Here is a 72,089-nt window from a genome sequence, read left to right as displayed (position 1 = left end):
ACTTAGAGAAGAGACTGGAAATTTAGGTAGGCAGCTGTGCTCTGAAGCTAAGAGAGTGTTATGGTGCTTAAGAGTGGTGCTGGGAAGCAGGGCCAGTTAGGTCTGTCCTCTGCTGTGCCCTGTAACCATCCCTGTCAGATACAGCCTGTCTTGGGACTATAGAGGTTTCTGTGGCCTCAATGAGGTCAGAGACTTAGATCACCAATTCTGTTCCAGAAGGAAGCATTGACAAATGACAAATGTGAGAATTTTCTCTGGGCATTGTGTCATGCCACATGAACGATGTACCTGAATATAAGACCAACTGTTCCCCACCTCCTCTATCCTTTTCACTTGGAAGTCTGGCCTTCCTTAGGCTGAAGATCATCTTCTGACCCCCTCCCTGCCAAGGGAGATTATCAGGCTAATGGGACATGGATCAAAAGGGAGGTGGCATTTTAAGAGTTGCATGGAACCATAGAATGCTTTGATCACCTGATGATCAAGAATTAAACCTGGGGAATGGCCCAAGTCCATTTTGTGTGGGATGAGGTGGGTGGAGGGAACTTGAGAGACTCCTTTGGCAACCTCTCTGGTTTTGATTGTTCCTACCTGTGAGTAATTCTACTTTCAGAGAAGTATTTAAGTATTTCATAGAGGTAGAAAGGGGATGAGAGACATGGCCCTGTGCCACGAAGAAAACCTAGGGCCACAGTATTTACCTAGCATTGTAAGTCATCTGGCCCTACCTCACTCATCCAGAGGTGCCCCTGTGCCCTGTCCTGGTGACACATTGAATCTCATCTTTCTCACTAGTTGCTTCTTTTTTTTGTTGTTTTACTTACTTACTTACTTACTTACTTACTTACTTATTTATTTATTTATTTATTTATTTATTTAAGAGAGAGAGAGAGAGAGAGAGAGAGAATGAGAAAGTGGGATGGGTGGAGGGAGAGGGAAAGAGAACCTCAAGTTAGACTCTGTGCTGAGTATGGAGCCTGACACGGGGCTTGATCACAGGACCCTGAGATAACCACCTAAGCTGAAATCAAGAGTTGATGCTTTAACAGACTGAGCCACCCAGGCACCCCCCTTAAGTACATCTCAAGTCCTTGGTGACACTGTAGATCCCTCAAGGATGGGAAAATATAACTTTGTTTTTTTGTGGCCTCTATATAGTCCAGCACCTTGTAAGGACCAAATGGTCCTCAGATTGACAAAACGGATTAACCATTCATCACTTGTTAATCTAATTTTAAACAATCTTAGTTTTTTTCCCCCTCTTTTCAGTATCTTCTTTCTGATGCCAGGATCATTTCCCAATGAAGTCTTAACTCTCCTGGCATGGTGTTTTAATTCCTGCTATCTTGAAACCACATGCAATTCAGATGACAAAGCCATCCAGACAACCACATGCTGCATCGTTAATTTCTTATACTCATTTTAAACCATTCTCTTTTCAAGTCTCTGGGAATGCACGAATTCTATTTATGCACTGAATCTGGATGTTTCTTCCCTAAGGAAACTTGGTATTCCTGAATGCAGCTTTATAAAGTCTGGTTTGCATTCAGAATTTCAATGGGATGGCTTCTGAAAATGAACAGACTATTCCTCAACTGTTTAGAAATGATGGTGTTTAACACTTCTTAAAGAATAATGGAAAGGTGTCACTTATCAAGAGATATAGTTTGCTTTTGATCTTGCTGGCAGTTTCTGAGACTCTGAGATGATGAGTCTTGCTGATTTGAATTACTAAATATTCACTCCATCCATTCCTCCCGATGCCGATTACCATTTGTCTAGGTTAGCCCATCATTGTCTCCTCTGTCCCTGCTATCTTGTCCCTCTAAATTCTGACTACCTGGGAGCTACCAGAATGGTATTTCTAAAACACAACTCTCGGTCATCCCTGCTGAAAATCTGTCAATAGTTCTCCTATGCCTACAAGATAAGTAGAAAGCCTCCATGGTCTGTCTCTTTTTTCTGTCCAGCTTTGCAGACTGCCACTTGTCAACTGTCCTACTGTAGTGAGCCTTGGTGATTAGAACAGAGTCCCACTGTCTGTGACATTTAGCACCTTCCCCTGGATCCGAAGCACTCTTACCTCTTCCTCTTTGTGTGTTTAATTTCATTTATGATTCATCTCACATGCCTCTATCTTTGGCTCCTTTCCTGATCTATACCCTCCTTTAGGTGCCTCTATGGGACTTTATCAACATTCACCATCAATTGACTATGTACCACTTGAGGCCAGTGTCCATGACTGAGGCAATGTAGCACAATTCTTGCTTTTTTTTTTCTTAAAGATTTTATTTATTTATTTGAGAGAGAGAGAGAGAGAACAGGAACAGTGGGAAGGTCCAGAGAAAGAGAGAGGGGGAGAAGCAGACTCCCCGCCGAGCAGGGAGCCCAATGTGGGGCTGGGTCCCAGGACCCCAGGATCATAACCTAAACCAGAGGCAAATACTTAACCGACTGAACCACCCAGGCACCCCCAATGTAGCACAATTCTTTTTTTAAGATTTTATTTATTTATTATTAGAGAGAGAGAGAGAGAGAGAGAGAGAGAGGCGTGCAGAGACACAGGCAGAGGGAGAAGCAGGCTCTATGCAGGGAGCCCAACATGGGACTCGATCCCAGGTCTCCAGGATCATACCCTGGGCCGAAGGCAGCGCTAAACCGCTGAGCCACCAGGGCTGTCCTGTAGCACAATTCTTAAATGCACAGTCTCTGTGGCCAAACTGGCTGGTCTAAATCCTGGCTCCACTGCTTATGAGTTATAATATCTTGTGCCAGTTACTCAACCTCCCGATTCCTCAGTTTTCTCATCTGTAAAATGGAATAACAGTGTTGTCCACAGAGCAGTTGCTGTAACAGAGAAATTAGTTAATATGTATGCAGTGTTTAGAAGGCTTTCTGGAATCTTGTAAGAACTCAACAAACATTTGTGATGAGTATTTGTCCACCCAGAACCCTAGCACAATCCCTAGCACACAGAAGGGATGGAGCACAGGCTCCTCTGATGCAAGGCATTGTCTTTTTTTTTAAATAGATTTTATTTATTCATGAGAGACATAGAGAAGCAGAGACATAGGGAGAGGGAGAAGCAGGCTCCCTGCAGGGAGCCCGATGCGGGATTCCATCCCAGGACTTCAGGATCACACCCTGAGCCAAAGGCAGACACTTAACTACTGAGCCAATCAGGTGTCCCAGCATTGTTCCCAGCATTTTTTAAAAAATTGAAACTCACATAATGTGAAATTAACCTTTTGAAAGTGTCTAATCCAATGGTATTTGGTATATTCACAGTGTTGTACAACCACTACCTCTGTCCAGTTCCAAAACCTTTTCATCACCCCAAAAGGAAATCCCACAACCACATACCCATGAAGTAGTCGCTCCTCATTCCCTCCTCCCTCTAGCTGTCATGTAAGTAAACTTTGTGACACACTTTCTACAGACAATACCACAAAAATATGATGCAGCAAGAGCATAATACAAGTAGAGTTGCACCTCAGAAATGCAACATTCATAACCCATCAACCGTTGGGATTTTAGCTCATCCCCACTGGGCTGGTCAGGTCTCCTGAAAGGATTTTCTCAGGCCACCAGTGTGGGCACCAAGTGTTCTACTGTCCTTTCCTTTAAATAATACAAGATTTCTTTGAAAGGGCACAAAAGTAACCATTTTTCTTCAATCGGGGACTTTAAAAAGAACGCATTCCACATTGTATACGATGTGCTTAATGCAGTCTGGCCTTTTGAAGGCCACCATCTGAAGTATGTACTGACAAGAGAGAAGAGTCTAGAGCAGGTGCTGTTGACAGCAGAGTTCCTATGTGCCATCCCTGGCTCAGTGACTCCAGAGTGACATTGGGTCTCTGTTGAAAGAGCCATTCACGCGGTCTGCTGCCTACCAGCTCAGGCCATGCATATTCATAATTGAGAACAACACTGCCTTAATAAAGGACTTTTTGACATTTATTGGGACCAAGTTATAGCTATTGATTTCTCCCTCTTTGCATTGCCAGCTGCTGCCACTTTTCTGACCCTTTCAAATCCAGTTCCACTCATACATTGAGACTGTTTCCTGCTTAGTCTGGGGTGTGTGTGTGTATGTATAAGTAAAAGATCTCTGGCAAGGAAACTCTACTCCAGTATCAGGCTTGTATGAGTCTTTGTATGTAATATGATTCCTAGTATTTTTTCCCCCATCAGACCTCCTAGAATCCAGCCTATACAGCCCTACCTGTTCCCTCCGTTTTGACCTTCTAGATATCTGAACCTCAATTTACTTCTGTTGATTTTTGCCAACCATGGGGGATTTCTCTCTCAGCCTGCTGTTCCTAGCCTCAAACCACTGTCTGGCTTTTTCATTGTCCTCAGAATCCTGACTTTGGCACTGCCCGTATCCTAACATTAGAACATATTTTAGATTTACATCTGACAGGTGATGTTGTGACACTCACATTAAAGTAGTATTTGCTTTAAAGTAGGTTATACAGATCTGAATGTATATGCGAGGGATAAAAATCAAAGAAATTTATTGTGTGTGAAGGGTAGTATCATTTAAAAATCTATTATCAGATTCACTTTTATTTTCTAATTACATAGGGTGATAAAATTCAATTAGCGCTTTTATTTAATGCCTCATTCTAGGAAGCTTTTTTTCAATGAATATAATGGATATATTTCAGACCAAAGGGATTTTTCAGACCTTGAAAGAAAAAATCTACCCTTTCCTTAATTAGATGAGGAGCCCTGTAAAAAAAAAAACTCCTGTTGGAGCTTTCAGGCAGTGGGGATTTGCCTGCCCTGGTGGCTGTCTGTTGTGCAAAATACATGAAAAGGGAAAAGCCAGAGCTTGCCTTTGTACACTTCAGATCTGATCAGGGTACTTACTGCTGCATGATTTATGTTTGAGAGAAAAATCCGTCTCTTCTGCAGACAGGCCAGAAAACTGGGGTGGTACAGAAAGCAACCACAGGCATGCAGAGAGAGTAGAGACGGTACTCAGGCACACACGTTGGCTGATTTTACAGGGTATGATTGGCTGGACTGCGAATGCAGTCGGCTCTTGTGGGTCCTGCAGGTGTTGAATCTCTCCCTATGTGTGAGGTTAGGAGGGAAATGTCAAAAAGGGAAGGCCAGAAGTTAGTGACCTCCTCCATTTCATTCCATCGTCTGCCCCTTTCTGGGATGGTTGATCACCCTACATGTGCCCCGGGTAGGTTACTGAGCCACACTGTGCTTCTGTTTCCTCACCTACAAAAATAATAGATCAATAACATCATCTACCTCAGGTAGGATACCTGCTATAAGGCAGGTGTGCAATGCATTTTAACTGGTATGACTCTGATGATTATTTCCTGCTGCTACAAGAACTAGTGTGTGGTGTGGGGGCTCATACATGAGTCAGGTGTTACAGTAACTGGGCTTCTGTTCTGGTCCCAGCACATACCAGTTTTTTTGTGGGTTTTTCATTTGTTTGTTTTTGTTTTGTTTTTTACCTGGGCTAAGTTGCTTAACTTTTGTGTCTCATTTTTCTCATCTCTCAAATGGGGTGAATAGTAGTAATACTTGTCTCCCAGAATATTTGCAGGAGTAATGAGATTGTATACAGAAAGCAGCTAACCTATAGTGCCTTGCAAATAGTGAGCACTCAAATATGAGGTGCTATTTGAATTATCACTGATGAACCCATCATGACAATTAACATTGAGTTGTACCATGTGATGTGATTTCCAGTGTAATGGCATAGGAGCTCCAAGGGGTTCCTGTCTGAGTCTCAAACCGTTGCTTGCTTTCTTGGAGTGTTTTAAGAAGATTCTCTGTTAGGATACTGGGTAGAGAAGCACAAAGGGGGAAAACTCATCAGAAGTAAACTTTTATGCAGCCAGGGTTCTATTAGCCAGAATTGCTTTTGTCTGGATAGCTTCTCAGACTGGGATGGATGTTGAACTTTTATACATATATATATATATATCTATACCTACCTATATAAAATATATGTAACTTGTAATTAATAATATACAGTTAGTAGTATCTCCCCAAATACATAATTTCTTTTTAAAGATTTTATTTATTCATGAGAGACAGAGAGAGAGAGAGAGAGAGGCAGAGACATAGGCAGAGGGAGAAGCAGACTCCCTGTGAGGAGCCCAATGTGGGGTTTGATTCCAGGACCCTGGGATCATGACCTGATCCAAAGGCAGATGCTCAACCACTGAGTCATCCAGGCATCCCTCAAATACGTAATTTTTATGAAAGCTCTATTGAGCTATAATTCACATGGTATAAAATTCATTTTAGCAAAAGTATAAAATTCAGTGCTTTTTAGTATGTTCACACTGTTGTTTGACCAGCACCACTACTTGGGAAGTGTTGTTGTTGTTGTTTTAATCACTCTGCCACCCCCGCCTTCAAGAAACCCAAACTCCTCAGCGTTCACTCCTCATTGCCCTTCGCCCTTCCAGCCCCTGGCAACCATTAATCTACTTTCTGTGTCTATGGATTTGCCTACTCTAGACATTTCATTCATTCATTCATTCATTCATTCATGAAAATAGTTTATTTTTTTTAATTTTATTTATTTTTAAAGATTTAATTGAGGGAGAGGGAGAAGGGAGAAGGGAGAGGGAGAAGGAAGAGAGAGAGAGAGAATAGAGGAAGAGGGAGAAGCAGACTCCCCACTGAGCAGGGAGCCCAATGTAGGGCCTCCATCCTAGGACCCTGGGATGATGGCCTAAGCTGAATGCAGACACTTAACTGATTGAGCCACCCAGGCACCCCCGAAAATAGTTTAAGTAATCTCTGCCCCCAACGTGGGGCTCGAACTCACAACCCTGAGATCCAGAGTCACACGCTCTACCGACTGACTGAGCTGGCTGGGCACCCCATCTGAATGGTTCATTTAAATGTAACCCCGTCGTATGTGGCATTTTGTGTCTGACTTCTTTCACTTAGGGTCATGTCTTCAAGGTTCATTTGTGCTATGGCATAGAACTTCATTCCTTTTTGTGGCCAAATGATAGTTCATTGTCTGGTGCTTTCCCATGTTTACATGATAACTGCATGAAATCTTCAACTGGTTTACCGTCCTGCCAGTTGTCCTTCCTTCTCTTCCCTGTTCCTCATCGAGGGGTTTTCCCGGAGTGCCAGGCATTGTGAGGCACGTGGGCAGGAGTGGATACCAGGGGTTGTTCAGCGTGCATTACCATATCGGTTGCTTGGATCTTAGTGACTGCGTACAGTCACAGACCTTACAGACCTACCCAATCATTTCTCTCTCATTCATAGCTCAGATAGAAGAGTCATTGTCCCTTAGGCACAGACATGCAAAAAAATCTTACAGCTTCCTGTTCGCACAAAGATGGGCAGTGTCCTCTGCCTGCAGAGAGCTCAAATAAAAGGGCTAGCTTACAAATGTTGCCTTGCCTTCTACACCATTTCAGTTCTGATGGCAGGGCATTCGCCGCCGCTCTGGAGCTCTCGCTTGACTGTATGTACATAAAGGAGCAGGGTAGTGACAAGTGTCTAAACCAGGTTAACGTCTAAACCAGGTTAACGTTAGAATTGAGATAATTCTAAAAATGTGATAGTTGGCATTGTGGACGGAAATACTACTGGTATGATGATGATTGGATGCTCTGGATGAGTCTTTAGGCCCTCTCTTCCTCAGTGTACTCATCTGCAAAATGGCATAATAGTACCTATCTGAAAGGGCAAGGCTGAGGATGAAGAGCATCTAGTCCCGTTCCTGGCATCTAGTAAACTCTATATAAATGGCAACTTCCATGGTTACTCACACTGGGGTATCCATGAACAGAACATCTTAACTTTTTTTTTCAAAGATTTTATTTATTTATTCATGAGAGAGACAGAAAAAGAGGCAGAGACATAGGCAGAGGGAGAAGCAGACTGCAGATTCCATGCAGGGAGCCTGATGTGGGACTCGATCCCAGGATCATGATCTGAGCCAAAGGCAGAGTCTCAACCACTGAGCCACCCAGGTGCCCCCAGGACATCTTACTTTGTGTATCTATTAATCACTTTTGACTTTGGACTCAGACAAACAATAGGTTTGAATCTTGGCTTCACCACTTATTAGCTGTGACCTTGGGTGAACTCTTTGTTTCCAGGCTCATCTAGGGAACAGTTACACTTTACAGGGTTTTTGAGAGCTTTAAACTAGAGATTTTCTAAAGCATCCCAGCCCATGGGAGTGGTCTGATAGCTACTGCTATTGATAAAAAGGCAAATATGCCTTCAGTTATCATGTTTACATCCATCCCCACCAGCTCCTTGCCTTCTTAATATCATTGTCCCAGCCCTTTCTCCACCACCTAGAGAGTTCTACATAATCTGGCTCTGCCTACTTGACTGAGCTCCTGTCCAGCCACTCTCCCTGACTCACTCTGTGTTATAGCCATCTTGACCTTCTTTTTATTTCTCAGCCAGATGAAGTTCTTTTTTTACTTCGGGGTCTTTGCATTTGCTATTTCCTCTCCTTTTGGCTCTGGACCTTTCAGATGGTGGCTCCCTCTTGTCATTCAGGTTTAAGTTCCAGTGTTACTGGCTCTGAGAGGCCTTTCTCAACCACCCAATAGTGTTTCTCCCTCTCTGAGTCGCTCCGCTCTATTACCCTGTTTTATTTTCTTTGTGTATTTATTGCTATCCAAAATTACATTCTTTGATTTTGCATCTCTTGTCAATTTCCCCCACAAGGAGACAAGCCCCATGAGGGCAGCCATTTTCTGTGTTTGGCTCATTGTTGTATCATGGCAACTAGAATAGGACTTTGGGGGAACAGTAGAATAAATAGTCATTGGATGGATGGATAGATACAGCAAAGGTCTCACTCTAACTTTTGGAATTGTCATTATGTCGGAGTGTAGTATCCCACCATGGTATGGAACTGTCTGCAGGTTATGTGACAACAGCTTATTAGAATAGATTACAACTCTAACGAAAAGAAATCCTAATGTACTGTCCTCCTACGCAGCATTTCCCTTTAGAAGCTGCATCAAATACCTAAAATTATGTTCTATGTTTGGCAACAACATGTGAGGTAATTTTTATTTGTATTGAATTCCTCAGATAGTTTCCAATGCCTCACCTTGAATATAGATAGAGCTTTGGAGTTCTAAGTTCAGTTAAGCAGGTTCTAGGAGGCATTAGGAGTATTAGACACCTGGCTTGATCAGTAATAATGAGCTAGAGTTGGGGAGGGAGTTTGCCTGTAATCCTCTGGGTGCAGATGGTGTGTCTGCTGGCATAAATTAGCCAAGTCCATAGAGGAGCCTGGGCTTGACAATTTTATTGTATATGGGAGGTTATTAAGAAAATAATTGAAGGTCTCTGGAAAAATAAGCGATGGCACTCTGCTGTTCCCGCAGAGTCAACAAAGGCAGCATGCCCTTGACTGAGGCACTTGGTTGGTTTGTTTCTTCTGTTTTTTTTTGGTGAGCAGGGAAGGTGTTTAAAAATACTAAGCAGGAAATGATTGGACAATAAACCCAGATGTGGTGATCTCTGTTGATTGGGTTTATCTGAATCCCTCTAACCCAGTAGAGAGATTGGAACTTCCCCTGAGCCTCCATCATCTCCTGGTCACAAATGCTCAGGGCTTGTGCTACTTGTTCTTCTCTCAAAGCTCTTTGAATCAGCATGATGACAAGGTGGAAGAGTGAAGAGTTGGAACCAGAGGGGGAGCCTATCTGGTGCTGATGCTTCCAAATGTTGGGTATTGGGCTCTGAGATTGTGACAGACGGAGATGTCCATTTTTTGAAGCTCCCCAGGTGTTTCTAATGCAGAGGTTTCTGAACCATACTTTGAGAAACACTGAGTGTTTTCACCTCACAAAGCTTTGGTATTTTAGCCTTGCCCAGACCTTATACCTCTCCCCACACCCTCCTTCTGTCTTCTGACTGCACAGGCTCCATTAGGTAGTTGCCTGTTATTTGGGCAAGAGAAGGCCCCATACTGGACATCCCTCCCTTACTTTACATGTGCAATTCTCTATTTGGCAGTCTTTTGGGCTCTTCTTGATTCCTATTCTTCCATCCTTAGAGGAACATTAAAAAGCCTTCTCAACTGAAGTTGCTAGAGGGTTGCAATTCACTGTGCTCACCAATCAGCTGCTCCGTGTAGGTGCTCTCCTCAGGAGTCTTGTGTTGAAATGCAAATCCCCACGGCAGTAATATTAGAACGTGGGGTGTTTGGGAGGTGATGAGGTTCATGAGGTCCTAGCCCTCATGACTGTAATGAGTGTTCTTCCAAAAGAGATCAGGGCCCCTTAGCCCCGCCTACCGTGTGAGGGTGCACTTGGAAGTCTGGAGCATGGAAGAGGGCCCTCACCCGACCTTGCTGGCACCCTGACCTCAGCTTTCAGCCTCTGGCCTCCAGAACTGTGAGCAATAAAATTTCTGTTGTTTATAAGCCAACCAGTCTGTGGTGTTTTGCTACAGCAGCCCCAAGAGGCTGAGCCAATAGGCGTCCTAGCTCCTGGTTTATGCAGTTTGAATCTCTCCTAGCAACTGAAACTCAGATGAAGGAACTCAGACACAGAACAGCAGGGCAAATTTCAGAGCCTTTTCTCAAGCCTCAGACTAATGCACATGGCACTTACCTCTCTGTATCTGTGCTTGCCCAAGTCCTACCCCATGGCAATAGGGGAGCTGACATCCGTTGAATCAAATAACGAAAGGTTTCATAGTCGAGATGAAATTTGAATCTAGAAATACAGGAAGGACAGCTAAAGATAACATTGCAGGTGAAAGTATAGTCTAGGAAAAGGTGGATAGTATGGACGTAATCACATGGGACACAAAGCATTTTTCTACCCTGTTAAATATAGATTAAGACTGTTTGGGGGTGAGGGGCAAGAGATGTGTTAAAAATACAGATTCCTGGGCCCCAGCCTCTGAGTTTTCTATTCCATAGCACGGAAAAGCTTAATGTTAATAGCTACCACCCCCCAACCCCCACTCAAGTGATTTTGATCCAGGTGTCTCATGCAGCATGAGAAACGCTGGCCTGGTCCCTGATCCAGCAATGGCTTTGTACAGACAGGCAAACCGAGGCTCTAAGACGAGAGTGACCTATTGGGGAATAGCATCTGTTCTGGGGGTGCTGTAAAAGGTTCTTTCATCTCAGGTGGGCTCTGAGCCATGCTCCTTAAAGTCTCTCCTAATTTGTACTTGACTATAAATTTAATACCCTTTTTATGATACTTGAAAGAGCTGTGTAATTTCATGGTCTGGCTGTGACTGCTGGCATTAAAGAAATGACTGTTACTGGTACTTAATATATCTTCCCCAGTTTCTTCATGACTTTTGTGAAGCACCAAGCGCCAGAGCGACCCTGTTTGCATAGAGAGCACATATGCAGAGGGCGAACACCTGTTCTCCTGGGGTGGGTTCCACAGGCCCTGGCTTGCCTCTTCCTTCAGGCATCTGAACTTCCCTCCCTCCCACCATCTTGCACCATCTGTTTCGACCACATGAAAAAGGGGACAGTACCTTTACCTCTAGAGGTATCTACCTCTCTTCCTCAGACCCCCATGGGTCTCAGATACCCTCAAGCTCTAAATTTCAAGTGAGCTAATTCTTGGAAGACTGGGTGGGAGGAAGAACACACCAATTGGGGCTCTAGAGAATATTTTAGAGGCTGAGGTAGGGAAAATCATGGATGCAAATGCTATTATGAACTTCTCTGTCCATCCCCCTCTTCATAGAGGAAGAGTGTGGAAGGTGATGTTGCTGTGGGAATTGGTGCTGCTTCCTATTGCTTAACTATTGGTTAATCACCACCCTAGTTCTGGCTCATTATCCCCACATTTCATGAAGGATCATGGTATGGCAATCAGAGGGAAAATGCACTACAGTGTAGCTTCATACTATTGCATTGTCTGCTGTTTTTTGTTTTGTTTTTGAGTTCAGAATGCTTGAAGTAGATATGCCACAGAAAATGGCTTCCATTTCCTTTCCTCTATAGTCCAGAATAGGAATGTCAAGGCAGTGAAAACATCTTCAACTTTTTCTTCCCACAGGTCTGGGTGGCGTTGACCAGTGAGTATGAGAGTCAGAAAGAGGCAGAGGGGGACCTGGGTGGCTCAGTGGTTGAATGTCTGCCTTTGGCTCAGGGCGTGATCCCAGGGTCCTGGGATTGAGTCCCGCATCAGGCTCCCCATAGGGAACCTGCTTCTCCCTCTGCCTGCGTCTCTGCATCTCTCTCTGTGTCTCTCATGAATCAATCAATCTTTTTTTTTTTTTTAAAGACAGAAACTGGAATAAGCAGGATGAAGCAACTCAGCCGATTAGGAGCAAGAGGGTGTGTATTATCCATTTTCTTCCCTCTACTTTAGTGAGTGGTCAGGAGTATCAGCTCCTTTGATTGAATTCTTTCCTGTCCTGTATGTTATGCTGAAGCATCTCTTCGGAAGTTTGGGGGAGGGGGATGAGTGAACAGGTGAATAGATTTAGTGATTTTTGGTATGCGAAGCATGTTGCTAATTCTTTTGCCTAAACAATGTCTAAGATCCACAAAGACTTGGTTAAGTCCCCTGCATGCTGACTTGCTACAACCTCCAAGGGAGCTACTTCTATAAACAGATGATGGACATCAGCATGGGGGAGAAACTTCCAGCATATAGATTGAGTTAAGAACACTCATTTAGATTTAATAGAATAATTATTGAGATAATTATTGAGATAAATGGCATGCCATGTTAGTAATTGAATATCGCATAAACAAGATAGAGTGGCTATAGTTAGAGTTCTACAAATACATTAATAGATATATTAAGAGAAGTCAGCGAGCCACAGAGTATTTCACCAAGGGTCATATTTTACACAATCTAGATTATGTCCCAGACTGCAAATAATGATCACTTTCCCTCTAGGATGTATATAGTAAATAGAATTATGGTCTTGATGGTGCCACTTTTTTCTCAATTGGTCTAATGAGATCTGTCAGCTAACAGCATGTTTTGGGCGTTGTGTGTTGGCCTGTGCTAGGATCTATGGAAAATTGAAATTTTTTGGTATTGGAGGTTAACTGAGTTATAGTAAACACTGACTAGACGCCCTAAACATGGAAGTTGTGGTCCTTGGATATTAAATGGTTTAGAACTTTCTTTGCTTTCTAGGTTGCCAGGATATTAGATGACACACCTCAATAATAACTGTTAGGAGATACTTGTGTAGTTATAGAAGCCTGTATAACCTCCAAATGTGTCCAACACAAGGCACTGTGGTACATGGTAAAACATCCAGACTTGGAGTCAGAACTAAGCTCTGCTGGTTGCTCCTTTGTGATGGGGAGCCAGGTACTGCACCTCTCTGTTTTTCTCCGTTTTTTCACCTGCAAAATGAGGATGACAGTGACGTCTACTTCTCTCAGAGCCCATGTGTCGGGGATGGGACAAATCAAATAAGGAACATGAGAGCACCTGAGCCTAGTGGAAGCCCAGTGAGCATTTCCTTTTCTTTTACAAATGCAATCCAGTTTGCAAATAAGTGATTGAATTCGGTACCTTGATTGAAGAACCAGATCCTAACCTTATTCAGATTTACCTGTTTGAATCTATCATTGTCTTTTTCATATAGTGATAGTGTTTTTTTTTTAAATTTTTATTTATTTATGATAGTCACACAGAGAGAGAGAGAGAGGCAGAGACATAGGCAGAGGGAGAAGCAGGCTCCATGCACCGGGAGCCTGACGTGGGATTCGATCCCGGGTCTCCAAGATCGCGCCCCCGGCCAAAGGCAGGCGCTAAACCGCTGCGCCACCCAGGGATCCCAGTGATAGTGTTGTTAAGAGAGTGAATCTTGAGGTCATGCTTCCAAGTCGGCCTCACCAGTTTTGTGGCATGTAGGTCAGTTTATATGTTCTCCGTGCTTTAAGTTTCCTCATCTGTAATTTGTAAGAATCCTAGTTCCTGCCCCACAGGACTGTCCTAAAAATCATATCCTATATGCAGTATGCTTTGCACAGCACCTGTCCAAATCAAGTATCCAATCAATGTTTGCTCTTGATCTTGCCTTGAAGTAAGAGGTCCAAGCAGGTTTATGCAGATTGCATGCAATTGGACTGACCATTTTTGGGGAGCTAATGGTGTGGGCCATGGAGCTTTTCTGATGTCTTACTCATTCTCCACTTCTCCAGTAGTAGTTGGTACCTGGAAGCATTTATCATTAGTAATAAAGTTCTAAGGCTCATTCATTTATTCGTGCACTCAAAAACAAATGGTCATTGGGTGCATAGTAAGTACTACAAAATTTGCTGGTATTGGATAGACAGCTATGAATGAAAAAGTCACGATCTTTCCTTTTATTGAGTTGGTAATTTTGGTCCTTTGTAGAGTACTAGCCTTGGTGCTAGAAGAGTATGCAGTATGGCCTTGAGAGGTTTATAATCCAGTTGCACCACCTTAAATCCTTTCTGGAACGAGACAAAACTTAACTGGAAAAATAATCCAGGCTATCTGAGTGGATTGGGTATAGGTACATAAAAATAAAGTATGCACATGTGAATGACACAGATTAGGCTAGAAGACTTCAAAGGGGGAAATGATAAGTGAGGGTGATTGATGATCTAATAGGTTCCATGATGGTGGTGGGGGTGGGGTGAGGCAGTGGGCCTGGTGAGTGGAACACAGGCAGGATTTTGTAGTACAAGCCAGAACTCAGATGTCTAGGAACCAAGGGGATTGTAAATAAGGAGGAGAGGCAAGGAGGCAGACATGTGTGTGATGTGTTTAGGGAGCATAGACTCCTTTGACCAAAGCAAGGATCTTTACATACGATGTTACATGTAGTGGGCATCATATAGTTGAAGGAGCTAGGGAGCCTATTTTGGAGGGACTTGAATATCAGGTGTGCAATTTTGACTACTCTGGAGGTTGTCTAAACTGGAAGATCATGTGTACAAAGTGATGGTTTTGGAAGCTAGAGATGGCAGTGTGCAATACTGAGTTAGTGGCTCTTTATTAGAGCAGATTTATCAGTAATGAACAATTGCAACACTAGCTGTCCAAGAGGAGGAGGACACAGGTGGTAATAGTTGTAACCCAAGAAGTGTTTCAGCCACACCACCTCCCCAAACAGCCTAGGGGATTAAGTAGACAATAGTGCCAAGATGTATGTCCAGAGATGTTTATCCCAGCAAATCACACATTCTTCAAATCAAACATCAAAATGTGGAGGCACCTCGGTGGCTCAGCCCTTAAGCATCCGACTCTTGATTTTTGGCTCAGGTCATGATCTCAAGGTTGTGAGTTTGAACCCCACATCCAGTAGAGAGCCTGCTTGGAGGTTCTCTTCCTCCCTCTCCCCCTACCCCTCCCCACCCTCTCAATCTCTAAACAAACAAACAAACAAAACATCACAAATACTGTTCACATCTGAACCTATCCTGTCCTATACCCCATTTGACTCTTTGCCTACTCCATAAGTGCTATCATGAGTTGGGTGGTAATCCTTTCCATGAATATTTTAATAGTTTTTCTACCATGAATGCATCCTCAAATAATATGAAGTGTTGTGCACAAGGGTTTAACTTTATCTGAATGGCATCCGGTATATAACTTCCTGTCACATCCTCACTTTTGAAATTTACTCAGTCAATACATGTAGCTCTAGCTGAGAAGTTCTCATACTTAAGCACCTATCTGAATCATCTGGAGGGCTTGTTAAATCGCACCTTACTGCCTTGCCCTGGCAGGGTTTCTGATTCACTACATCTGGGTTGGGTCCTGGCAATTTACATTGCTGTCAAATTTCTGGGACTGCATTTTGAAAAACCATTGCTCTAATTCCTTCAATTTAGCTAAGGAAAAACAGTTCACTGTCTGAATGTTGCACTATATATTTATTCATGTGCCGATGGACATTTGTCTTCAATTTTTCACCCTCATAAACAATGTCATAGTAAACATTGTTTGTCATACATGTCTTCCTATGCCCTTGTGTGAGGTTTCTATAGTATATATAGGAGGGAATGCAACTTTGTCCTCAACTTTGAGATTTTATCAAATTATTCTTCCAAGTGCTTACACCAATTTATACTCCTCCCCCACCTGCAGTGCACACATGCATGTGTCAAATTTTCAGGTTTCTACATCTTTGCAAATATTTGATAAGGTCAAATTAAAGAAATTTGGCAGTCTGATGCATATTCTCATTTTAATTTACATTTTCCTATTCATTGGGATGTTGAGTAACTTTATATTATTAGCCTTTAGGGTTTATATACATATTGAATTGTTTTAGATCAGTGCTGCTGAATTAAAAAGAAACAGGTGAGCTGATTTTAATATATTTAACCAAATGTATCCAAAGTAGTATTTCAACATTCAGTCACTATGAAAATTACAAATAAGAGAGCTTACAGTATTTTTTATACTACATCTTAAAAGTTTTAGTATTTCACAGTAAGAGCACATCTCAGCTGGGAGTAGCCACATTTCAAATGCTCCACAGACATGTGGCTAGTGGCTACCATATCAGAAAGTGCAGTTTTAATGTTTGTTGCCTATTAGGATAGAGAAGTTCCAATATAGTTTCACTTCCTCTGTAACTTATCTTTTTACTCTGTACATATTGATTTATATTGTATAACGCTGTTTACTTTTAATGTAGCTATATTTATTATTGGTTCCTTTATGATTTGTGCTTTTTTCATGTCTTCTCTAAGAAAGCTTTCAAACCCTGGGGTGCCTGGGTGGCTTAGTTGGTCAAGCGACCAACTCTTTTTTTTTTTTTAATTTATTTTTTATTGGTGTTCAATTTACTAACATACAGAATAACCCCCAGTGCCCGTCACCCATTCACTCCCACCCCCCGCCCTCCTCCCCTTCCACCACCCCTAGTTCGTTTCCCAGAGTTAGCAGTCTTTACGTTCTGTCTCCCTTTCTGATATTTCCCACACATTTCTTCCCCCTTCCCTTATATTCCCTTTCACTATTATTTATATTCCCCAAATGAATGAGAACATATAATGTTTGTCCTTCTCCGACTGGCTTACTTCACTCAGCATAATACCCTCCGGTTCCATCCACGTTGAAGCAAATGGTGGGTATTTGTCATTTCTAATAGCTGAGTAATATTCCATTGTATACATAAACCACATCTTCTTTATCCATTCGTCTTTCGATGGACACCGAGGCTCCTTCCACAGTTTGGCTATCGTGGCCATTGCTGCTATAAACATCGGGGTGCAGGTGTCCCGGCGTTTCATTGCATTTGTATCTTTGGGGTAAATCCCCAACAGTGCAATTGCTGGGTCGTAGGGCAGGTATATTTTTAACTGTTTGAGGAACCTCCACACAGTTTTCCAGAGTGGCTGCACCAGTTCACATTCCCACCAACAGTGTATGAGGGTTCCCTTTTCTCCACATCCTCTCCAACATTTGTTGTTTCCTGCCTTGTTAATTTTCCCCATTCTCACTGGTGTGAGGTGATATCTCATTGTGGTTTTGATTTGTATTTCCCTGATGCCAAGTGAGGCAGAGCATTTTCTCATGTGCATGTTGGCCATGTCTATGTCTTCTTCTGTGAGATTTCTGTTCATGTCTTTTGCCCATTTCAGGATTGGATTGTTTGTTTCTTTGGTGTTGAGTTTCATAAGTTCTTTATAGATCTTGGAAACTAGCCCTTTATCTGATATGTCATTTGCAAATATCTTCTCCCATTCTGTAGGTTGTCTTTGAGTTTTGTTGACTGTATCCTTTGCTGTGCAAAAGCTTCTTATCTTGATGAAGTCCCAATAGTTCATTTTTGCTTTTGTTTCTTTTGCCTTCGTGGATGTATCTTGCAAGAAGTTACTGTGGCCGAGTTCAAAAAGGGTGTTGCCTGTGTTCTTCTCTAGGATTTTGATGGAATCTTGTCTCACATTTAGATCTTTCATCCATTTTGAGTTTATCTTTGTGTATGGTGAAAGAGAGTGGTCTAGTTTCATTCTTCTGCATGTGGATGTCCAATTTTCCCAGCACCATTTATTGAAGAGACTGTCTTTCTTCCAATGGATAGTCTTTCCTCCTTTATCGAATATTAGTTGCCCATAAAGTTCAGGGTCCACTTCTGGATTCTCTATTCTGTTCCACTGATCTATGCGTCTGTTTTTGTGCCAGTACCACACTGTCTTGATGACCACAGCTTTGTAGTACAACCTGAAATCTGGCATTGTGATGCCCCCAGATATGGTTTTCTTTTTTAAAATTCCCCTGGCTATTCGGGGTCTTTTCTGATTCCACACAAATCTTAAAATAATTTGTTCTAACTCTCTGAAGAAAGTCCATGGTATTTTGATAGGGATTGCATTAAACGTGTATATTACCCTGGGTAACATTGACATTTTCACAATATTAATTCTGCCAATCCATGAGCATGGAATATTTTTCCATCTCTTTGTGTCTTCCTCAATTTCTTTCAGAAGTGTTCTATAGTTTTCAGGGTATAGATCCTTTACATCTTTGGTTAGGTTTATTCCTAGGTATCTTCTGCTTTTGGGTGCCATTGTAAATGGGATTGACTCCTTAATTTCTCTTTCTTCAGTCTCTTTGTTAGTGTATAGAAATGCCACTGACTTCTGGGCATTGATTTTGTATCCTGCCACGCTACCGAATTGCTGTATGAGTAGTAGCAATCTTGGGGTGGAGACTTTTGGGTTTTCTATGTAGAGTATCATGTCATCGGCGAAGAGGGAGAGTTTGACTTCTTCTTTGCCAATTTGAATGCCTTTAATGTCTTTTTGTTGTCTGATTGCTGAGGCTAGGACTTCCAGTACTATGTTGAACAGCAGTGGTGAGAGTGGACATCCCTGTCTTGTTCCTGATCTTAGGGGAAAGGCTCCCAGTGCTTCCCCATTGAGAATGATATTTGCTGTGGGCTTTTCATAGATGGCTTTTAAGATGTCGAGGAATGTTCCCTCTATCCCTACACTCTGAAGAGTTTTGATCAGGAATGGATGCTGTATTTTGTCAAATGCTTTCTCTGCATCCAATGAGAGGATCATATGGTTCTTGGTTTTTCTCTTGCTGATATGATGAATCACATTGATTGTTTTACGGGTGTTGAACCAGCCTTGTGTCCCAGGGATAAATCCTACTTGGTCATGGTGAATAATTTTTTTAATGTACTGTTGGATCCTATTGGCCAGTATCTTGTTGAGAATTTTTGCATCCATGTTCATCAGGGATATTGGTCTGTAATTCTCCTTTTTGGTGGGGTCTTTGTCTGGTTTTGGAATTAAGGTGATGCTGGCCTCATAGAACGAATTTGGAAGTACTCCATCTCTTTCTATCTTTCCAAACAGCTTTAGGAGAATAGGTATGGTTTCTTCTTTAAACGTTTGATAAAATTCCCCTGGGAAGCCATCTGGCCCTGGACTCTTGTGTCTTGGGAGGTTTTTGATGACTGCTTCAATTTCCTCCCTGGTTATTGGCCTGTTCAGGTTTTCTATTTCTTCCTGTTCCAGTTTTGGTAGTTTGTGGCTTTCCAGGAATGCGTCCATTTCTTCTAGATTGCCTAATTTATTGGCGTATAGCTGTTCATAATATGTTTTTAAAATCATTTGTATTTCCTTGGTGTTGGTAGTGATCTCTCCTTTCTCATTCATGATTTTATTAATTTGAGTCTCCTCTCTCTTCTTTTTACTAAGGTTGGCTAAGGGTTTATCTATCTTATTAATTCTTTCAAAGAACCAACTCCTGGTTCTGTTGATCTGTTCCACAGTTCTTCTGGTCTCGATTTCGTTGAGTTCTGCTCGAATCTTTATTAACTCCCTTCTTCTCTTGGGTGTAGGATCTATTTGCTGTTTTTTCTCTAGCTCCTTTATGTGTAAGGTTAGCTTTTGTATTTGAGTTCTTTCCAGTTTTTGAATGGATGCTTGTATTGCGATGTATTTCCCCCTTAGGACTGCTTTTGCTGCATCCCAAAGATTTTGAACGGTTGTATCTTCATTCTCATTAGTTTCCATGAATCTTTTTAATTCTTCCTTAATTTCCTGGTTGACCCTTTTATCTTTTAGCAGGATGGTCCTTAACCTCCACGTGTTTGAGGTCCTTCCAAACTTCTTGTTGTGATTTAGTTCTAATTTCAAGGCATTATGGTCTGAGAATATGCAGGGGACAATCCCAATCTTTTGGTATCGGTTCAGACCCGATTTGTGACCCAATATGTGGTCTATTCTGGAGAAAGTTCCATGTGCGCTTGAGAAGAATGTGTATTCAGTTGAGTTTGGATGTAAAGTTCTGTAGATATCTGTGAAATCCATCTGGTCCAGTTTATCATTTAAAGCTCTCGTTTCTTTGGAGATGTTGTGCTTAGAAGACCTATCGAGTATAGAAAGAGCTAGATTGAAGTCACCAAGTAGAAGTGTATTATTATCTAAGTATTTCTTCACTTTGGTTAATAATTGGTTTATATATTTGGCAGCTCCCACATTCGGGGCTTATATATTGAGGATTGTTAAGTCCTCTTGTTGTATAGATCCTTGAAGTATGATATAGTGTCCCTCTTCATCTCTCACTACAGTCTTTGGGGTAAATTTTAGTTTATCTGATATAAGGATGGCTACCCCTGCTTTCTTTTGAGGACCATTCGAATGGTAAATGGTTCTCCAACCTTTTATTTTCAGGCTGTAGGTGTCCTTCTGTCTAAAATGAGTCTCTTGTAGACAGCAAATAGATGGGTCCTGCTTTTTTATCCAGTCTGAAACCCTGCGCCTTTTGATGGGGTCATTAAGCCCGTTCACATTCAGAGTTACTATTGAGAGATATGAGTTTAGTGTCATCATGATATCTATTCAGTCCTTTTTTTTGCGGACTGTTCCACTGAACTTCTTCTTAAAGGGGAATTTTAAGAGTCCCCCTTAAAATTTCTTGCAGAGCTGGTTTGGAGGTCACATATTCTTTTAGTTGCTGCCTGTCTTGGAAGCTCTTTATCTCTCCTTCCATTTTGAATGAGAGCCTTGCTGGATAAAGTATTCTTGGTTGCATGTTCTTTTCATTTAGGACCCTGAATATATCCTGCCAGCCCTTTCTGGCCTGCCAGGTCTCTGTGGAGAGGTCTGCTGTTACCCTAATACTCCTCCCCATAAAAGTCAGGGATTTCTTGTCTCTTGCTGCTTTAAGGATCTTCTCTTTATCTTTGGAATTTGCAAGCTTCACTATTAAATGTCGAGGTGTTGAACGGTTTTTATTGATTTTAGGGGGGGATCTCTCTATTTCCTGGATCTGAATGCCTGTTTCCCTTCCCAGGTTAGGAAAGTTTTCAGCTAGAATTTGTTCAAATACATATTCTGGCCCTCTGTCCCTTTCGGCGCCCTCGGGAACCCCAATTAAACGTAGGTTTTTCTTTCTCAGGCTGTCGTTTATTTCCCTTAATCTATCCTCATGGTCTTTTAATTGTTTGTCTCTTTTTTCCTCAGTTTCCCTCTTTGCTATCAACTTGTCTTCTAGGTCACTCACTCGTTCTTCCACCTCGTTAACCCTCGTCGTTAGGACTTCTAGTTTGGATTGCATCTCATTCAATTGATTTTTAATTTCTGCCTGATTAGCTCTAAGTTCTGCAGTCATGAAGTCTCTTGAGTCCTTTATACTTTTTTCTAGAGCCACCAGTAGCTGTATAATAGTGTTTCTGAATTGGCTTTCTGACATTGAATTGTAATCCAGATTTTGTAACTCTGTGGGAGAGAGGACTGTTTCTGATTCTTTCTTTTGAGGTGAGGTTTTCCTTCTAGTCATTTTGCTCAGTGCAGAGTGGCCAAAAGCAAGTTGTATTGGGAATAAGAGAAAAAGAGAGGAAAGAAAGAAGGAAAGAAAAGAGAAAGAGAAAAAAAAGGGAAGAAAAAAAAACGAAAAAAAAAAAGAGAAGAAAAAGAGAAAGAAAAAGAAAGGAGAAAAAAAAGGGGGTGGGGGAAGGAAACAAATCAAAAAGCAAAACAAAACAAAACAAAAAAACAAAACAAAAAAAGAACCACCGGGGAGTATCTTCTGATTCTGTGTACTTTAAGTCCCTTGGCTTCTCCTGGAAGTTGTCCGTCTAGCTGGTGTTCTGGGGGAGGGGCCTGTTGTGCTGATTTTCAGGTGTTAGCAGTTGGGGGAGCTGCTGTGCCCCTGCCTGGTGCAGGGCTCAGTGGGGGTTGTTTACCCCGTGAGGCCGCAGGAGGAACAGCCCCAGTGGCGGGGCAGCTCTGGAAACCTGGGTTCAGCTCCGGCAGGAACTCCGTCTGCAGGGCCTGGAGGCTCCGGGGCGGGGCCGCTGATCTGCTCAGCTGGGGGCAGGAGCGTCCTTGCTGTCCTGGGCCCTCCGGGCCTCTGCCTGTCCCGGGGGAGGCGGGATCCTGGGCTGTGTCCCGGCGCCCTGTGCTCCGGAGCCTGCACTGGTGGATTCGCGCTCCCGCCCTGCAGCCCCCTCCGCGGAGCCGCCGCCCGAACCCCGCCGAGCTGCTCTGGTCCCGCCGGGTCCCGCCGTGCGCTGCAGCCCTTAGGGAGCTCGGCGCACTCTCCTGGGCGCGCAGTTGCTCTGTTACTGTCTCAGGGAACCCGAGGGCATCCCCGCCCTCCTGGGTCCTGCACCAACTCCCCACGAGCCCCTTTCCGCCCGGGAAGGTCGGTGCAGCTCCTGCTCCTCCGGGACGGGGCTCTCCTGTCCTGGGGACACTCGCCCCGGCCTCAGCCCAGCTCCTCACAGGGCCCCTCCCCCTTGGAGGCCTTTGTGTCTTTATTTCTTTTTCCCCGTCTTCCTACCTTGATAGAAGCGCGAACTCTTCTCACTGTTGCATTCCAGCTGGTCTCTCTTTAATTCTCAGGCCGAATTCATAGATTTTCAGGATGATTGGAAGGTTTTCTAGGTAATTTGGTGGAGACAGGTGATTTGGGGACCCTACTCTTCCGCCATCTTGCTCCTCCCCCTAAGCGTCCAACTCTTGATTTCAGCTCAGGTGATGATCTCAGGGTTATGAGACTGAGCCCCACATTGGGATCTGCTTTCATTCCCCAAGTCCTAAAAATGTTCTGTGAAATTTTCGTTGCCAAGTGTTTAGCTTCTTTTAATGTTGAAGATTTTAATCCCGTGGCAATCTACTTCTATGAATGTTGTCAAGCGAGGATCTAATTAAAAAATTCTCTCCACAGAGTGAACCAATAGTGTCAGAACCACTTATTGAATAGCCCCCTATATTCCATTACTTTTAATGGCAGCTGCCTCATACATCAAGTTTCCATAGAGTATGGGTTTGTTTCTGTATTCCTTGTTCTGTTCCATTGGTCCACCACTGTGACAGTATCTGTGTTTTAATTTCTAGAGCTTTAAAAAAGTAAGTTTGGTATTTGTTAGAGGGACTTTCTTTGCTTTGTTTTCTTTAAAATATTCTTGGCCTTCTGCCCTTCCATGTGAATTTTCAGATCAGCTCTTAAGTTCCGTGAAAACTCATTTTAGAGATTTTGATTGGAATTGTATCAAATTTAAATACTACTTAGGGGGAAATTAAGATCTTTATGATAGTGAGGTTTGGCCATCCATGGTCACGTTTTATTTATTCACGTAAGAAAGTCTTTTGTACTCTCAACAAAATTTTGTAATTTCTCCCAGAAAAGCATGGTATTTATAGGTACCTGAGACTTTGTCATTATTGTTGCAAATGGGATATCTTAAAAGTTAAATTTTTTAAAAAGTTTTTAAAAATTAAATCTCTACCCCCAACATGAGGCTCAAATATAACCCCAAGATCAAGAGTCACATGCTTCACCAACTGAGAGAGCCAGGTGCCCTTAAAAATTTGCTTTCTGGGGGCGCCTGGGTGGCTCAGTTAAGCATCTGCCTTCAGCCCAGGGCATGATCCTGGGGTCCTGGGATGGAGCCTCGCATGGGGCTCCCTGCTCAGTGGGGAACATGCTTCTCCCTCTCCCTCTGCACTTCCCCTGCTTGTTCTTGGTCTCTGTCAAATAAATACATAAAATCTCAAAAAAAAATTTTGCTTTCCAATTTTTGTTTGCTAATGTATAAGAATGCTCCTTTATAATTTTATTTAAGACGAGGGGGAGAGGGGCAGTGGGAAAAGGAGAGACTCTTAAGCAGGCTCCATGCTCAGTGAGGAGCCTGACTCAGGGCTTGATCTCACAACCTTGAGATCAGGATCTGAGCTGAAATCAAGAGTCAGATGCTTAACCAACTGAGCCACCCAGGTACCCCTGCACAGGACACTTTTTAGACTGTCCATTCTTTTCCTTTAATCTGTGTGGCTTTCTCCAATACCATGCTGCCTTGATTACTGTATATAGATTTATGGTAAGTCTTATGCATGAGGCCTCCAACATTGTTCTTCTTTGGAATACTTGGTTTTATTATTCTAGTTGCTTTGCTTTCCCATCCAAATTTTACAATTACCTTGTCATGAATGTTTATTAGTTTGTGCTTTCTCGTGTATAATTGTTGTAGATAGTCCTATTGTTGTGGGACCTTTGAGCACGAAGGTCATGAAAAAGATTTTTTTTAAGATTTTAATTTATTTATTTGTGAGAGACCCAGAAAGAGAGGCAGAGATAGGCAGAGGGAGAAGCAGGCTTCCCACAGGGAGCCTGATGCAGGACTTGATCCCAGGACCACAGGATCATGACCTGAGCCAAAGGCAGATGCTCACCAGGTGCCCCAAGAAAGAATTCTTGAGCTTTTTACAGTGCAACTTAGTTTGTTTAAGTAGCCCAGAGATAGGACCCATGGGCAGAAAGAGCTGCGCTTTTGCTGTATGAAGCTGGTGGTTATATGCTTAGTAACCAAAGGGGTGGGGGTACGGATCATAAATGGCATCTTCAAATTTCTACTGGTAAAACCACTTTTGCAGGATGTCTCTGGTGCTTTTCATTTGGCCTGATACTATCGATGAGATGCACAGGCAGTCATGAGACCCTTTAAGAATGTAGGAAACAGGGGCGCTTAGGTGGCTCAGTGGGTTAAGCATCATCTGCCTTAGATCAGGATCCCCAGGTCCTGAGATCAAGCCCCACATCTGGCTTCCTGCTTAGCAGGGGTCTGTTTCTCCCTCCTCCTCTGCTCTTCCTCCCTGCTTGTGCTCTCTCTTGAATAAATAAACAAATTCTTAAAAAAAAAAAAAGAATGTAGCAAATAGTACATTGGTCCTTAATTGGAATGATGCAGGCTACAGGTTAGCCTTCTGGGCTGATGGTAAACATTTTTCTGCTTCTATCCCTCATCTGTATCACATGCAAAGGTAAACAGTTTTGCTTCTTTTCCAACTTATAAACCTTTTTATTTTCTTATTACACCTGTAGGGTCCTCCAGAAGAATGCTAAACAGAAGTATGAATAGAGGACATCTATGTCTTGTTTCTAAATTTGAAATGAATGCTTCTAATAGTAATATTGAATGAGACTTTTGGTAGACCTCTTTTATCAGGCTAAGGAAGTTCCTTTCTATTTCTGGTTTAATACAAATTTTGATCCCCCTTCCCCAACAAAGTATTACTTTGAGCTCTTCTGTGGCTGTATGCAGATTTTTATCTTGTCTATCCTTTTAATGAAAGGCTGCCAGGTTTATCCTAAGGTCTCATTTTCAACTCCTTTCCTTGGATGAACCCTGACCTTGTCTTCTGTATATATGTGACCATTAAAATTCAAGCTTCTTGTTAAAGGATACCAACAGATCTCTTTATGACTGAGCTAGCTAGCATCAGGTCATATGCCCCTGCCCTGGTTTTTCAGGTTTCTCTTTATTTTTGGTCTTTGGTGGCTTTTTCCCCCCTTACCTTCACGAAAGTTTGGCTAAGCATTTAAAATCTTGACTTTTATTTTTATTTTTAAAATTTTTTTAAAGATTTTATTTTTTCATGAGATACACAGAGAGAGAAGGAGAGAGAGGCAGAGACATAGGCAGAGGGAGAAGCAGGCTCCATGCAAGGAGCCTGATGCAGGACTTGATCCCTGGCCTCCAGGATCATGCCCCGGGCCAAAGGCAGGCATCAAACCACTGAGCAACCCAGAGATCCCCTAAAAGTTTGACTTTTAAATTAAATTCCTCATTTCTAGATATTATTACAGCAAAAAGGTTTTGGGCATTCCTAGTCCTACTACTTTATTGAAACCTGAAGATTTTTACATTGTCTTCAAAATGGAAAGAATGGAAACAACTCCACTATTCTTCTAATGGATTACCCAATGGCTTGCACATGTTTGGCATTCAATAGATCTTTGTTGAAGAAATCAATGTTTTCTGAGCACTTCATCATTCACAGCTCATGAGGAGGAGGAAGAGAATGGAACAAACAAGTGTACCAAGATTTTGAGTCCAGGAGAGTGAAGATGCCTCCGACAGACAAGAGAGAAGGCTAGGAGGGGTGATAATTTATGGAAGAAGGAGTTTGATTTCAGTTATATTGAGCTGGTGTGTGTGTGTGTGTGTGTTGAGATGGTAGAAGAACTTGTCAGTTGAGATTTTTGGCCAGGTATGTGGGAACAAAGCTCTGGAAAAAGGTCAGGTCTGGATGGATAAATTAGGGAGTCATTTGCAATAAGGTGATGATTGAAAGTATGACATTAGTTGCTGTCACTGAGGTATAGAGCATAAAATAAGTAGAGGGGGCTTAAGGTTTATCCTTGATTGGGGCGGAAAGAGAAATCACAACCTATGAAGGTATACATAAAATCTATAGTCAAAGCAATAGAATAATGAAGACCACGCACTATAATCAAGAACATGGAAAAAGATTATAAAGAGGAAAGGCTTAAGAAGTTGGTCAATTGATTCAGGTACTGTGTAGAACTCAAGACCCCTGGATTTACCTCCTGTGAATGGCTTTATCCCACCAGTATTATAACCCCATGGGAATAAGTATGTTAAATAATTCTTTTTCTATCTATAATATAATTTTCAACCTGAGTCTAATCGAAGAATCATAAAGAATGGTTGATTTCTTTTTCACGTGTGTCTGTTTGTGTTTCTACCTCTGTAAACACCTATAAACACTTATTTGGAAGTATAGCTTGTTATAAACATCTCTAAATGTGGCTGTAGAAAAGCCACTTACAACTTTCCTGCTGTTGAAAAGCCACAGTATACTGCTTAAATATTTTTTTAAATTGTTCAGAGAAAAAGGACTTGGCCCCTTAAAAATTAAATGGATTTGGAAGAAGCATTAAGTCTGTTACATAAGTTTCTAAGGAAACCAACCATGTGTTAATGCCAAGTAAAAGTCACTGGAAGCATGCTGTGAACATGTGCAGGGTATGACCATAATCTTCTCCCCGTGTCCCCCCTTTTCTTCCTACTAACAAGGAAAGAGAATTTAGAGGCTAGAAACTTGGAAAGGAAAATAGGGCTTTTTTAGAAGGGTTGTAAACTTACAATTACAGGTCTGACCTGCCAGTGGGGGTATCAACGATTGAACGAAAACTATTTGAAAGAGCTTTTTTATGATAAGCTGCTCCAAAGCTTTAAAGTGCTAGAACCATATACAGGAGATATATATAGATAGATAGATATTCCTATAAATTTGTAACTCTAAAAATAAAAGGTATTCAGGGTGAGTTAGAGTCATTGTTTACTTTAGGAGTGAAATGCACAACTGAAATTGAACTTGAACAACCATGGTGGGTCCTTCTCCCAGGCCACCTCATTTTAGGTAGTGTTAAAGTCTTAGTATAGATTATCTATCACATTATTTTATGTTGAAATTAGAAATTATTTTATTGTTTTTAATAGTTTCATTTATAGGTTTCTATTTGTAATGAAGCTTAAATGTCTGTCTGTGTTAACATAGGCACATGTACACCGAGATTCCTCTAAGCTATCTATGATGGGAACCGTCCTGTTGAACTATGGGGAGCAGTTAATCAACACTAGAGGGCTCAATATTAGGATTTGGAAAGCAAAAGATGTGGTTGTAAGTGCACCGAATTAATCTGCATTTCTGGTCTTGAATGAGGGAGGATTCTGAATACGGAAGTCAATGTCAATGGAATGGTAGGGATCCAGAAGCTGACATAGCAACAGAGCTACAGACCACATAGCCTTTTATTCTTTTCAGGCTGTAGCACAGAACAACTGGCTTCCCAAGCAGCAGTCAGGCCAAGGCTAGAGGTTCATCTGCTGCTGCAGTGTGTCATTTCTCCTGCCTTCGCCATTCTTCCAGCTGGAGCTGATCCTGATAGAATTCTTTCTACTTGGGTCATGAGGCCATAACTTAGCCAGCCTGTCCAACTGATGGCAGCACACCTGATCTGTGGGCCTCAGATCCTGAAGAAAGGCGGATGCCTGGTTGGCTCAGTTGGTAGATTGACTCTTGATCTTGTGGTTATGAGTTCCAGCCTGTTGTTGGGTATAGAGATTATTTTTTTTTAAATGCAGGTGGGGGGATCCCTGGGTGGCGCAGCGGTTTGGCTCCTGCCTTTGGCCCAGGGCGCGATCCTGGAGACCCGGGATCGAATCCCACGTCGGGCTCCCGGTGCATGGAGCCTGCTTCTCCCTCTGCCATTGTCTCTGCCTCTCTCTTTCTCTCTCTGTGTGACTATCATAAATAAATTTAAAAAAAATGCAGGTGGGGGGGTGGGGGTTTGTAGGAGGAAGGTTCCAGGTAGTTAACCCTGCAAACCCAAACCTACAATGTGATGGCAAACATTACAGAAACAGTGTTTATTTTTTTGTTTAAAATTATTTTTAGTAACACTTTATTTCTTAAACACTGTATTTAAGATAGAAATTTCCCAAATAGCATATATAATGACAGTGAAAGGTAAAACTATGAACTAGTTTGGTAGCCATTTGGTTTTTATTTTTTTAAGCCATATGGATTGACAAGACTGCAAAATGAGATGGAAAGAATATCTTTCCATGTGTAAACAATTGATTTTGTGTATGATAAAGCAAATCTATGTAATAAAACCATTGTCTGAAATTTTGTTTTTATGTTAAAGGAATAAAATGGGTGATTTTTAAATAGTTATTTCTAAAAGCTTTAATCGAATTTGGAAGCTTTTTCTTCTGTTGCTGGAAATTTTTCACGTTTTTGGATATCTTGTTATAAATTCAATGAACCGCCCCCCTACCTGACTTCTCATAACTTAATCATGGAAACTCAAAGGATCACTTGGTTTTCTCGGCTATAAGACATCAATATGGCTACAAATATTTAAATCCCTGGTAAGTAAAGTCTTTGTTTCTCCTCTTAAGTTACTTGAATCACAAAGCAAAAGTCTAGTACACGACTATAATTATCTGGCAATGTGTTTAGATTAAAATCTTTGTTACCTGTTCTCTTTATATGGGAAATATTTCATCAGAAGGACCTGTTACATACTGGTTCTCATACTCCCCACTGTTCATCTGAAATGTCAGTTGATTAAAATTTTTGAAGGGTCTGATCTGCTGTAATATAAGAAAGGAATGAAATATTTCTGTAGCTGTGGGCTGCACTGGTCTTAAAATAGTCAGTGGCCAGAGTTGTTTATAGGAGCTAGCTGGAGCAAAGCCACCTGGTTTCAACCTTGGCTCAGTTCTGTGGAGTAAACACCCCTGACCCTCTCTGGAGGGGTTCCCCTGCTTTATCTCACTTCAGTGGCTTCTGCCAATGCTCAGGTGACAATCATTTTCCTAGGGCTGGTCTTTTCTCCATGGGAGCTTGCTTGGGTAGGTGTGAGTCTCCTCCTTGATGCTGTATACACACCTGTGCTCAAAACCAGCCTCCTCTGATCTCTTGGCTAAGTGGAACACTGAGAGAGTTGGGATAGCAGGGGTAGAATTTGGTCAGAAGTTGGATTACATAGTCCAAACCCTCCTTATGCATAGATACCATAGGTGGTCAATTAAGTGGTATTATTTGGATATGGCCTCACTCTACATTATCCTTAAAATATCTGTCTCATGAGACTGTCTTGGTGCCTGGTACTCCACTACTGTAGATGGATTCCTCCTCTAGTTTAAAGCCTTCTCTACAATGCAAATATTGGTGCACAGCACAGTACTGAAACACTTAGTAGATCCCCAAATGTTAATTGAATAAATAAATGAATTGGAGGAATTATCTCTTACAGTAATTCATGATGAAGTGTGATTAAGGAGTAGTAGGTTCCCAGATGACTCAACCTTTTAAAACAATGCTTCTCAAACTTGAATGTATATAAGGATCACCTAGGGATTTTGTTTTAAGACAGATTCTGGGGGCGTACCTGGCTGACTCAGCCGGTAGAGCATGAAACTCTTGATCTCAGGGTTGTGAGGTCGAGCCCCACATTGGGTGTAGAAATTGCTTAAAAATAAAATCTTAAAAAAGACACATTCTAGGGCTGGACAAGACCTGAGAATCTGCATTTTTTAGAATCTGCATTTCTTTTTTTTTTTTTTAAATTTTTTTTTTTATTTATTTATGATAGTCAGAGAGAGAGAGAGAGAGAGAGAGGCAGAGACACAGGCAGAGGGAGAAGCAGGCTCCATGCACCGGGAGCCCGACGTGGGATTCGATCCCGGGTCTTCAGGATCGCGCCCTGGGCCAAAGGCAGGCGCCAAACCGCTGCGCCACCCAGGGATCCCCAGAATCTGCATTTCTAATAAGTTCTTAGGTGATGCCCTTGCTACCTTGCGCTTTTTGGCTAGTAAGGATTTAGAAGACCTTACTTGGGGTAGGGTTTCCCAACTTGCCTGATCAAAGAATCTCTTGGGGGTATTTGTTAAACGGTGGGAAACAGAATCTCTAGGGTGTAGACTTGGGAACTGTATTTTGAACAAGTCCTTCAGGTGATTTGCATGATTGGAAAAATCATCTTAGGAGGAATTATAGGCTTCTAAAGGTGTGGGCATTGTGGTGGTCCATGGGCCTCTTGGGAGTACATGAGAAATTTAGAGAGGGCATTAGGACAGAATAGAAAACATTGTTTAATTTGCTTTGGAGCCATTCCTACACATGGCCCAGAGTTAGAGGGTAGAGAGAAAATGATCTGATTTCCCACCCTGCCCCCCATAGGTAGCACTGGTATCACTTTTTATCAGCACAAGAGTATCAGTGGGCTTTCTGGGCTTTTGTTTTGCTCCTGGAGTCCATTTAGTTTCTTGCAAACAGCCACATCAATAGACTAATTTTGGGGTCTTTTAACTTCAGCTTTCCTTACTTTTGTCTCTGTGAGGTTTTAAACCCTCTCCTTTTCTTCATCATAGGTTCTGTGAAACGTTGCAAAACCTTATTTTCTTAAACTCATAAGACAGAGATGGTAGGGAATAGTCTATTAAGCAGGGTTGCCTGAGAGACTGGCATTTCTTTAATATCCATCCACCGAGCCACCAGGCCGCGGGAGGCAAGCAGTGGGATGTAGTCAGTGGTGCGCTTCAGTCTGCAGCTATTCTGGTGTGATATTATTTCTGGCATCACCAGCCACTGAGGCGAAAGCTTCTCAAATAAGACATTCTGAATGGGATGTACTGCAAGTGTGCAGGAGGAGTCAGTGGCAGATAGGAGTCAGGGAAGTGTGGGCACAGTGAGAATATCCCTGACTTGCCAGAGGCCACATTTCAGGTTGGTGGCCTGGCTCCTATTTGCTTTAAAGTTTTATTTCCCATCCTGGTGCTGTAGCCTTTGGGCTCTCGATGTCCTATGTATTTATTTATCTATCAAATTGTATTTCTTTATTCATGAGAGACACAGAAGCAGAAGATATAGGCAGAGGGAGAAGCAGGCTCCATTCAGGGAGCCTGATGTGGGACTTGATCTGGGACCCCAAGATCATGACCTGAGCCAAAGGCAGATGCTCAACCACTGAGCCACACAGGTGGCCCAATGTCCCTTGTTTTTAATCTGTCCTTGGAAAAGATCTGATCCCCTTGTTTGCATATTTAGGGTTCTCTTCCATTTTCTCCTTCACATCTGTTTGTTGGAATTGGCAGCCAATCTGACGAGCAGAGTTTTTCAGTTAATTGAAGGCCAGAAAGGGACTACTCTGTGCGTATGCACTAGACCTGTTTTTGTCAAGCTGCCTTCCAAGAGGGAAAGCTACAGGGGAACCAGGCCCTATTCCTAGCCCTGGATCCTCTTTGCTCTATCTTCTTGGACTTTATGCCAGATGTTTCCCACATGTCTCAGAACCTTCTGGTGAGGGCACTTGTGACCTTCCAGTGTCACTTTGCAAGGGTTGGGAGTAGAAAGTTTAAACAGGTAAGATTGACTCCGTTGCTAGCAGGTGCTAGGATTGAATTTTAGGGGGCTGCCACCAGGTTTATGGCAGTGCCTCATGGAGGGCATATCTGTGGTTGTTTGGCTGCCCCAGATGTATGCTTGAGGAGTTTAAGTATATGACACACATTCTTTTTATGGCTTATCTACATAACTCATTTGAATTTCTAACTCCTACATGATGAATAAAATGATATACGAATGGTCAGATGGTCTGGAAGGACTCAGGCACAATCTTCTCTGCTGCCTAAAATGAAGGTGTTCGAGGTACCAACCCTGTATGGGGGAGGTCCAGGGGTGCCAGAAGGGCCTGGTGTGCCCTACAGTTCAGGGATGCCAGAACAAATCTGGATTAGGGAAGCTGGGGGAGGTATCTGGAGGTCAAGGACACTAAAATGTCCAAGGATTCAACAAAATCAAGGGTAATTTTTAAAAGATTTTATTTATTTATTCATGAAAGACACACAGAGAGGCAGAGACATAGGCAGGGAAAAGCAGGCTCCCTGTGGGGAGCCTGGCATGGGGCTCGATCCCCTGACCCCGGGATCATGACCTGAGCTGAAGGCAGATGCTCAACCACTGAGCCACCCAGGTGTTCCAAGGGTATTTTTTTAATGTGGAGATTACAACCAAGGATGTGAAGTACGTTGAGAGAGCCTTAGGCTGTTTCCAAGGCTATGTGTAGAGGCCTGTGAGCGAACACGAAGTGTTGGGGTTAGGGGAGAGGTAGTCTGCATGTCCTCCATACTTACTACAGTTGTCTTCCTTTAACACTATCTCCAACATAATGAAAAGGTTGGCATTCCCAGAAGCCTGTTATCTAAGGTCAACGAAATGGCCTTTTGTGTCGGCATGCAAGTTTCTAAACATCTTTTATGTTTGTGAGGCAAGGATGTATGTCCAAAACAGAAAAAGAAAGCATTTTTGAAATCTCCAGTGTTGGTTGTAGAAATTCACAGCTCCTGCCCTAGAAAAATTGCCATTTACCATAAAAAAATATACCCCCAAATTCCAATTAAATTCATTCTCATCCCTTGTCTCTAACTTTGCAGGGGAAATTAGCTTCCTATAGTCTCCAAAGCATTTCAATTGACACTAGTAAATACAAAAGAAAAATAAATCTTCTCCAGCTTCTTTGATACCTGTTTGAAATGCTAATTGACCGGCATGTGTCCAATCAACCTACAGTTCATAGCAATCCAATCCCTCCCTAGGCAGGTTTGCATATTTGATGAAATTAGACTTGATGCCACGAAAATAGGAACCAAAGTAAGATGGAAACTGAACCTAAATGTGACAGTACAGGAAGATGGGCAGCTCCTAGGTTTCTAGCTTTCATTTCCTCCCAAAGGTCTCTCAAAGAAGACCACTGCCTTAAAAAGCTACAGTAAATGTTAAGCAAGTTAACTTTCTGCTGAGATGGGGATGACGTGAGGACATGCATCTGAGAGACGTCTGAATGCTGAATGGTTGCCTCCTAGGGTGGCAGGTAGGCAGACTCACAAGTATTGTTAGCCAAAACCAGCCAAAAAGCAACCAACAAATGTAACGTGTGCCTGGACTGGTGTGTGCCAAGTAGTCCGTGGGGGCTCGGGTTGGTACACCTGATATGAGAAAGTCTGAGGGATGACAGTTGGGGTAGTCAGTATATCAGAGAATTGGAGTTCCAGATGAGGACCACTGTATGGGGAACAAGATACAGGCCTGGTTGGCTACTGGGATTTTGGGGTCAAAGGTGATCATTAAATCAGGAATACAACAAATTAGATGCTAAAGTACTGGTTTAGGGCTCTTTATCTTAGCATGTGATCAGTACCAAAGTGATCATTTTTCAAATCCCTCTCATGTTCTAGAAGAGACAATAGGCCTGGGGAGAATTAATTTGTGTAAGGTCACAGCTAAATTGTAACAGAGCAGACACTAGGACTCAGGTCTTCAGATGCCCAATCTACTTGGTGTTCATTCTTTTTTTTTAAGGGTTTTTGTTTTTATTTTTGTTTTTTTTTAGTAGAGTTGACACACGATGTTACATCAGTTTCAGGTGTACAACACAGTGATTGGACCAGTGTGCTGGTGAGCACATTCTAGTGTGCTCAACACAAGTGTAGCTACCATCTGACACTTGGTGTTCTTTCTGTCATATGCTACACTGCCCTTTGGCCTTGACCTAGGGTTGATCTTGGACTGTGGGTAGCAGCTGAACATGCAGGTAGGAGGTCAAGTAAACCTAGCTGATGATTTAGAGGGTTGGTGGCAGGCTCGAGGTCCAACCTTGGTCTCTTAGGGCGAGAACTTATGTCTGGGGTCTGTCCCCACCCTCAGCATCCTGCTGTTCTGGATAACTATCCCATGGGTAGAGCTACTACATCAGCTTTAGGATAATCACTTTGGGCTGTGTTGCTTTGAACTTAAATAAAAGAAGAATCAGGACCAGACTTTTGTCTGCTTAAATAACATCACCTAGAATGATACATTACAGGAAAGTACAAAGCCACCACAGAGAACAATTAATAGATATCCCAGGATTCCATGACACTGGAGAAAAGAACGGTTTTACATGGGTGAGGAGTTAAGGGTGGTTGGGTTTTTCTTCTTCTTTCTTCTTTTTTCTTTCTTCTTTCTTCTTCTTTTTTCATCGGTGTTCTCCCATTCATAATGCTACCCTTTTTGTTACTTTATATGGGGCCTCGGCGGACTCAAACCAAAAATGGGTGGCCAGTAAAAAAACAAAAAACCAAAAAAACAAAACAAAAAAACAAAAAACATTACAAATGGACAGTTGCAAGGCAAGAGGATGAATGAGTTTGTTTAAAGAAGAGGGTGGCAGGCTTCTCCTAGGTTTGTGTGTTGTAACTTATCTGCCAATCTTTCCCTAAAGACCATGCTCACCACCCCCAGGGATGCGCTTGTCAAAAGGGGATGCTTTTCACACAATTTAGTCCACTTAGCAACAAATAAAGGTACTTGGGTAAAGAAGATAATAATTGTGTGTGTGTGAGTGTGTGTTTTTGTTTTAAAGATTTATTGATTGATTTGAGAGAGAATGCACTGGAGTAAGCAGGGGAAGAGGGGCAAAGGGAGACGGAGAGAGAGGGAGGGAGAAAGAATATCCAGCAGACTCCCTGCTGAGCATGGTGCCTGACTTGGGGTTTGCTCCCAGGACCTTGAGATCATAACCTGAGCCGAAATCAAGAGTCGGACGTTTAACTGACCGAGCCACCCAGGGGCCCCTATAATGTGTTTTGTGGTAATTGGAAAAGTCCATTTAAAGCCCTCTTCACTCCATGTGCTTTAGGGAGCTCCTAGTTAGTGCAGCCTAAGTGGCCACTGCACAATTTGAGTGGTGAGTTGAGGTCGTCTTGTCTTTTTAAGCCAGGAAGAAAAGCACTCTAGATCTTGGCTGGCTGTTGTCTGGGGCCTTACTCATTTGAACACACCATGAGCATAGGCCTTAGTGATAATTGTGGGATATAACCTGGATCATTTTGAGCTTATGAAAATCATTTCTAAGGTTCTATGCCTTTGTATTTACTGGGGTATTTAATATGGCATTGCATTTCATTAAAGAAAAATTCCCCTAAGAATTGACCATGTACAATAGGTCTTCTGAATTCACAAATTCTCAAGGAACATGTCTCATGTGGCTTTAAAAGCTGCTTAGATATAACATAGTCAATTATTTGATTTGATTCTTCTATGCATTTAAAAACAGGAAGTAAGAGGTGATTTTCTGAAGAGATTTGGCTTTTCATTGTTGCTTACCCAGTGATGGCATCTAGATGATCGCTGGATATAAATGAATAGCTGTTTGAATCACTGGGAGGTTGATTGCTTCATGGTTGTCATATTTATACTCAGACTTCTATATGTTGTACGTTGAAAAGTTTTTGACTTTGGAGTTAATACACCTTGATTTTTGAGTCAAGAAAATTACATGAGTTTCTTCTCACACCTCTCTCTGGTAACTCTAAAAATATGGATAATGGTCCTAGCTAATGTTTATCAAGTTTTTTTTACATTTATTTGAGAGAGAGAGAGAGAGACAGAGACAGAGACAGAGAGAAAGAAAGAAAGAGATTGAGAGAGATTACATTCAGGGGTTAAGGGCAGAGGAAGCAGCAGGCTCCCTGGGAGCCTGATGTGGGGCTCAATCCCAGGACCCTTGATCATGACCTGAGCTGGAAGGCAGATGCTTAACTGACTGAGCCACCCAGGTGCCCTTATTAAGTGTTTTTGTGTCACAGATGCTTACTGTGACACAAAGAGCTGGGTGACTTGCTCCGGGTGAACTGGCTAGGAGTAGGAGAGGTAGGTTTCCAACCCAGGCAGCCTTATCCCAGAGCCTGTGCTTTTTTGACTCCTAGCTTCCTATCTTGAAAGGGTTTTGAGGCTCAAATCCAATTTAATCATATGTAGGAAAGTGCTTTGAAAACCATAAAATGCTAGATAAATATAAGGTATTATAAAAGTTACTGAGCCTAACAGAAGGCTTTGGTTTCTTTTGAGGAAGCATCCTCTTGGCAGTGCTGGCATGATAGGGAGGAAGTTACAATGTGCTTTGAATGATGCCTTGGTTTCAAATAACTTCCTGGCCCAGTGTAGCAGAAAGGTCAACAGACTGAAATGAAGTAAACCTGGGCTCTAATATACTAGGTGACCCTGGCTAAGTCATCTAATTGCTCTAAACCTTAAGTTTCATTAAGCATGAAGCAAGACCATTGGTATCGACAATGGGTCTTAATTTTGTAGGACCTGAGAGCCTCCTGTGTATTAGCTTATATACACTAATAACAACCATGGCACCTTTCCACAAATTCAGTGTACAACTTTAGAGTTTCAGAGAGCCCCAGAAGTCCATCCATGGTTTCAGAGACTGTAGGTTACAAACTCCCATCTAGATGTCAAAAGTTCCTTGCACCTCTCAGATTCTAAGATTGGAATCAGACTTTGTAAATTCATGATTTTAAAAAGTTCTTCACAGGAAAATGGACTTCATAAATCATGGAAAGTCTGTATGAAACAGTGTGCCGAGATGGTCCGAATCACATGATGTAGAGTTTACGAATGGCTCACCATTGATAGCAGTGAGGTATAGCTATAACAGCTCACAAAAGAATTCTATTTTGCTGAGGAACTTATTTTTGAAGGGGGAGGAGAGAATCATTGCAGCAAAATCCAACTCGATATATTAATCATACATTCAGCTTTGCTCTGCATTTAGAAAAGTGCTGGACTTACTGCTTTTAGTTCTGCTATCAGCAAAAGATAACAGCACTGTTGCATGCTGGTCTATGGGGAACAGCAGTATTTTTTATATGAAGCAAGCTTTGGCATGGAAGCCATAAAGAATTTTATACTTTTAAAAGTAGGGAATATAAGCCCCAACTGGGTGTAAGATTTGTGGGTGGTCTGTTCGTAAAACATTTCTAATTATTGTGGTGAGTCCTGCTGTGGTTGTAAAAATTAAGTGTCTGTTGTATCCATTTCCTGGTATTTAGAAACAGCTGTAAGAACTGTCAAAAAAATTCTGGACTATGAAATGGTAGAACAGACAAGAGGTATGTTTAGTAATGAACCAATTCACCCTCTCATTTCACAGGTGAGAACTACTGAGGTTCTGCCTTCGATCTGGTCCTTTGTAAGCAGACAGGAAATGTCCTGAACGGTCAGGAACAGGTTCTGCCTTAGATCTGGTCAGGAACAGGTTCTGCCTTCGATCTGGTCCTTTGTAAACAGACAGAAAATGTCCTGAATGGTCAGAAACAGATGCATAGGAACGTTGACTGAAGCAGGATCGGAGAGATGGAGCAACTGAACCAGGATGCAGTGGAAAGAAAGGCCTTTGTCTATTCTGTAGGGACCTCACAAACTGAGATGTTCCTTCAGAGCTGTCTCCAGTTCAGGCTGTGGGGGAAAGACCACTGAACACCTGCATTGTCCAGTTGGTGCACGTGGGCTGCCCATTGGAAAGAGCCATAACATCAGACAGGTAGGCTCCCTGTGGCTGGGGGCAGTTTCTGGAGAGGGATTCAACTGTGAACCTTCAGCAGCCAATATTGCTGGCAACTAGGGAAGTGAGTGCCTTGGTCCTAAAGGTGTACAGGGTGATGTACCAGAGCTTCCCCTATAATTTCAGGGAGTGTAGTTTGACCACAGTCATATCTCCACCTAGATGACTGTAGTAGCCTTCAAACCAGTCTCCTACTTTCCGTTTTGCCCACATTCAATCTATACTATACACTGCACCTAATGTTATCTTCCTAAAATGCAATTCCTATCATATTGCAATGGCTCGCAACCCTCTGACGTCTCTTCATGCCTTCTGGTTAGTCTAAACATCTTAAGATAGCTTTCTAGGCCCTCCAAGTTCTGACTTTTATTTTTAGCCACAGCTCTTGCAATTTCTTTCTTGATCTCCATTGACCAGCCATGGAATTCCTTCTGTTCTAGGAACATATAATGCTGTCTCTTACTTCTGAGCCTTTGTATGTGCTATTCCCTTTGGAACACTCTAGCATACACACATATGCCTAGGTAACTTCTAGTTTAGATGCCTGCTCTTTAAAAAAAATTCTGTTTGAAAGAGAGCTAGCAAGCATGAGTGGGGGGAGGGGCAGAGGGAGAGAGAGAATCTCACTCAGGCTCCATGCTCAGTGCAGAACCTGACATGGGACTTGATCTTAGGACCCTGAGATCATGACCTGAGCCAAAATCAAGAGTTGGATGCTTAACCAACTGAGCCACCCAGGTGCCCTGGATGCATGCTCGTTTAAGATGCCTTCCTTGACTATTTCCACAGTGTTCTATAATTACTTCTACTGTAATTATCTTCTATTATGCTGTACTTAAATTCCATGTTTACTTGATGGTCTCCTCTGCACTGTAAGTTCTTTGAGGGCAGGAAGAGTATGTTTACTATGCACCCCCTGAGCTTATTAGCACAGTGATTGGAACTTGGAAGGTACACAGTAAATTCTTGTCAAGTATACAAGTGACTTGTCCAAGGTCATACCCTGAGCATGCCCAGAGATGGTTTGTTTTTGATGTTTTGTTCATTTCCCACGAGCATAAACCATCTGACCACCAAGTTCCTATGTTTGTGTTCACAGGGGAATTTTATTGAAACCAGGCCATGGGGATCCATGAGTAGCTCAGCAGTTTAGTGCCTGCCTCCAGTCCAGGGCGTGATCCTGGAATCCCGGTATTGAGTCCCACATCAGGCTCCCTGCATGGAGCCTGCTTCTCCCTCTGCCTGTGTCTCTGCCTCTCTCTCTCTCTCTCTCTCTCTCTCTGTCTGTCTCATAAATAAATAAATAAATAAAATCTTAAAAAAAAACCAGGCCATTGCAAATATAAAATAGAACCACATCAGAGATGAAAAAACGTTAGCTGAAGTGAGAAATGTAACATCTCTAAAATGGATATGACCTATATGTCAGAATATTCTAGCTCCTCTGAAAGAAGATTTGAAAGAGACTGTAATCCTGTGAGAGATGTGTGGTGACATGTGGAATCATGACATAGCATTGGGAGCTGATAGGCTGGAGTATGGAAGTGTTAATCATGGTCAATAGGATTAATCGTTGATTATAGACGTCTTCCTTCTGACAAATTTTTAGACTCTGCAGGGATTTGCCTGTAGCAGATTTTAGCAGCACTGCTGCAGAAGCATGGCCAGATTAAAATTGTGGTGCTTGAAAATTATTGCCAAGTGACTTTAAAATTTTCATAAGATTTCCAGCAAGTCAAAGCCTTCTGGGTAATGTGTCAATTCCATAGAAGTGGTATGCCATTGTTCTGGCTGAAGATGGTCTCTCTAATGATGTAGCTAGGCCCTGGTACCTCCATTACATAAGCTGACCTTTACAAATGTTATAACAAGGCATAAATCAGGGCCACCCTCTCCAGAGCCAACGAGGATTAGACAGGAAGAAAGATGTTGCTACCCTTTGTGTACAATCATGTTGGGCCTGCTCCCAAGAACAGGCCTCTCTGTGACCTGTCTTTCATCAATCTCGTTGTTTTCTCTTGGGTGCAGATGCTCAGCAAAACCAAATGTTGTAAGCAGAGGTGAGTATAACATTTTGACAGGACACCCACAATTTGTGGTAGTTGCCACAATCAACACGGTCACATACAAATCCGGAATTAAGGAAATGCCTCTCAAGCAGTGAGTCTTAAACTTTGGAGGTGGTTGAAGACCACTTAGGATTTGCTAAAAACTAAGGGCTTTGTTTTGGGAAAATGAGAGTCCACAAAATTAAGCACTCCATTATGTGAGGACATGTACTCGCCAAAGCCCTTCAATGAACCAGTGATTAAAAGCCATTGCCGAAAAGATTTCTCTTTTAAGGCTTTTTTAATTGAGTGCTGACTGTGTGCCAGGTACTGTGCTTACCCCTTGACATTCATTATCTCATTTAATCCACACAAGGACCCTATGGGGCATGTATGCTTATTATACTACCCCTGACAGGTAGTTAAAACTGAGATTCAAATATAGGCTGGAGGGGATCCCTGGGTGGCTCAGTGGCTTAGCGCCTGCCTTTGGCCTAGGGTGTGATCCTGGAGTCCTGGGATCGAGTCCCACATTGGGCTCCCTGCATGGAGCCTGCTTCTCCCTCTGCCTGCGTCTCTGCCTCTCTCTCTCTGTGTGTGTGTCTCTCATGAATAAATAAATAAATAAAATCTTTAAAAAAAAATATAGGCTGGTAGGCTCCGCTTGTGGCCTTCATGTTTATGCCATTCAGCCTCTAGTGAGTCTTATAAACTTAATTTCTGATTGAACCTTTGTACATTGGGAGTGTTGACCATCAATCTTCTCTTTCCTTTTTGTTTTCAGAGGAACCCTACTTTAAATAGTTGTTGATAGACTTTGAGTTTTAATATTCTGCCCTTTCAATTCTGTTGATTGTCAGTATAGCTCAACCCACCATTGGTCTAGTTAAATGGCTATTAGAGAAATAGAATGTCCTATTTTTCATTTGTATTTCTGCAGCGAAATGGCAGAAAGTCTCTTGCAGGTGAACTGGAAACCATTATCTCTACCCTTCATTCTGTGTATTTTAGGAGTATGACAGGGCTGTTTGTGTAGCAAAGCTCAAGTCATTATTCCTTAACTGTGGTAGAAATATCTGGTCCTTTTTTTAAAAAGATTTTATTTATTTATTCATGAGAGACACACAGAGAGAGGCAGAGACACAGGCAGAGGGAGAAGCAGGCTCCTTGCGGGGAGCCCGATGTGGGACTTGATCCCAGGACCCCAGCATCATGACCTGAGTCAAAGGCAGACGTTCAACCACTGAGCCACCCAGGTGCCTCTCTGGTCCATTTTTTAAAACCAGTCTCATTGTCCTCAAGCACAGACAGAGTAACCAATAATCGGATGGCATGATTTCAGGATTTTGTTATATGATGAAGGACATTGCAGATAGGGTGACATTCTAACCATGAATATTTTGGTAGGCATCTCTAAAAAATAAGAGTGCTTTTCCTCCAGAAGCAAAATAACATCACACCTAGACAATTGTTTAATGTTATTCAATACCCAACGCATATGCAAATTTCCTCAGTGGTCCCCCACAGGTTTTTTCCTGCCTATTTATCGAAACCAGGATTTTTTTTAAAGATTTTATTTATTTATTCCTGAGAATACACAGAGAAGAGAGAGAGAGGCAGAGACGCAGGCAGAGGGGGACGCAGGCTCTACGCAGGGAGCCCGATGTGGGACTGGATCCTGGGTCTCCAGGATCAGGCCCTGGGCCGAAGGGGGCACTAAACCGCTGAGCCACCCGGGCTGCCTGAAACCAGGATTTAGTATAGGACTATACATTTCATCCGATTGTCCTAAATGTCTTTTTCACTTAGAACAGTTCGTGTTTTCCATTAGAAGAACTTGCTGCAGAGGCGAGGCCCATAGTTTTATAGGCTGCTTCAAAGTACCATTTCATTGCTTTCTCTATACCATTTATTTCTTGTAAACGGAGAATTGGATGGGAAAGCTTGCTTGGATTCAAGTCAGACATTTTGACAAGATTATACCTTAGGCATTGTTAGATAAAATTAGAAAATTGTCCACCATTAATGGTGCTGGGGCCCAAGATTAAGGTCATGATGGCTTAATTTCAAGAATTTGGGGCAAGCTTTCCATTTATCTAAATCCTTTTTGCGATCCTAAATTCCTCTCTTAACTCTTCCTTAGTGCCTCCCCTTTTTCTCATAGGCGTCAAGTTACTTAATTCCACAATCAGATAGAGAGCCAAGTAAATGGCTGATTTTAGAACCTTTAAATCCTTTCTTTAAGAATTCAAGTCGTGAGGGGGGAAAACATAGCATTGCCTGGAATGGAGAGCCCAGAGATGGGCTGCCGGCGAAAGTAAAGGAAACATGATGAGCTTTTACAGTCTGTGAGTGATGGCCTTGGCCTAGGGACTATCAAGCTTGAGACACTCATTTCAGGAGGAGATTTGCATGTTCCCCAAGAAGACCTCGAGTTTGCAGCATCCTTCCTCAACTATGCGGCACACTGATGGGTTTCCGATGCTTGAGAGGAAATGAGTGAGCCTGGCTGCTTTCAGGGTGGTGCTTGAGACTGGGCAGTGCAGGTGCTCTCACTGCCACTCACACACCTGTTTCTCTTCCTTTGATGCTGTGTACCTGCTTGAACTGTTTCTTCTCCATCCCTGCAACATAGAAAAGCACTCACACATTTAGGACTCTTAGATTTCCTTTTCCTTCTTCCATATAAAGACTGTCCCAAATCAAGACTCTCACCACCTTCTTTGTAGGCAGTTAGAACTTAGAGATTCCCTTTCTACCTTTTTGAATTTTGATTAGAAAGGGTGATGCAAAGATGCCTGGGTGGCTCAGTGGTTGAGTGTTTGCCTTTGGCTCAGGTCATGATCCTGGGGTTCTGGAGTAGAGACCCATATCAGGCTCCCTCCCTCTGCCTGTGTCTGCCTCTCTCTCTCTCTGTGTCTCTTATGAAAATAATGAATAAAATCTTTTAAAAAAAGGTGATGCATGGCTGGAAGCTAGGGGAAAGGATTGCTAAATGGTGGACTCGCAGGTGGTACCAACATTGGGAGGGAGGTTGTTGAGGATCCACTTTCTTGATGTTCCTTTAACGCAACTATGTTCATTGCTATTTATCTTGCCAGTAAGACTGGTATTGGTTGAGGAAAAACAAACAGTCTCAGAATAGTTATCTATCTAAAACACTTTCTCCCCTTAGGTGTGTTTGCATTATGAATCGGCTTCTGCAGGAACACATTTCTGACTAGGATTTCCTAATTAGTAGGTATGAACACTTCATCTGTTCCAACCCATTAGTTACCAGACCAATATACTTGCTGAAAGGCACTCAATATGTAATATAGGTACTTGCTCTCTGCATATTGATTTTTACCATTGAAATTGGTAAAACAAAACAAACGAAACCAAAAGACAAAAACTTCTCTGATGAGTTTTGGAAAACAAAGTTATCTGTCTCAATAGAGATACTATAAATTTGGTCACTTTTGATGCATAAAGAGGCTACTAATTATTCTCTAGTAAATGCCTACAATACACAGTGACAGGTTGTATTGGAAGTTGGCAGCCTTTCAGAACTATGTGCCAGGACTCTATTTATTCACACTCTTGGGAGTGAGGAGCTGCTTCAGTGAGAGCAGGCCTCGCTATAGCCTATTAGCGATGCCAAGGCTGAGGACTGCAAGTCTGAGAGAGGGTGGCCAGACACAATCATTGGACTCCTTTGTCACAGGCTTTGTTCTGTAATTCCCAATAGCTATGCTTAGGGTTAATCTTGTCAGTGGGTCTCTTTCTCTCAGATATGAGCTAAATTAAACACACATTCACCAATTACCTCATTCCCTACATACATATTAAGAGTACAGACTGTGGCAGATGCCACAGATACCATGGTACACAGAGCTGACATATTTTCATCGAACTTACTGTAGTGGGGAGGATAGACAGTACACATAGAACTAGAGAATTATCAGTTGTAGGTGCTGTGAAAGAAAGACACCAGAACTGTGATTGAAAATAGAATTAAGCTGAGGCTCGCTTTGACAAGGCAGTCGGCAAAGTGTCTACATGTGCCCAATACTCCCGTGGATGCTTAGTTAACAACAACAACAAAAAAGGCCTCAGGTGAAAGATGGTCCTTGTTCATGGGAATTTATCAGTTTATAATTTCTTTTTTTTTTTTTTTTTTTTAGGTTTATTTATTTATTTTATTTATGATAGTCACACAGAGAGAGAGAGAGGCGCAGAGACACAGGCAGAGGGAGAAGCAGGCTCCATGCACCGGGAGCCCGACGTGGGATTCGATCCCGGGTCTCCAGGATCGCGCCCTGGGCCAAAGGCAGGCGCCAAACCGCTGCGCCACCCAGGGATCCCCAGTTTATAATTTCAATAAGGAAAGCATGTATGGAACATAATGGAAACCAAGAAGAAGGAGTGAATGATTTTGCCAGGAATTGGTAGGGATACAGAATGGGTGGCATCCTTGGAGGGAAACTGGAGCAGTGCTGGGTGAAGATGAAGAGTCTGGGTGAAAGGGAATCTGGATAGAGGGAACAACAATAGGAGAATTACTGACGTGTTTGAGGGAACGAGGTTCATTATCCTGGAGCCCTGGCCCCAGAGGAACTTTTCTGCAGGGCCCCAGTAGAGACGATGGGTCAGTGCAGAGCTGTTCTGTTTGAAGCCCCATTGAGGGTAATGGAGGAACTAGAGTAGTTCTCTGTGGCTGCCATAGCAAATGTCCACATGCTTTGTGGTTTCAAACAATGCAAATTTGTTGTCTTACAGCTCTGGAAGTCAGTGCTCAAAAATCAAGATGTTATCAGGGATGTGTTCTTCTCTGGAGGCTCAAAGGGAGAATCTGTTTCCTGTTTTTTTTTTTTTTTCCAGATTTTAGAAAGTGCCCACCTTCTTGGTTCATGGCCCCCTTGTGTGATCTTCAGAGCCAGTAACAGCACATCTCTCCTGCGACGTTGCCCCTTCTTGTCTCTCCTCTGACCATGGCTGGGGAAGGTTCTACATGTTGAAGGTCTCATGTGGCCCAGTTGGGCTCTCCTAGATTATTCAGGACAAACTCCTCCTCTCAAGATCCTTAATCTTAAAATTATAGCTGCAAAGTCCTTTTTGCCATGTAAGGACACTTATTTATGGGTTCTGAGAATTTAGATGTAGACGTTTTGGGGGGCCATTATTCTGCCTACCACAACCCTAGACTCTGTTGCCTTAGGCTTCTTTCATTTCTCATACCTTCCCCTGAGACACTTCCAAAGTCTCCTAGGACTTCAAAGACATTTTTTAAAAGATTTCATTTTTACGTGATCTCTACACCCAATGTGGGGCTTGAACTTATAACCCCAAGGTCAAGAGTCGCATGCTCTACTGACTGAGCCAGCCAAGTGCCCTGCCTTTAAAGACAATTTAAAATCACTTCTGTGGAGTGTCCGTTATTACTTATGAATTACCATTCATGCACCTACATTTGGAAGGGAGATGGCATAGATGGGGTTAGCACCTTTGTGTCCTGGTCCCAGGACTTAAACAGTATTTCTGCAGAGAGATCTGCCCTAATAAACTCCTATTAAGCTAGTGTTCCCTGTTAAGCTGAGGCTTAATAATTCCATAGCACCTTGTGTTTGCTTTGTGTTTGCCTGTGAATAGGTGTGTAGAAGCAGCCAGAAGGATTAGAGTAAGCCAGGCTGTGAAGCAACTTTTATTCATTCATTCAGCAACCATTCTTTAGAGCAAGGCACAAAAGAATGTATCAGTAAATGAAAAAAGCACGATCCTTTCCCATATCCCTATTCTCCTACTAGGGAGACAGACATTGAAGAAATGGTTCAGAATGCATAGCAAATGTTTTAAAAATAGGACCTGGCTGGGAAGAAGTTGGAAGTTTTCCTGAAAGCCACTGAGAGCCTGCAGACCTGGAGGGGCCTGTCAATCATTGTGAGAGGGGACACCAGGGTGGAAATAAGCGGAAGGTACAAGCCCTGAGGCCAGATGGGCAGATGTCTAAGTTAGAAGAAGCTAGCATGGAAAGGGAATGACATTCGAGAGCTCGATTAGGATAGTCTACCAAGCGTTTGGTAGAGGATGGCTATGGACCATGTACCACATGACCTGTGTGGCTCTCATGTCATGAAGATAAGTGAGCTCCTTGAAATAAGATGGATCCTAGTACAAAGTGGAGGAACACAGAGACGTGGAAAATCTTGAATTGAGTTGAAACCTAAAATGGCTGAGAAAATCCATATGGAATTGAACTGACGTGAAATTGGTTGAATTGAGTTTTTTGCTTTCTGGTGAAATGTGCTCTCAACATAGTGATTCGGCTGTGCTATATATAAAACAACAATCTTGCGTTTTTCAGACCCGAGAATGGAGACTATAACATTCATACCTGGGATATGTAGTTGCCTAGCTGTGGAACTTGGACTTTTTATAAAGATTTTATTTATATGTTTGGGGGAGAGGGAGAACAAGCCGGGGAGAGGCAGAAGCAAAGGGAGAAGGAGAAGCACACTCCCCGCTGAGTAGGGACCCCCCAATGTGGGGCTCTATCCCAGGACCCTGAGATCGTGACCTGAGCCGAAGGCTAACACTTAATGGACTGAGTCACCCAGGTGCCCTCAGGGTTTGGGTTTTATTCTATCCAAATGTAGCTGGCTATAGGGGCCATTAGGGGTTTTAGATAGGAGAGAGACAGAACTAGGTGTACTTTAGGAAAACAACTTCAGAGCAGTTTGGAAGAAGACCTGGAGGGTATAGATGGCAGGAAAAGCAATGGAAGTATATTGCAGTCATCCAAGTGAGTGAGAAGGATTTTCAAACCTAGTCATGCTGCATCTTATGCTTCAGGACTAGTGAGGTACCTGAGACCCTTTGGTTCCATGTACTTTTGGGGCAGGAGAGAGAATTCAGTTCTTACATGGGAGGTAGCTGGGGCTCACAGGTATCAAATGAATTTCAATTGCCTAAGATTTAGGAATAATTGTTTTACTAATTTTACTAATGTCTGGTATCCATCAGGAACTTGATTAAACATTTGTATTTTTAAAAAGATTTTATTTATTTATTTATTTAATATTTTATTTATTCATAAGAGAGAGGGAGAGGGAGGGAGGGGGAGAGAGAGAGAGAGAGAGAGAGAGAGAGAGAGAGAGAGAGAGATTGGCCCAGGCAGAGGGAAAAGCAGGCTCCTCGTAGGGTGCCCGATGTGGGACTCAATCCCAGAACTCAGGATCACACCCTAAGCCAAAGGCAGATGCCTGACTACTGAGCCACCCAGGGATCCCAGGTTTTATCTATTTATTTGAGAGAGAGCACAAGCAGGGGGAGTGGCATAAGGAGAGGGAAAGCAGGCTCTTAGCACTGAGCCAGGAGCTCAATATGGGACTCCATCCCAGGACCCTGATGATGACCTGAGCTAAAGGCAGACCCTTAATCAACTGAGCCACCCAGGTGCCCCTTAAGATTTATAATTCTTGAAATGTTGCTCTGAAGTTATGGCTTGGTACATTTACTGGAGTTTGCTCGTAATAAATTGTAATAGTTGTATTTCCTGTGTGAAAAACCATAAGGAAATAGCAATCTCAAGGGCCTTTCTCATGCCTATGAGGAGCCTTGACCAGAAATAAGCCCAGGCAAGCATTAAAGTCCTGGTCCTGGACCTGAATTATGGACATAGAGCCTAAGGGTAAATAAAGCAGACATGGGTATTGAGCTTTAATGACCAACCACAATTCCCACTGTGCCCAGCACTGAGCTGGAAGCTTAATGAATTTGGAGAATGAGGGTGGGGATGTGGTTGTCGCTACATTAAGAAAACAATCCAGTTCATTGCTCCTGGAATTTACAAAAAAATTTGTCACATGGCAAGTAGCAAGTTCATGCTGGGGAGCATAAGCAAGTTTCAAGAGGCACAGGGATTGAATGGCAAGAGCAACACTGCCCTGGAAGGGGCATCTGAAGGGCAGGAGACACCCAAGTTGGATTCTGGGGTTGGGGTAGGGGTGAGCTGACAAATAAGTAAAACTACTTCTCTGTCATTTCATGGAGCTTAGGGTGCACCTCCAGTCCCATAAACTTTGTTAATTGAGTTAAATATCACCAGGACTTTGTGACCTCCTCCTCCTCCTCCTCCTTTTCTGTCCTTTCAGTATTTTAAGTGCAACAGTTTTGATTGGAAGAAAATAGATTTAGTCTCTCAATACACTGATTTAGCAGCAGCTTCAGCTTTTTTATAATCTGTTTCTCTGAGCTTGATGACGTCACTGAGCACTTTTAATACTTCTTTTTTTAAGCTGGGAATTATGCTCTCTTTCTTCCTTTAACAAACATACTATACTAATGATAAATAAATTTGAAAAGGGGGAAAAATCATTGAGTCCTAGCAGCTTAAAATCAAGGACAAATTTACTCATATTCTGTTATGCAGATAACATACAGTGTTTTGCAGATGGGATCATACAGTTTGTATGTTCTATTTTGTTCCTTAGCAATGTGTCACACATGTTTCTACATTATTACATAGTCCTCTTAATCAATGCAAGGTTTTCAAGGTTTTGAAACTACCTCTTTTCTATGTTCTCTAGTCTTTTTTGTTTTGTTTCAATTTGCCTAAATTTTGAGGGTTAGATTTTATTCTGCCCACCAGGTTTATGCTGCTCATCAGAGGCAACTTTTAGCTTTGCATTTTGATCAGGTCTCTTTCAAAGTGTTGTGTCAATGCAGTTGAATTTCAATGGCATCAATTTCAGTTACTGGATTGGAGATTTGTATTAGGGCATTTTAGAAATGGTGGTTTCCACTTCTTTCCTGTTGCGGTAGTGCCAGATAACGCAGCTTTTACTGTAATAGGTCTGCCCAGACTGCAGCTGGCATGCCACGTGGGGCTGGAGAATTGTGAATTCAGTCACTTTCCTTCATTCCTTTGATTACCACAGACAGAGCTTGTCCCTGGGAATTACCAGCAAATTCAGTGACACAGACAGGACAAGAGTCAGGAAAGAGGGCTTTTCGAAGGCTGTGGGTGAGAGAGTGCCTTTGGAGTTGGACCAGAGTAGTAGTTGAGATCGAAGAAGAGAAGCTAGTTGGGTGATGACAAGAATTCTTTAGATTTCTAGAAAAGATTCATTCATTTGAAAAGATCCTTTCGTCTTTGTCAGGGACTCCTTTTTGCATGTGATAAACAAGCAATGTCCTTTACTCTTCCCTCTCCTCAGATGCAGACTCTCATAAATGCAAACAGTTGTATTTGATTCCTCATAAACTATCCATAGCAATGGCAGAGTGAAGAACTCATTCTGTAATGGAAGACCTAGTCAGAGAGAAATGGTTGTGCCAGTATTTCGGGATACTTCCCCTCTGATTTGTTAATTTCCTTCTAGAGAGCAATTTTGTGTTTTATTAGGGATCTGTAGCCTTATTTACATAAATGGTGGTGGGGTTGGATCACAGTGACATCCCTGGAAAGTGGAAAATCCTAGAGGACAAGTGTCTTGGGAAAAGAGCATGGATCCCAGAGCCAAGTCCAGGAATGATGTGATGAGGATTACTGGGGGAAGAGGCAAAACCAAAATGAAAGAGAAATTAACATTAGCCTTTTCCTGAGTCTTAGAGCTGGTTTTTAATTATATGTCTAGTTGTCTTTGTGGACAAATTGTAACTGTTAGGATGTTTATGATCCTCAGCAAGTTACTAAGGCCCCAAATTAAGTGCTTGCCAGTGTCTTGAGTGGTTAAGAGTCTAGGTTCCCTATTCCATCCATTTGGGCTCAGATTCCTGCGTAAGGATCTCCTTTCCAAGCATCAGCATTCTCATCTGCAAAATGGCAACATTCATTCTTCAGTGTGAGGATTCAGTAAGATCGTGCTTTGGAAGCACGTTAACACCTGACATCCATTGCATGTTCAAGTGAGTTCCTAACATATCACCAAAGAGCATCATCTCTCTATATTGCCCTTGTCTTGTTGAGGTCTTTCATGCTCTTGCCAACATTTATGAAATTTAGTTTGAGAATTTAGAGAATGTGTTCATTTTACATCCATATTTCATGGGTGTTATGTAGATTTCAGTTATGGAGGTTTTCAAAGAAAGGAAAGTGTGACCAAAGCCTCCATTTCATTAATTGTATGTTGCAGGAACTGTCTAGCAAGAGAACCAGGGTTCAGTGTCATCTGGAGGGCCAGGCAACTATTTATTATCCAGTGAAAATTATAGCTTAGGAAAATCCATTTGTGCCTGCGTGACCAGTTTAATTCAATGACTCGGGCCTGAATGACGATGACGACCCTGATGCATGTACAAAATGGAGGTCAGGTTATTCCACCAAAGGGTGAGTTGTGGTGTTGACTTTCCATTTCAGAGATGTCTTCTCTGTGATTGCCTACGATGTGTTCACCATTGCAGCAGTCACTCACCCTCTTACTGCCTGTTTCACCGTCTTCTCTGTTAGTGCAAAAGCACTGTTTGGGAGTGACTGGCTCTCTTTTCTTTAACCTCCTTGAACTTGCCCATCTGTAGAATGGTGACAGCAATAACTAATTCATAAGATCATCATGAATGTTAAAGAAGATAACGTATTTAATGTGCTCACAATTGCATGTGGTAAATATTCCACAAATTGTAGTTGTCATAGTTTTGGTTTTTATCCTTACTGTTAATCAAAATGCTTATGGTTGTTGATTGAATTGTTTGACAGGAGGAAAGCAAAGCTTGAATAAATGGTTTGACTGTAGAACACTGCAAAGACTGTCCAAAAGTCTGAAAAGACTGAAAGTTGATTGAGATATTCCACCGGATGGGGTGCCTGGGTGGCTCAGTCAGTAGAGCGTCGCCTTTGGCTCAGGTCATGGTCTCAAGGTCCTGGGATTGAGCCCCATTTCGGATCCTCTGCTCAGCAGGGGGCTGCTTCTCCCTCTCCCTCTGCTCTTCCTGCCTCTCCTTGCTTGTGCTTGCTCTCTCTCAAATAAATAAAATCTTTTAAAAAATATTCTACAGGAATAGAGGCATCTGAAAGGACATTTAGGGCAGCCCTGGTGGCCCAGCGGTTTAGCGCTGCCTTCAGCCGGGGGTGTGATCCTGGAGAACTGGGATTGACTCCCAAGTCGGATTCCATGCATGGAGCCTGCTTCTCCCTCTGCCTGTGTCTCTGTCTCTCTGTGTGTGTGTGTGTGTGTGTGTGTGTGTGTGTGTGATGCATAAATAAATAAAATCTTAAAAAAAAAGAAAGGACATTTAATTGGGTTAAATAAAATATTATTCCTATGAATTATGGTACTCCCAGGTCTGAAAGTGTTAACTAAATATGACCAAGGAAGTGCCCGATTTTACTCAAGATATGTTCATCCCAATCATGTGGCAAAAGTTTATCCCACATGCATTAGGGAAGACTTCTCTCCTTAATTCATTACACGTCGCAGTCAGAGAGCTAGCTGTCATATGTTGCGAATGTTACTGAATTTTGATAGACAGCATTTGAGTCCCCATAGAAATTCCTTCTTAACTATAAGGGCTTGCATTTCAGTTTTCAACGTATTCAGACTCTTTCTCCCATTTCACTCACTAAGGCCCTTTCTACTTTGTGGGAAGACAAATTGTCTAGAGTTTTGGTTGTATTTAGAGCTCCTTTGTTCCTTCATTCAAAAAGTGCTTTGGAGTGTCCATGATTTGTCAGGCCATGGGTCCCTGTCCTCCTGGACCTCACATGGCCTTAAAGCCTAGAGGGACTTCAGAGAGCCCTGACTCTATCAATGCATCTTACAAATTGGGAAATGATAGCACAGAGAGGGTAAATGACTAATCTGAGGTCAAAGTGCTTATATAATGATAGTGCTGGGGCTAGGACCTGGCCTCTGATGTGTTATCCAGTCAGTGGATTTTGGATAATATTAGAATTTGAAAAATGGCCCATTAGTTCCTATTATACAGCCTTGTTTTCAGTTACATGTTGCAAGTAGAAAATGCTACACCATGCAAATGGAAGGGAAAAATCAACCATATATTTCTAGAAGGGCAGTGATTACTTGGGTCAGCCCTGAGAGACTGTTAGACACAGGATTGGCTCAAGATGATGAATTTGAATGTGTATAAAATGGTAGGAAGAACTTAAAAATTATTTGGTTGGATTTGTTGGCATTTCTGCAGGTTGTTTGCCAAGTACAGAATTTAAGCAAGAGGTTTAGGCAGATGATTGGAAGTTGCATGTGCAGGATATATACAAGTCCATGAGAGAGTAATAGAGGTGTAAGGTTGTCTTAATGTCACCATGCAGAATGTCTTCTGATATTAGGTTCATTCATTTATCCCTCCTTTTAAACATATACTTACAGAACACCTACCATGAACTCGACTTTGGACATACTGTGGATCTAAAGATGAGTAAGATAAGGGAGGCCCTTGTTATCACTGGAACTTAGAGTCAGGATTTCAGGATAGGAGCTTCTAGGTGATGGTGGCTTGGGTTAGTGTTCCATGACATACTGAGGAAAGGTTGCTGGTGACTACGCTATGCATGTGAAAACCTGAAATTATTGCCATTCATGATCGCTCTTGAAAACTTAAGATCTACTCCCATTATTAGCCTTATAGATGAGGAAGGTCTCTTGAATGCCTTCAAGGGCTAAAGGATCATACTAACATGAGGGTAGGTTAAGCAAATTAAATTTTTTCCTATTTTGGAACAATTGGTCATCCAAGGAATTTGTGACTTGGCTAAGAACTGAGAGGGTTGGGGATCCCTGGGTGGCTCAGTGGTTTAACACCTGCCTTCAGCCCAGGGTGTGATCCTGGAGTCCCGGGATCGAGTCCCACATCAGGCTCCCTGCATGGAGCCTGCTTCTCCCTCTGCCTATGTCTCTGCCTCTCTCTGTGTGTCTAATGCATAAATAAAATCTTTAAAAAACCCATGCAGATCAATATTTATGGTATAAAAATATATGATACCCTTGTCCAAATTATCTCTTGCCTTGGAGAATACCAATAACCTCCTAGATCGTGTACAATCTATTCATCACTCAACATTCAGAGCGATCCTTTTTAAACATTCATCAGATCATGTCATTCCATTACTTAAAAGTGTCCAGTGGCTTCTGATCATGCTTTGAAGAAGTCCACCACCCTTTCCATGGCCTACAATCCCTTCTTGGCTTCTGACTCCCTCTGTTGTCATGGCTGTTGTCACTCTTCCTTTTGCTTTCCCCATTTTTTAAAGACTATTTATTTATTTATTCGTGAGAGAGACACAGAGAGGCAGAGGGAGAAGCAGGCTCTGTGCAGGAAGCCTGATGTGGGACTTTATCCCAGGACTCCAGGATCACGCCCTGGGCGGGAAGGCAGGCTCTAAACCGCTGAGCCACCCAGGCATCCCTGCTTTCTCCATTTTAGCCCGACTCCTTTTCTGTTCCTCAAACAACACAGGCATGATCCTGCCTCAAAGACTTTGGCTTGTTCTCTCTCTTAGGAATACTCGACACTTAGATATTCACTTGAATTGCTCTTTTACCTCTTTGCGGTATCTGTGTCACCCACTCTTGTATGTAAAATAGCACCCTCTCTTGATACTGTCTGTTCCCTTACTCAATTTTTTTCTTTTTAAAAATATTTTTATTTATTTATCAGAGGTAGAGAGTACACAAGCAGGAGGAATGCCAGGCACAGAGAGAAGCAGGCTCTCCACTGAGCTCTCCACCCAACGCGGACCTCAATCCCAGGACCCCACGATCATGACCTGAGCCAAAGGCAGATGCTTAACTGACTGAGTCACCCAGGTTCTCCTCAATTTTTGTTTGAGGAACATTTATCCTTACCTGACATCATACCATATATGTGTTTTGTATTTGCTTGTTGTCTGTCTCCTCAAAGAGACCATAAACTCTATAATAACAGAGACTTTGTTTCTTGTGTGCTGCACATGGTAAATGCTCAATAAACATCTGTTGATTAAAATGTTCCAAAAAATATAAAACTCATACATGTCATTTCAGAAATCATTTTTATTTATTTAGTTTAAAAAGTTTATTTATTCATGACAGACACAGAGAGAGGCAGAGACATAGGCAGAGGGAGAAGCAGGCTCCCTGTGGGGAGTCCGATGTGGGACTCAATCCCAGGACCCTGGGATCATGCCCTGAGCCGAAGGCAGATGCTCAACCACTGAGCCACCCAGGTGCCCCTAGAAATCATTTAAAAAATTTAACCACATATTGAGCTCCACCTGTATCTGAAAATACTGATACAACATAACAATTTTATGCTTGTAGTTTAAAAATATTCTTAATAGGGGTCAAGCGTTATCATGCAAGGGGATAATTTGCCTGAGATATATGGAAAGATTTCAAAACCATGTCTTGTCATCTAACTGGAGTCAGAAAACGGAGAGGACTGTAAAATGTTGAGATGGCCTTTCTCCTGTGTCAGAAGGTACTCTCTAAATGGTGTTTCAAGCAGGTTTTGAGCAATGAAATATGTGGCACCTTCAAAGTGATTCCTTTGAAGAGAAAGATGCTCATTATGAGGAAACGGGTGTATGATATATTAGATTAAAATAGTCATATTACTTTATAATCACACTTCTTTATAAACAAGAGATGACACAGAAAGGAAGAGCACATTTGATAGCTCCTGTGAAGGTATATTGTCAGAATATGCGACAGCTGCCAATGGTACAAGCCCCAGTTACATGTTGATGTTATTTCACTTAATAATTTGATTTTTCAATCTTTTTTACACCTTAAAAATTGTTTTGAAATGTTTTTTTTTTGAAATGTTTTTATGGCATATGCTCTCCTAACAACAGAAGGTAGGCTGCATAGATCATGTTACTTGCTTCTTGCTGTCAGATTCTAGAAACCCAAGAGGTTCCAGGAAAATTTCTGGTCTTTATTCTCTGTTTGAATCTCATGTGCGGACTCAGAAGAAAGGCTCTAGGGCATAAGCAAAAGAGGCTTAATGAAAAAATGATCCTGTTGGGACAAAATGCAGTCTTAAAGGTAGCATGCCCCTAGGTAAAGGAAGAGTTTTGCCTTGACGAAAGTTTGCATATCTGTTTGGAAGCAGTGGTTTCTTTGATGTGTTTTGTAATTTAATAGACCTACAAACAAGCTTTTAAGCAGACCCAAATATACAGTGTGCTTCAATAAAATGTATACACACTTTCAAAACCAATATGTATTTGTAAGGAATCTTAGGATGTTAACATGCTGCAGTATTGTAGCTTAAGGAAGCAAATATTTACCATCAGCTTCTACTCATCTTTGAGTGTGACCTGTACTCACATATGTTTTTCTCTACTTTGCTCTACTGTCTTCCATAGATACGGATCTTTTCCTCCAATTTATGTTGCTTTGAAATGGCTGTGTATGTATTAGTTTATGTTAAATATATGTCTGCATAATGTTAACATTTTAAGTATCACTTCCCAGTGAAGTTTGCTTTTTATTGATTTTGGTTTATCACAGAAGCACTCCTAGTTCATTATAGAAATAACAGAAATACAGAGAAAATCAAATCCGAAATATTCCCAAATCTGGATGTCTTTCTTGGGAAGGGATTTAGAATTTATGAGGTCATCTCATACTCCAGAAAAATGTCTTAGATCTCTGGGATTTATTTATTTTTTTATTTTTTCCAAAGATTTATTTATTCATGAGAGACACAGAGAGAGGCAGAGACATCGGCAGAGGGAGAAGCAGCCTCCCTTGCTGGGAGCCCAATGAGGGACTTGATTGCAGGACCCCAGGATCACAATCTGAGCCAAAGGCAGACACTCAACCACTGAGCCTGCCCAGGTGTCCCGATCTCTGAGATTTTAATTAGTTACTAGACACACTAAACATTTTTTTTTCTATTCGTAAGAAGGCTATGTGGCACTCATTTGAAGCCTTTAGAAAATGCATAAGTGTTCAGGGAAAAGGGTAACAATTGTTCATAATTCCAACCCATCAGAGAGAAATATTGCTAACATTTTGACCTATGTTCTGATAGCCATTTCTTGATAGAGCTGAGATTCTATTATGTATAGGGTTTGAGATTGTACTATTTCCTTTTGAAGATTTTATTTTTAAGGAATCTCTTCACCCACAGTGGGGCTTGACCTCACAACCCGAAGATCAAGAGTCACATGCTACACTGACTGAACCAGCCAAGTGTTACAGAGATTATACTTTTTCATTTGATACTATATTATAAAAATTTTGCATATTATCAAAAATTCTTCAGTATAATCTTTAAAAATGCATACTTTTTATATTGTAGAAGTCTCATAATAAACTATTCTTCAATAATATTTAGGGTTAGAAAATTTGTCACCATTGTAATTAATTTTGCAATGAACAGCTTTTCACGTAAAATTTGAATAAAAAAGTAATAGAAATTAACATCACATGTATCAAACATTATCAATTTTATCTGTCTTCTTTCAGTATTATACAATGTATAATCATTATTCTATATATGCATACATTTATACATAGTTGATTATTATTATTATTCATGGATTTCATATTTGCAAATTTTCCTGCTTGTGAAAATTTATTGTAATCCTGAAGTCAATACTCCCATTGCTTTCATTGTTCATGGACATTCACCAAGCAGCAGAATATTTGATTCCTTCAATACACATATATCTCCAGCTGAGCTTGGGCAAAGCAATGTTCTTCCTTCTTGTTTTAGTTCTTAGACTGCAAAAGGGATCATTGTTTCAATATAAGTGCCATGTTTTAAAAATTTTGTGGTTTTCTGTTGATGTAAATATGTGTATATATATAATATGTAGTGTTGTATGTATCATATACACACCCAGAATATTGTATCCCACTCTTCCAGTTTTTAAAAAATTATTTAAGACCTTTTTTTAAAGATTTTATTTATTTGGAAGAACATGAGCAGGGTCTAGGGCATAGAGGGAGAGGAAGAAGCAAGCTCCCCACTGAGCAGGGAGACCTATGTGGGGCTTGATCTCAGGACCATAGGATCATGACCTGAGCCAAAGGCAGACACTTAACTGACTGAGCCACCCAGGTGCCCCATTTAAGATCTTTATTAACACATGCTTTGTATTTGTTTACATTTTTGAAAAAAAAATAAAGTTGTAAGCTTTTATTATAAATTAAAAATGAGGTTCTTAAAAGTTTTTCCTATCTGCTCAACTTGAGATTTTAAAAATCTTTAAAGATGTATTGAGGAAAAACAGACTTAAAAAAACAAGCTGGCCATTTCCAAAAAGAGGTGTTTAAGTACAAGTAATAAAATCCCCAGGTCTGTGCTACATTGATAATGCAGGTAGTTCGAGTTATCTGGTCAATGAGCAAAAGCAGGGGCAGAAAAGTCTTTAGCTCTAGTCTTTTATATCTTATTGCTGGAATTTCATATTAATTTTTTCTTGTTGGTTGACTGAATCAGATGATGGTAAAGATGGTATGTAGCATTTACTCAGCCCTGCTCTGCCCAGCTCTGGGAATGGAAAAATTTTGAGCTAGGGGATCTGCTGTTTTTGTCTCTTTGCCCTCTTGTTTGTTATTTAGGGTTTTCTGGGCATCTGCTTGCTCCTTCCATTTTTATTATGTTAGCATTTTCTCAGGTTAGTAAATATTTTTGAAAACCTGACTAATATCTGCCTAATATTCCATCCTAATGATATACTATGTTTTTATCAATATTATAATATTATGGGACATTAGGTTTCAAAATTGTTGCTGACAATTAATGTAATCCATCATATCAGTAGGCTAATGAAGAAAAATCATGTTATCATATAAGTAGATGTAGAAAATAGCAGTTGCCAAATCCAACATCCATTTATGATAATATTCTCAGCAAACTCTAGGAATAGAGGAGAACTTCTACAAAGTGGTAAAGATCATCTAGAAAGTCTACAGCTGACATCCTACCTAATGGTGAGAAACTAGATACTTTCTTTCTATAATTAGGAATAATACAGGGATGTCCCTGCTTACCACTCCTTTTCAACATTGTACTGGAAGGCCTAGCTACTTAATACGTCAAGAAAAAAAAAAGAAATATTGAAAAGGGAGAAATAAGTATGTCTTTATTTGTAGATAACATGAGTGTCTTTGTAAAAATTCTAAAATACTCCTGAAGGTAATAATTAATTATAGCATGGTTCTTGGATGAAAGGTTAATACAAAAGTCCATTGCTTTCCCGTATACTAGCAATGAGCAACTGGAATTTAAAATTAAAATAGGATGCCTTTTACATTTGCACCAAGAATGAAATCATTACTTATAAATGTAACAAATTATAGAGAAGATTTATTTGTGGAAAATGACAGAATTCTGATGAATAATATCAAAGTTTTAAAGAAATGGAGAGACATTTCATACTCCTATATAGATAGGTAGACTCAATCTTGTCAAGAGGTCAGTTCTTTCTAACTTTCTAAGGCAATCCCCACCAAAATTTTATGTAAAGATTTTATTTATTTATTCATGAGAGAGAGAGAGAGAGAAGAGAGAGAGAGGCAGAGACACAGGCAGAGGAAGAAGCAGGCTCCATGCAGGAAGCCTGACATGGGACTCGATCCTAGGTCTTCAGGATCACACCCTGGGCTGAAGGCAGGTGCTAAAACGCTGAGCCACCCGGGCTGCCCCCCCCACAACTAAAATTTCTGCAAGTTATTTTGGGTATCTAGACCAAGGGATTCTGAAATTTATATGGAAAGGCAAAAGACTCAGAATAGCCAATGCAATACAGAAGAGAACAAAGTTGGAGAACTGACACTACTCTACTTTAAGACTTACTGTAAAGCTACAGACCTCAAGACTGTGTGGTATTAATGACAGAATATACAAATAGATAAATGGTACAGGTTAGAGAGCCCAGGAACAGATCTATACAAATAGAGTCCACTGGTCTTTGAGAAAGGAGCAAAGGCAATTCAATGCAGAAGGATAGTCTTTTGAACAATGGTGCTTGAGCAACTGGATATCTACATGTAAAGAATAAAAACAAAATATAGTCACAAACTTTACATCTACAGGAAAAACCCTCATAATGAATCAGACTTCAATGTAAAATGCAAAAGTAGAAAAGGCCTAGAAGATAATATAGGGGCAAATCCAGGTGACGTTCGGTTTTATGATGATTTTCTAGATAAAATTGCCAAAGCATGATTCATGAAGAAACCATTGAAAAGTTAGACTTTATTAAAACTGAAGACTTTTTCTCTGCTAAAGATAGTATTAGGAGAATGAAAAAAGGTAGAGATTGAGAGAAAATCTTTTCTAAACATATATCTGCTAAAGGATCGGCATCTATCCTTTATCTGCCGGATATCTGGCAGATATCCCCAATCTCTTCAAACTCAACCATAAGAAAACAACCCCATTAAAAAATGGGCAAAAGATCTGCACGGTCACCTCACCAAAGAAGGTATGCATATGACAAGCAAATGAAAAGATGGCCAAGAAGATATGACAGCAGGGAATTGTAAATTAAAACAACAAGATACCAGCACGCCCCTATTAGAATGGCTGAGATTTGAAATGTTGACAACACTGTATGCTGGTGAAAATGTCAAGAAAGGGGAACTCTCCTTCGGTGCTGGAGGAAATGTGAAATGGTATAGCCACTGTAGTTCCAGATTGGCAGTTTCCTACAACATGAATGAAACATGTCTTACTGTAAAATTCAGCAAGTGGACTCTTGGACATTTACCCAAAGGAGGCAAAAACTGAGATGTACACAAAATTTTGCCCACAGATGTTTATAGCAGCTTTATTCATAACTGACAAAGCTTGGAAGCAACCAAGACATCCTGCAGTAGGTGAATGGTTAAACTGTGGTATATCCATAAAATGGCATATTATTTAGTGATAAAAGAAGTAGACTCTAGGGATGCCTGAGTGGCTCAGTGGTTGAGCCTCTGCCTTGGGCTCAGGGCATGATCCCGGGGTCCTGGGATCAAGTCCCGCATCGGGCTTCCTGCATGGAGCCTGCTTCTCCCTCTGCCTGTGTCTCTGCCTCTTCGTGTCTCTCTTGTGTAAATAAATAAAATCCTAAAAAAAAGTGGACTCTAATTTCATGAACTGATGTGCAGCAACCTTAAACGCATATTGGTAAGTGAAAACTGCGCTAAAATACAAAGCCTTCTGAAAAATTGTCGCTGAAATATCAGGTTCTGCTTTTGTTATTCACACTGCCGATGACAAACCACGTATAGAAGGAGCAGCCTCCTTATATATAACATATATTGATAATCATATACTTGACTATGTTTATAAATGTCTCCACAACCAATCTGTGCTTTTATTTCACTAGCACGGTCTGAGTATACAGCGGTCACTTGTTAAGCTCTCCTCAAGTGTTTGAGGTGGTGTGCTACGACCACCGGGTCGAAATTCCTCACCCAGTTCCTCTAGCTGTTGATGAAGCAAAAGAGGCAATCTCGGGCTTTTCGGAGGGTAGCTAATCAAAGGCACACGCGACCTACGGGACACTGAGCTTTCTAGAGGGGAGAGGCTTTGTGAGTTGGAGCACTTGATCTGTAATCAAACAGCCGCAAGTGCATGTGCTGTTTCTTACTCTCTAGGGCTGGGTGGGTTTCGGTGTTGAAATTACTTTGGCACGGTGAGAAGCTGGGGAATTGGGATGCAGGGCTTTGTCTGTTGGCTTAGATAGAGGAACACGAGGGATCATCAAGAAGGCTTTGTGGGTTTTGTTCTGGGTCAGCTCCAGTCCCAAAGATATTCCAACTGCTTGAAGCTGTGAATGACAGGTTCTTTCTATTTTCTACACTCCCACCTCTCTCAGGCAGGAGGTGGTGAAATAAGGGTTCTCCGATTCGGTACCCCTCTGTGTTTTGAAATTGTGTTCACAGCAAATGGTCTAGGAGAAATAACGAAAAACCCTGACTAATGTAAAGGTGTTACAGGAAGGCAGGTTTTATTGTTGTTCTTCGTCACATCTCAGAGGGAAAATGAAGCCAGCAGTGCTTGGGATAAATGTATGCTATGATTTAAAAAAAAGTCTCCTGATTTTTGATGTATGTTTTATCTGTATTTATCTTTACTTTTGAGATATATGAGGCATGCAGACAAGGTAATTAACAGGTGGACTGTTAGGTTGCAACAGACAACCAAGTAATAGGAAGTAAGGGTGAATGCCACGAAGTATATAAATCAAACATATAGGGAAGGTGAGCCCAAAGTTCAGTTTAATTTAGCAAATATGTATGGAGTACCTCCTAGGTATTCACTCTTGGAGATGTTGACTTTTGCTACCTCACTCTGGTCCCAGTGGTCATTTTGGTTTGGAGGTCTGAGTGCTCTAACTCAGTCTCTGGTTAAACTTCTAGAATGTTCCTTGAGCTAAATGGTGATACAGGTGGTTTGTTTTTGTACCTCTCCTCTCACTGGGTTCCCATAGCACTCTTGCTGCTTCCCCCTTTTTACGTGATAGCCAGGCCTTTCCTCCTTTGGCCTTCCCAAGTTCAATGTCCTTGGGTTTGGACATAGGATCTTCCCTCTTACTCATGTAAGTATTTGTTACTCTCATGCTTCCTAACCCTCCTTGAAAATGCCAGCTTGGTTCTTAAATTCCCAAGACCAGAATCTATACTTTGCTAAAATGACAACTAGTTAATTTGAGGAATTAATATGTGGTAATCTTTTAATAGTGCAATCCTAAAGATAAATAGTAGGGAGTGATATTTCTCTTGGAGTGATATTTCTCTTCGCTGGCAGTGTGTATTTACTTATTCACTTAACCAGGAATATCCTAGTATTTTTTCTTTATTTCATTCTGATGAATTTCTTTATTTCATTCTTTATTTCATCTCAACATTCACCCTGATGTTGGAGATTTAGGGTAGATAGGAGGGGAAAGTGGCCAGCATCATGACAGTCTTGAGAAGGAGAGGTCTAGAGCAGAGATCATTTTATCTCATCTCACAATTCTACTTACACTTTGTGTCTTGTCTCCAGACTCATGTCCATGGACAAGTTCAGTGAAGAGTACAAATTTAACATGGGATTGACCTGTTTTCCATTGTCCTGAATCCAGGTTCATCCTATACCTGCTGCCTCCGACATGCCACCTAGGTTGGATCTCAAGGAGGTCAAAGTGGCACACTTGAGGTGCACAGGTGTGGAAATTGGTGTCATGTCTGCCCTGGCCCCAAAGATTAGCCTCCTGGACCTGTCTGTAAAAATGGTTGGCAGTGCCATCACTAAGGCAACCAAAGATTGGAAGCATCTCAGGATTACAGTGAAACTGACCATTCGGGACAGACAGATCCAGGTTGAAATGGTACCTTCCGCCTCTGTGCTGATGACCAAAGCCCTCAAGGAACCACCAAGAGCCTGAAAGAGGCAGAAAAACTTTAAGCACAGTGGAATTATCACTTTTGATGAGATTGTAAACATTGCCCAACAGATGTGGCACTGTTCTTTAGCTAAAGAACTCTGGGTAGTCCCCAGTGTCTCTTTAATGGTTCCAATCTGTGGGCTGCAGTGTTGCTGGCCGCCACCTTCATGACATCATAGATGATGGTGTGGTGGAATGCCCAGCTGGTTAAGAAGCGCACAGAAAAAAGTTTAAATGAAGCAGCATTAGACAACCAAAAATAAATAAATATATGTATAAAAGGAAGATGAGACATGAGAGTTTTCATTCTCTCTCACTTGCTCTGCACAAATAAAAGGTGAGGACACAGTGAGAAAGGTAGCTGTTAGCCAGGGAAGAAAGACCTAACCAAAAATTGACTTGGGCGGCACCTTGATTACTGGCTCCTGGCCCCCAGACCCGTGAGAAATTAAATTTCAGTTGTTCCTTTAGGGCAGCCCTAGCATACTAAACTAATACACTCTCCAACTCCTATTTCGCATCATGAAACATTTCTACAGTATTCACCTGCTTAGGGCAATGTCTTTAGTATTCCCATCAGTCCAAGTATTCATTGTTCCTCACAGCGCTAGGCATTGGTACCTGTCTAGAATTCATAAAACTATTTCTTTTGGCTCTATCAGACCTCCAAATCTCGCACAGCTCTGGTTGATCCAGGCAGACTTTAGACCTAAGGCCTTGCATCAGCCAGGTGTGCATGCTGACATGAAATTGTGGCAAAATAGTTATTAACCCTTGAATTTTCATGAGTTCCCCCATAGTTCTGATGCCAATAATTAGCTGGGCTGCAAAGACTTAATTTTAGGACCTAGAGATTCTTTTCATGTATTTTTTATTTCTAGAGAATTTATATTTAATTTCTTCACCCATTGTCCTGCTTGAGCTCACAACCTCAAGACTAAGAGTTGCTTGGTCTACCGATTGAGCCAGCCAGCGGACCGGAGAGATTCTTTTTAAAGTTAACAGTGGTCTTGGAGAGAAAGCTTGATGTTGGGGAGAAGAACTGCTTACTTGACTGTCATGTCATGCTTTGACTGTGTGGTGGAGCAACAATCCAAATGGAATTCATCAAAAAACTTATGTTGGGGGGTACCTGGGTGGCTCAGTTGGTTAAATGGTCGACTCGATCTCAGCTCAGGTCTTGATCTCAGGGTTATGAGTTCAAGCCCACTTTAAATATGTATGTTGATAACCTTAATATATATATATATTATATATATAATATATATATAAATATATAATGGAAATTGTTCGCTGTGAAAAAAGCCTCAAAAACTTAATCTATAAAACAAATAAACAAATGAAGCAGCTTTAATTAAGTTATAGAGGGGCCACCTGAACAACACTGAGTGGGACACCCTACAGATCACTCTAGGTCTGAAGGACTCACTTTGAAAAGATCGCTTTCTTAAAGTATGTAGCTCTTTATGAATTATGAGTCTTTTGGCAAGGTTTAAAGGATTCTTTGAACATGATTGAAGGGATGCTAAATTGTTGGCAGGGCATGGCTACGAGATCTACAGTATCATTTAAGAAGCAGGCGAGTCGTGTCCAACAAAAGAGAGGACAGATGCTAAAGATACTTGGAATAGAAGGCTTGCAGATTTACCCCTGTCACATAATGTTTTAAGGAATAAACAGAAAAGAGCAGAGCTTTCTTCAACATCTTTATTGTCCTCCATGTCAGTTTGAGGTAGAATTTTTGCCCTCTTTGAACAAAGGCCTGGTAAAGGAATAATATCAAACATTTTGCGGTTTAGATGTAGCCTCTGCTGGGCTGTAGGTAGGTGGAAATTGCAAGATGAATGACACGGTCAGTGGAATAGGCCAGATACAAGCCCTTTTATGTATAACGTTGAAGGTATTACTATGAGTGCTTGTGGCTGTGTTACATAGTGTTCTCTACATCCATCTGCCTACATTTTTTTTATGATTGACACTTATGTTTATTGAAACTGCAATCACCCCATGCATAGATACTGTGTGTCCCCATAGAGAACTATTACTATTTCTATTGATCATATTCCCTATGCTGTACCTTTCATCCTGTGACTTTTTTTGTATATTTTTTATTGGAGTTCGATTTGCCAACATATAGCATAACACCCAGTGCTCATCCCATCAAGTGCCCCCCTCAGTGCCCGTCACCCAGTCACCCCATCCCCCTGCCCACCTCCCCTTCCACTACCCCTTGTTCATTTCCCAGAGTTAGGTGTCTCTCATGTTCTGTCTCCTCTGATATTTCCCATTCATTTTCTCTCCTTTCCTCTTTATTCCCTTTCACTATTTTTTATATTCCCCAAATGAATGAGGCCATATAATGTTTGTCCTACGATTGACTTACTTCACTCAGCATAATACCCTCCAGTTCCATCCACGTTGAAGCAAATGGTGGGTATTTGTTGTTTCTAATGGTTGAGTAATATCCCATTGTATACATAGACCACAGCTTCCTTATCCATTCATCTTTCGATGGACACCGAAGCTCCTTCCACAGTTTGGCTATTGTGGACATTGCTGCTATAAACATTGGGGTGCAGGTGTTCTGGCGTTTCACTGCATCTGTATCTTTGGGGTAAATCCCCAGCAGTGCAATTGCTGTGTCATAGGATAGCTCTATTTTTAACTCTTTGAGGAACCTCCACACAGTTTTCCAGAGTGGCTGTACCAGTTCCCATTCCCACCAACAGTGCAAGAGGCTTCCCCCTTCTCCACATCCTCTCCAACATTTGTTGTTTCTTATCTTGTTAATTTTCCCCATTCTCACTGGAGTGAGGTGGTATCTCATTGTGGTTTTGATTTGTATTTCCTTGATGGCCAGTGATGCAGAGCATTTTCTCATGTGCCTGTTGGCCATGTATATGTCTTCCTCTGTGAAGTTTCTGTTCATGACTTCTGCCCATTTCATGATTGGATTGTTTGTTTCTTGGCTGTTGAGTTTAATAGGATCTTTATAGATCTTGGACACTAGCCCTTTATCTGATAGGTCATTTGCAAATATCTTCTCCCATTCTGTAGGTTGTCTTTTAGTTTTGTAGACTGTTTCTTTGCTGTGCAGAAGTCTTTTCTCTTGATGAAGTCCCAATAATTCATTTTTGCTTTTGTTTCCCTTGCCTTCATAGATGTATCTTGCAAGAAATTGCTGTGGCTGAGTTCAAAAAGGCTGTTGCCTGTGTTCTCCTCTGGGATGTTGATGGATTCTTGTCTTACATGTAGATCTTTCCACCATTTTGAGTTTATCTTTGTGTATGGTGTAAGAGAATGGTCTAGTTTCATTCTTCTGCATGTGGATGTCCAATTTTCCCAGCACCATTTATTGAAGAGACTGTCCTTTTCTCAGTGGATAGTCTTTCTAGCTTTGCCGAATATTAGTTGACCATAGAGTTGAGGGCCCATTTCTGGGTTCTCTATTCTGTTCCATTGAACTATGTGTCTGTTTTTGTGCCAGTACCATCCTGTCTTGATAATCACAGCTTTGTAGTACAACCTGAAATCTCACATTGTGATTCCCCCGGCTCTGGTTTTCTTTTTCAATAGTCCCCTGGCTATTCAGGCCTTTTCTGATTCCACAGACATCTTAAGATGCTTTGTTCCAACTCTGTGAAGAAAGTCCATGGTATTTTGATAGGGATTGCATTAAATGTGTAAATTGCCCTGGGTAGCATAGACATTTTCACAATATTAATTCTGCCAATCCAGGAGCATGGAATGTTTTTGCATCTCCTTGTGTCTTCCTCAATTTCTTTCAGGAGTATTCTGTAGTTTTTAGGGTATAGATCATTTACCTCCTTGGTTAGGTTTATTCCTAGGTATCTTATGCTTTTGGGTACAATTGCAAATGGGATTGACTCCTTAATTTCTCTTTCTTCAGTCTCATTGTTAGTGTATAGAAATGCCACTGATTTCTGGGCATTGATTTTGCATCCTGCCACACTGCCGAATTGCTGTATGAGTTCTAGCAATCTTGGGGTGGAGTCTTTTGGGTTTTCTATGTACAGTATCACGTCATCGGCGAAGAGGGAGAGTTTGACTTCTTCTTTGCCAATTTGAATGCCTTTTATTTCTTTTTGTTGCTTGATTGCTGAGGCTAGGACCTCTAGTACTATGTTGAATAGCAGTGGTGAGAGTGGACATCCCTGTCTTGTTCCTGATCTTAGGGGAAAGGCTCCCAGTGCTTCCCCATTGAGAATGATATTTGCTGTGGGCTTTTCGTAGATGGCTTTTAAGATGCTGACGAATGTTCCCTCTATCCCTACACTCTGAAGAGTTTTGATCAGGAATGGATGCTGTATTTTGTCAAATGCTTTCTCTGCATCTATTGAGAGGATCATATAGTTCTTGTTTTTTCTCTTGTTGATTGCTTTACAAGTGTTGAACCACCCTTGCATCTCGGGGATAAATCCCACTTGGTCATGGTGAATAATCTTCTTAATGTACTGCTGGATCCTATTGGCTAGTATCTTGTTGAGAAGTTTTGCATCTGTGTTCATCAGAGATATTGGTCTATAATTCTGCTTTTTGGTGGGGTCTTTGTCTGGTTTTGGAATTAAGGTGATGCTGGCCTCATAAAATGAATTTGGATGTATTCTGTCCCTTTATATCTTTCGGAATAGCTTTAGTAGAATAGGTATTGTTTCTTCTTTAAACGTTTGATAGAATTCCCCTGGGAAGCCATCTGGCCCTGGACTCTTGTGTCTTGGGAGGTTTTTGATGACTGCTTCAATTTTCTCCCTGGTTGTCAGCCTGTTCAGGTTTTCTATTTCTTCCTCTTCCAGTTTTGGTAGTTTGTGGTTTTCAAAAATGCGTCCATTACTTCTAGATTTCCTAATTTATTGGTGTATAGCTGCTCATAATATGTTTTTAAAGTCGTTCGTATTTCCTTGGTATTGGTTGTGATCTCTCCTTTTTCATTCGTGATTTTATTAGTTTGAGTCTTTTCTCTTTTGTTTTTAATAAGGCTGGCTCATGGTTTATCTATCTTATTAATTCTTTCAAGGACCAACTCCTGGTTTTGTTGATCTGTTCTACAGTTCTCCTGGTCTCTATTTCATTGAGTTCTGCTCAAATCTTTATTACCTCTCTTTTTCTGCTGGGTGTAGGTTTTATTTGCTGTTTTTTTTAAGGTTTTATTTATTTATTCATGAGAGACACAGGGAGAGAGAGAGAGAGAGAGAGAGAGAGAGAGAGAGAGAGGCCGAGACACAGGCAGAAGGAGAAGCAGGTTCCATGCAGGGAACCCGACGTGGGACTCCATCCTGGGTCTCCAGGATCAGGCTCTGGGCTGAAGGCAGGCGCTAAACCGCTAAGCCACCCAGGCTGCCCTATTTGCTGGTTTTATTTGTAGTTCTTTCTTCAGTTCCTTTAGGTGTGAGGTTAGCTTGTGTATTTGAGTTTTTTCCAATTTTTTGAGGGATGCTTTTATTGTGATGTATTTCCCCCTTAGGACTGCTTTTGCTGTATTCCAAAGATTTTGAACAGTTGTATCTTGATTCTCATTAGTTTCCATGAATCTTTGTAATTATTCTCTAATTTCCTGGTTGACCCTTTCATCTTTTAGCAGGATACTCTTTAACCTTCACGTGTTTGAGTTTCTACCAAATTCCTTCTTGTGATTGAGTTCATTTCAAAGCATTACAGTCTGAAAATATGCAGGGGACAATCCCAGTCTTTTGGTATCAGTTGAGACCTGATTAGTTTCCATGAATCTTTTTAATTCTTCCTTAATTTCCTGGTTGACCCTTTCATCTTTTTTTTTTTGACCCTTTCATCTTTTAGTAGGATGGTCCTTAACCTCCACGTGTTTGAGGTCCTTCCAAACTTCTTGTTGTGATTTAGTTCTAATTTCAAGGCATTGTGGTCGGAAAATATGCAGGGGATGATCCCAATCTTTTGGCATCGGTTCAGACCCGATTTGTGACCCAGTATGTAGTCTATTCTGGAGAAAGTTCCATGTGCACTTGAGAAGAATGTGTATTCAGTTGCGTTCGGATGCAAAGTTCTGTAAATATCTGTGAAATCCATCTGGTCCATTGTATCATTTAAAGCTGTTGTTTCTTTGGAGATGTTGTGCTTAGGATATCTGTCATTTGCAGGAAGTGCCGTGTTGAAGTTTCCCAGTATTGGTGTTTTATTATCTAAGTATGTCTTTACTTTGGTTATTGATTGATATACTTAGCAGCTCCCACATTAGGGGCATAAATATCCATGATTGTTAGGTCCTTTTGTTGGATAGATTCTTTAAGTATGATATAGTGTCCCTCTTCATCTCTTACTACAGTCTTTGGGATAAACTTTAATTTATCTGATATGAGGATTGGTGCTCCTGCTTTCTTTTGAGGACCATTGGAATGGTAAATGGTTCTAAACCTTTCATTTTCAGGCTGGAGGTGTCCTTAGGTCTAAAATGAGTCTATTGTAGACAGCAAATACATGGGTCTTGCTTCTTTATCCAGTCTGAAACCCTGCGTCTTTTGATGGGATTATTAAGTCCCTTCACGTTCAGAGTTCCTATTGAAAGATATGAATTTAGGGTAATCATAATACCTATTCAGTCCCTGCTTTTGTGGGTTATTTGTTTGGGCATCCTCTTTTTTTTACAGAGTCCCCCTTAATATTTCTTGCAGAGCTGGTTTGGTGGTCACATATTCTTTCAGTTTTTCCTATCTTGGAAGCTCTTTATGTCTCCTTCTATTCTGAATGATAGCCTTGCTGGGTAGAGTATTCTTGGCTACAGGTTCTTCCCATTTAGGACCCTGAATATATCCTGCTAGCCCTTTCTGGCCTGCCAGGTCTCTGTGGAGAGGTCTGCTCTTAATCTATTATTTCTCCCCATATAAGTTAGCGATCTCTTGTCTCTTGCTGCTTGAAGGATGTTCTCTTTATCTTTGGAATTTGCAAGTTTCACTATTAAAAGTCGGGGTGTTGAACAGTTTTTATTGATTTTGGGTGGGGGATCTCTCTATCTCCTGGATCTGAATGCCTGTTTCCCTTCCCAAGTAAGGGAAGTTCTCAGCTATGATTTGTTCAAACAAATCTGGTCCTCTGTCCCTTTCAGCAGCCTCTGGAACCCCAATTAAAAGTAGATTTTTCCTTTTGAGACTGTCATTTATTTCCCTTTACCTTTCCTCATGGTCTTTTAATTGTTTTTCTCTTTTTTCCTCAGCTTCCTTCCTTGCCATCAACTTGTCTTTTATGTCATTCACTTGCTCTTCTACCTCATTAACCTTCGTCATCAGGACCTCTAGTTTGGATTGCATCTCATTTAATTGATTTGATTGATTTTTAATTTTGGCCTGATTAGATCTAAATTCTGCAGTCATGAAGTCTCTTGAATCCTTTATGCTTTTTTCCAGAACCACCAGTAGCTTTATAATTGTGCTTCTAAATTGACTTTCTGACATTGAATTGTAATTCAAATTCTGTAACTCTATGGCAGAGAATCTGTTTCTGATTCTTTCTTTTGTGGTGAGTTCTTTCTAGTCATTTGGCTCAGTGCAGAGTGGCTAAAAACGAGTTGTATGTGTTAGCACAAACTCTCTCTGTAGTGTTCCAGCTGTTCTCTCTTTAAATCTCACGTCGAATTCATAGGTTTTCAGGATGATTTAAAAGTTATCTAGGTAAGTTGGTGGGGACAGGTGACTTGAGGACCGTACTCCTCCGCCATCTTGCCCCACTCCTCTCCCATCTCCCTACATTCTAAGCAGGAACCAAGACTCTTTAGCCATGCCTAGTTAGAAAATGCTAGGAGTCCTATTTGGAAGGATTATTGACTTATTTGTTTTGACTTATTCTACCTAATTGTATTAAATTGTCTTATTTCTATGTAATCATATTAATTTTCTTGCCAAGTGAGTTTTCTTGGCTTGGTTTAAAGAGGTAGAAGGTAAATAAGCTCAAAAGGCGACTTACCTTGACATCGGGACCCTCAAACACCAGGGCAGTGCTGGCCTTTTTTGGGCAAAGTGTTGGGGACTGACTCCAATAAGGAATTTAAGAGTAGACAGCATTGTCCCTTCATTTTCCTGTCCTAGCTAGTATTCAACTCTCAGCCCTGATATTGGGACAAACACAGGGGAAGTGACAAAAACATTCCCACAAATGATAATGTTTCCACTTGTTTGAACAGATGCATTGGCTCTCAGATGGCTTTTCTGTCATCCAAAGTCTTCTAGGAAATGCAAATGCCTCCAGGAGAGAACGAACTAGCAGAATCCTTTACACGTTGATATGTTGGGGAAATAATGATAGCTGGCTGAAAATTAAGGCTAGTGGAAATTGGGAACATATTTGGTAGGTGGGTGGAAAAATTGGAGCACTGCTGGTGGCAAGGAGGAGAGAACAGTTTCCAGTCTTGTTGGAAAGCATGGAATTATGAATGGAAGTGAATTCCTGTGTTACTGTTTGAAATCCGAGAGAGTGTACAAGTTCACCTTGTGCCGAATCCATTTGTCAAATTATTGAGGTCTTGTTTGGAAACTTATTTTTGGAAACTCAAATTTTTTAAAACATCAAAGATTTAGTGACTGGTTTGAACAACCTTTGAAAAGAAGGAAAAGAAGATTTATTTCCTTTTATCCTCTGACAATCCTACTATGTGCTCTACACTTATTATTATCATTGAATTTTCATTACATCCCTGGTAGATAATTGTTATTTTCCTTAGTTTATGCATGTAAGATGCAGTGCTCATTTATTTGATCAGGTTAGCTGAAAACTTGTCAATTTGAAAAAGTCTAACTTCCCGTTAGTATTTTGTGTAGAGAATTATTTATATAAACAATGTGACTTAAAAGCAATTGACATCATGTACTGTAAATGGAAATAGCTTGGAAGTTATTCCTGGTATTCATTGCTTTAAAGAGGAGCACATTTCAGTTTATAACTACAGAAGTCTTGGGTGGCATCTGGGCCTTTGATTCTTTTATTCCTCTACACTTGGAATGGACTTTAAGAAGGTGATTCACTTAGGCATTTAGAATCTCCATAGCAAGGTGAGAGTGATCATATCCTCATATACATAATTGGAAAAGCAGAATATGCCTTTTCTTTCAAATCAGTCAATAAACTCATATATTGACACATACACATGCACACAGGTACACACTTTCCTCCCAATAGGCTTGTCCATCTCCATAGATGTATTTTTTGAACTGTAGTACATTCATTCACGGCCAGAAGAAAATAATGAACTCATAGAGAAAGGTTATTTAAAAAAAAAACACCCTGTTGGCATGAGTCCAGTTTCTTATTAATTGGAGATGTTTTATTTGCTTTTTTCCCCTTGAATACTTAAGTACATTTCCAACAAGCGCCATAGAATTCAATGAAATCTTAAGAAGAATTAATGGTTGTTCCGACTGGCTGCTGTAGCTGGCCTATAACAAATTTCAAATTTCAATATTGTGAAATTAAATAGCCAAAGTCATAAGCAGGCTTTCTTAGCCAGCTTGAAAAGAATACTCACAAAGCGACTACAACCCTGACTGTAATCCTACTATATTTCAGAGAAAAATGTGGAGGAGAGAGGCAGTGTGGTATGGTGGA

At 41.4% G+C, this 72,089-nt stretch overlaps 1 pseudogene; it reads left to right on the top strand.

Annotated features, from left to right (window-relative positions):
* The first annotated feature begins 50,467 nt into the window (after positions 1-50,467).
* On the top strand, positions 50,468-62,718 carry LOC100855898 (annotated as a pseudogene).
* Positions 62,719-72,089: the final 9,371 nt, after the last annotated feature.

Source organism: Canis lupus, chromosome X (assembly GCF_011100685.1).
Source record: "Canis lupus familiaris isolate Mischka breed German Shepherd chromosome X, alternate assembly UU_Cfam_GSD_1.0, whole genome shotgun sequence".
Lineage (NCBI taxonomy): Eukaryota > Metazoa > Chordata > Mammalia > Carnivora > Canidae > Canis > Canis lupus.
The sequence above is the reverse complement of the archived record's forward strand: the minus strand, read 5'-3'. Positions and strand labels throughout refer to the sequence as shown.